The sequence below is a fragment of the Mus caroli genome, unplaced genomic scaffold, assembly GCF_978045245.1.
Source record: "Mus caroli unplaced genomic scaffold, Mus_caroli_1 scaffold_2, whole genome shotgun sequence".
In the NCBI taxonomy this organism is placed as follows: Eukaryota; Metazoa; Chordata; class Mammalia; order Rodentia; family Muridae; genus Mus; species Mus caroli.
The window spans coordinates 75,230,676-75,302,764 of NW_028227257.1; positions in this window are offsets into that span (position 1 = coordinate 75,230,676).

Consider the following 72,089-nt stretch of genomic DNA (forward strand, 5'->3'; position numbering starts at 1 on the left):
CATTAAGCTCCATTCTAAGTCTTGTTGGTCAATATGTCCCAGGCAGACATTTCCAGTGAGAGAAAGTTAATGTTAGAGATACTATTTGGTCAACATAGGTGCTACCTACACTCTATCTAGCCTCTACAAGGTTTAAGAGTTATGACTGTGGAACTCCCATGTCCTTTGTCTTTATTAAGTCAGTCTGGCAAGGTGGTGGGCCCGTTGGTGCTGTAGATTGACTGATGACACTCTGGCGCACAGGGTGGATGTGTCCTCTCTCCAACTTAGGGAAATGTTCCTCCTGGCTTTCCTACCTTCATCTGCAAAGTATCCTAGGGAAGACAGCAGAGTGGCTTCCAGAGGAGCCGCAAGCATCTCGAGAAACTCTGACTTAGATGGGATACTTACAAACACTAACCAAAAAAAAAAGCTCTTTCCATCTAGAAAAATGATGGCCAGGAGACAGGCTGCCAAAGTCAGAGGCTGGCTTTCCCAAGGTCAACCATAAATCAAGGTGAGCACATGTTACAGGAGCCAGCGCTGGAGTCCTGAGGGGGTGTGGGGCCTGATGACAGGGGGATTATCTCTTCCCATTCCGTCTGCTGCCAGGGAAGCCAGGCATGTGTCTGCTCATTGCCACCAAGGAAGCCTTCCTGCTGTTTAATGAGGGTTAGCTTGCCCTGGGAAGGAAGGCCTGGCCTGCACATCTGTCTCATCAAAGGGGTCAAAGGCTTAGGACACAAAGGTCTCTCAGGCCTCCATTCTCTGGCCTTTATCACCCCCCAGAAGCCATCCTGTTAACGTGCTCAAACAGCCGTGACTTTGCCTCTGCTGTGTTTGGGGAGTTCAGCCTGGTGAAGAGGGAAGAGAGAGAGCCCTTTGAGTCTCTCAGACTTCGCACTTGGCTGCCTCTCCTGAGGAGGACTGAACCGTGACTCATCTAGGTTAGAATGTTTTGTTAGCAAATCCTTGTTTTGCTTTAAAGCCACTGAAGTCTCAAGAAAACAGCCTCAAGCGAACTTGGAGGAGGAAGAGAGCGAGAGCGAGAGCGAGAGCGAGAGAGAGAGAGAGAGAGAGAGAGAGAGAGAGAGAGAGAGAGAGAGCACTGCCTCACATGTAATCTGTTTACAGGGGACAGAAATGACCCTAGGAGCAAGCTCCAGCCAGGCACCCTCACCATGATGGCCTGGAGGTCATGAGGCTTTTTGCAGGAAATCAAGACATACTAATGCTTTAAGTTGGAAGGACATAAGAGATGGTGAGGCTGCATCTGCTATGGAGCTTTGGAGGTCCAACATCACTTGGAGTTTAGGAGCTGCTTTTGAACTCAAGGCTTCACCCCACACACCTCAGCTTCCTCATCTGTCAAGGGGATTAGCAATACTAGGGTGAGAACAACATGACAAAACGCGAAACATATTTCCTCTTCTCTCATGCCAGCACATAGACAGCCAATGGTAGCCAGATATCAGACATTTAAGAAACATGTCAGCTCATCGAATATCTTTCCATGAAAATGACGGTTGATTCATTTTGGTTTTGCGATGTGTCAACAATTGCTACCTTCCTGGTGATGGTGGTAGATGTGACATGTCTTAACCATGTGGCAAAAAGAAACCTCTTGGTAGTTGTAGAATTCTGCAAGGCAGAGTCCTTAGCCAGATAGCCAGGGTAGCAATAGAACTGACCAATGGCTTGAGAATGTCCAGGATACTCTGGTGGGCAAGCAATGCCCTATAAATGATAGGCTCAGATCTTAAGTCCCACTCTCCACATGAGCTGTCTTGGGCTATGGTAGAGATGCAATACAGAGAGCAGCACAGAGCAAATTAAATAGAAAAACAAGAGCAGGGAGTGAGTGGCAGCTCATGTGCAAGACTTGGAAGGCAGATCTTTGTGAGTGTGAGGCCAGCCTAGTCTACATAGCTCCAGCAGAGCCAGAGCTATAGAGAAAGACCTTGTCTCACCACCACCACCACCACCACCAACAACAACAACAACATTATCAGTGAATTATGCATATTCAAAGCCTTTGGCTATCAACTCAGCCCTTTCTGTTCAGCTCAAGGAAAACCATTTAGAAAATAATACAGCTAGAGGAATAACTTTGAGTCTGTTCAAAAATTGTTCAAAATGCATCTGACACAGATTGCAGTAACACAGTATTTGTGAATGGTCTCAAAACTGGTATTAATAAGAAATCCTTTTAATCAGAGTGTTTCTTGTTTGAGGCTACTTAAAGCATGTGCCAGTTCCATGCAGTTACTATAACAAATGACCACAAGCTGAATGGCTTAAACCAGCACAGGTTTATTATTTTACAGTTCCCATGGTCAGAAATTCAACATGACTGCTGGGAGATGCAGTTCAGTGGTACAGTGTGCCTGCCCAGAATGCACAAGGTCTTAGGTTCAAGATCCAGGTGTCTACACGAACTTTAGTGGCTAAAGGCAGAGATATTAGCTGGCTAATTTTTTTCTGGAAGCTCTGAGGGGAGAATTTCCTTGTTTTACCAGATTTTAAAGGCTGACTACTCATTTCTTGATTTGTGTCGACTTTCCATCTTCAGAGCCAATGACTGTGGCTGGGTCCATTTTCACAATGCAACTTCTCAGTTTCGACATTTATCTCCCCCTCTCTTTCTCTCTTCTATTTAAAGTCCATGTGTTTATACTGAGTCCCCTCCCACTGCCTCCTCGTCTTAATATAAGGCAATGGACAGCCTTAACTCTCTTTTCAACTTTGCTCTCAGCTTGCCATGACACATAAGATAGCCATGGGTCCCAGTAACTAAGATGTGGGTGTGATTGGTGGTTTGTGGGGTAGCATCTTGGCTAATGTGTCAAAAATGACTTGAAATCCACTCACACATATTGTTGCTTTAATTGCTATCATTAGCAAGGTGAGCTGCCGCACAGCTAATATGATGGGATACTTGAGTCCTGATGGCAGCATCAGTCTGGTGAAGATAGAGGGTGACATGCATTTTCCCATAAGATATAAATACACTCAACTGTAGGAGCTGTCCTTTTCATATTAAAGTGGTGAGTGTATAATGCCAGCTGGCTTATTTTTAATCCGCTTGGTGGAAGTAGAAAAGTTAATACATTGGCAAAGTGAGACCTTTCTGGGAAGGAGGAGGTCTTGCTGGTCTGGGTGGGAACTCGTGTGACCCTCAGAAGCCTGCCCCAGTTGAAGTTTCTAGAACTCTCCTCTCAGTCTTCCCCTCTCTGCTCCCTTACACATTTCTCAGGGTGCAGAGTGTGGAACCCCAAGGTCCTAGGCCTCTCTTCTGACCTGGGATAACTACCCCTCCACCCTGTCGGCCACAGAACCTCCCAGAACCGAGGGAGCTGTCATCTGTAAGCATAAAGCTGAGTAGCTAGTTTTAAATACATTCACATAGTCACAAACACCCTTCAACGCTCTTTTATTCTGTAAACTTGCACATCTAGATCTCCTTCTAGGCCCGGTAGTCACTGTTTTATTTCATTTACCTGGGAATTAGAATACTCTTGGCACTTCAGACAAATGGTTGCACACTTGCTTTTTGTAACTAGTTTGTTTCACTTAAATTCAATGTCCTCAAAATCCATTAGTGTTATAGCACATCAACATGTCAAAGTCCCCGCCCCTTTACAGTGCTGACTAATATTCTACTGTACATATTGTAACATTTTGTTTATCTGCTTCTCTGTTAAGGGACGCCTGTATAACTCCTGCCTTTCAGCTCCTGGGAATAACACGGCTATGAAGATAGGTACTTAAATGTCTCTGTGAAACTATCTAAGTTCAATTGAATGTGTGTCCCAAAGCGAGACTGCTCAGTCACAATCTTCTGTGAGCCATGACGACTCTCCATAGCACTTGCATGGGAAAGGACACATTTGCATCAACTGCACAGAAGGCTTCTTCTCGAGAGGCTGAGTTGTTGGCCAGACCAAGAACACAGTACGAGTGGTCCTAATAAATGTGACATCCTGCAAGGAGACCTATCTCTGTTCTCTTCCCAACAGTGGAGCTGTCTGGAGACAAGAGGGAATGAAAACCCACTAAAATCACCATAGGCCTTGCTAGAAAAAAGAAAGAAGAGATCATCTGTGCCGTGCCATGGCGCTGGCTTTTTGGAAAGGTATTGGCCTGTCAGAGTCCAACGCCAGCTCAGAAACCAGGTCACATCTGTGGTCTAGTGCTCCCTCAACCCAACAGCGCTCTCTGCCCTTCTATACAGAAGGGAAAACAGATTCTGGCTAGAGCTGGGAACTCGTGCAAAAAAAAAGGTCAACAGAATGTTTTGTTGGTCATTAGCACTAAGGCTATAGGCCAAGGTGTCCTCCGAGAACAGTGGAGCAGAGGCTGAGGGCCTGAGTCCAGAGGTGTAGAATCTGGTGGTTTTCCTGTCTCTAGCTTTGGTCAAGTTTCTGTGAGCCTTAGGGTTCTATGTGTAAAACAAGGGGCTGTGGAGTGTGACATTTAGTGACTTTCATTAGTGTGTGCAGCACACATTCCTTCAGAGCCTTACCTAGCTACACAGCCTGCAGCTCATGAAGACACAGTAATTTTAAAGGAGTAGCAGACACATGTAGTGTTGTCTGGACCAGATACAGTTCTTCAGTAAGATGACTGTTTTTTCATTTGTATGTGGATGCGTGCGCGCATGCCTGCATGTGTACACCCATGTGCGTGCCACCTTGTGTGTGAAAGGACAAGCCGTGGAAGTCAGTTCTCTCCTCTCACTAGGCTTGATTGCAGCTACCTTTATCCACTAAGTCATATCTCTTGCTCAAGGACAGTGCATAAATAATAGTTCTCTTAAGCTCTGGGCCAGCTATAGCAACAGCACTGCTAGGGTGACATTTTAAAGCTGAAAACTCTGAAAGAAGTGAAGTTCCTTGTTCAAGCACACACAGAACATTAGAGGTGCATCCAGGATCCAAACCCAATATCCTGCTCCAAAACTGTGTGTTTAGTATCTCAGGAACTTATCCTCAGGAAATCCAAACCCTGGTGATAATACTGATCCCTATTTACTAAACATCATGCCAAGTATTTTATACCTTCGTGGCTGACATTCATTAATTTATTGTTGTTAGGGCTCAAACCCAGGACTTTATGCAGGCTAAACATACCATCCATTTTTAACTCTCATGTTAAAAGAAACAATGTCCTCTTTTATAAATGAGAAGATTCATATAAGACAGGTATTGAATACGGGCCTGTCCAACTCTACAGTTTGGCTGAGAAGTACTGTATCCTTACTCTGTCCCTAAGTCCAGCCTTTGGCACAGCTGTGAATGGCACGAGATATGGAGGTCTGGGAAGCCACAGGCTGTCTGCTCTTCTCTTAGCTTAAGTGGGCTTTGCCCTACAGCCTGACCTGGTTCTAAGGGGGCCTCTCTGAAGGTAGCCAGCATGCTGGCTGTCTTGGCTGGTGATGAGGTGGAGGTCAGAGCCCTGGGCAGAACTGTTGTGGCAGCTTCATGTGGACGGGAGCAGAGACCATGTTCATACTGTGGTTTCAGAGACCCTTGAAAGTCTCACCCACAGACCAACTGATGCTGAGCACAGCTAGGTTGCTGTCAACTCCTTCCTGCAGCTCTGCTGTAAATGGTCTACCCAGTCCTGTACTGAGATCAGGTTCTGGGAGCTCCACACAGCCTCAGAGAAATCTGGAAGGGAGAGCCCTGGACTGCCTCCTACTGGCATCCATGCTAGGTATGAAATGAACAGATAGACAAATAAATGATCTGATGGACAAATGAATGGATTGAGCCCAGCTAATCGATGACAGAAAGAACAAAGGCGGGAGCCCATCACCAGGGAGGAAAGAGTAAGGCACCGACTAGTCCTGCCTTAGCCTGGCCTGACAACTAGTCCATAAGTGAAGGACAGACATTACAAGCAGCACTCAGATTGAGCTAAGTGCTAGAGTATGTATTATTTATCATGCTTGAGGCTCTGGGTTTCGTCCCTAGCACTCTCCCTAAAGCAGAAGAAAAATCTCAATGTATAAAGTTATCCCATTTGAGATTCCAAAAATGGGACCCAGAAACCATCTCATAGGCATCCCCCATCCTGGAATCCTCTGCGAAAGATGCCAGTCATCTGCCCCTTTTGCCTCCAGGACAGGATTAGAGGGATGCCTGATGCTTCCTCCCATTGGTACCCATGTGAGGGGAGGGTCCTCCCCCACTCCCTGCCCCCTCTGGGAAGCCACACAGAACTCCAAGTTAATTAAAGCCTCCACTCTGAGAAGAAGGGGAATGTTCCATTTGGTAAATTTAGAAACAGCTGGTTAGTTTCACCCATTACTTTTGTGCTAACATCAGTGGAGTTCATTCAGCTCGTCTTTTCATGAAGCTGTCCTTCCAAGGCTACCTGATAGCTACTAATTGCTGCAACTACATTTCTGAATTGCAAATTTTCTGCACTGATAAAAACTTTGATTGCCTGTCAGCTACACATAAGGAAAAGATCAGCAGTGCTAAATGAGGGGTTCCACGCTTGGATAATAATGCCTAATGAATTATTCAGGAAAGAATGCTTGAATGAAGCAAACAATTTGAAGGGTTACTAGCAGCCGTAACAGTTCAACAGGCAAAAGAACAAAAGTATCATCCTGAACATTACACTAATGATTAAAAAATGCGTATTAATTCTAGATTTGGAGAAAAAAGAAATGCCAATCTGATTTTAAAGGTTAATCATTATTTTCTCAGTAATGCTCTGATCTCTGGTATTGGGGGGTTGGTGAAGGGGAAGAACCCTTTACCAATATTTTGGGATGTGTAATATTATGACATAATAGAATCATATAATTTCACACACATCATTTAAATATTGTAAATTTCAAATTTCATTGCAAAAGATCACACACACACACACACACACACAAACCTAACAGTGTGGCAGCAAAATGCTCACTTGAGAGAACTTTGTTCAGCGTTCACTGTATCAGAGCTAAGGACCCCTCCTCAAAGCAAGGGGCCCTGCAGAAACAGCAAAATGAAATAGGATGTATGTGATTAAACATATGCAAATACATATCATAATTAGTGACTCTTTCTGGCGGAATTTGAATGTGTTTTACACATTTTGCAAATGCGCTGATGATACCATTAGGAAATTCTTTTTAAAGGCTTCTGCCCATTGGGTCTGAAACCCAAGAAAACAAACCAATAAATCAGCTTTTAGTTTCTGTCCAATACTGACACATTTGCTGCTTTCATAAAAATATATTTCTACCACCCAAAGTGCTAATTTGTTTTGACAGATGCTGAGGAATTGCCAAATATGGGGGGGGGAGCAGTCCTCGAAACCATAATGTAAAACTGTATAATTAAAGATGTTAAAAAATAGGAACACAACCACTGAGATATTATGATGGATCTCAATGTTTAAAAATAGCTCTTTAGGGCTATGCTTAGGAGTCTCAAGGCAATCAACTCACCAACAGAGGATCTTCGGAAGGCATGGTGTGGTACCAGGACAATTGTAAAAGTGGTGTTTAATTACTAAATATGCTGCCAACCACTTAGCAGTTCAATGAGATTTTCCCCCCAACTCAAAAGCCTATGGTATTAGTCATCAATTAGTAATTTTATTATAAAGATGTTTAATGTCAACACAACACTCTTCATTTCTGGCTGAGACACTGTGTGGTGGTGGCTGCAGTGTCTGATTTAGAAGGCTGACCATCTGCCAGGGCCTGTGCTCTCACAGCTGACTAATGCTCTCCCCAGAGGACTAGGGCTCCTTGTGTTTCTGTTGCTGTCTTTTTGATATCAAAGTGAGGTTGATAAACACATTCAAGTCACAATTAAAAAGCATTTTCACTGACCAGTTGCCACCGATGGCATCAGACAGCTTTGTTGTAGTAACAACTCGTTTAATGGTGTTGATGTGCAGGCGAGATGAAGTGCCCTTTTTCTGGTCCTTATCTGGCTCTTTAATTTTCTGTGACATTTCCAGGTACTAGGAATCAGATGAGGAACTGCCATTTGGTATACCTCAGGCAGAGAGGCAGAATAAATGCTGGGTTTTCAGGCTGGAAGATGCGTATAAGCTAGAACTCACTCTATGAGGTATATAATACGTGGTTCAAGCCAGTCCAGCCATTACACTGCACTTTAATGCACCAATATGGGAAGCCTGGAATGAAAAGCAGAATTCTCAGAATTGCCTCTTTTACAGAGAAATCAGACTGTCTAGCTGTAGCTCTGTATGCTTTATATGAAAGTATCTTACTTATTTTTCTATTGCCTTGGTAAGACTGCACAACAAAGACAACTTATAGAAAAAACAATATATGTGAGGCTTACAGTTCCAGAAGGTTAGAGTCTATGACCATCCTGGCAAGGGGCATGGCAGCAAGCCAGCAAGCATGGCACTGGAGCAGTACCTGCAAGCTCACACCCTGAGAAACAACCACAAGACAAGCAGAGAGAGGAAAACACTAGAGATGGCACGAGTTCTTTGAAACCTCAAAGCCTGCTCTTAGAGACAAACTCCTCCAACAAGGCCACACCCCTAATCCTTCCCAAAGAGTTCTACCACTCGAGAACCAGATGCATGAGTGATCAAACCACTACCGAGGTCACAGACACTTAGGTTAAAACAAGAGTGGACTGATTGGAGCTCAATACTTTGTGTGGTGAAGGAAGTTCTGGGAGTAGAGGAGCTTCCGTGTGAAGGCTACTCAGGTAAGGCTACTCAGGCTACAGAGCAGATATTATCTTTAGTTGTTTCGCTGTTTACAGAAAAAGGAAGTGATGCTTCAAGAAGTCTCTCTGATGCTGCTCACCTTTGGGCATATAGCTGAGGAGGGAGACTTGGCACAAGATTTGAAGGTCATGTAAACTTTACGGTTCAAAGGAAACCCGGGCTCTGGAATGTGGAGAAAAGAGCTCAAGTGACACTGTCAGCTCGTGGCAGAGCTGAGATTCACAATGCTTCCCTTTGCACCCCTCATCTGTCTCTTAAGAGCTCTGTTGTCCAATAGGGCAAAGTGTGAAGAGCTACTACTTGGTATTACCCATGAATGACTTAGGAAAGAGTCCAGGGCCTTATCCAAGCATCACTGAGAACTTCTACAAGTATGTGCCCTCAGCATTTGGACCACTCTGAGATGGATGGGCACAGCATGGACTTGGTAGTACCTGCTCACTCTTCCCAGCCATGGAGTTCTTAGAGCACTATCCACCACAGGTGTCTTGATTCTCAGAACACAACGAGCATCGTCGTGGCAAACAGGAAAGTGGGGGTTTGCATTTGCTGCAGCCTGAGGGAAGCTGGGTCTATGATAGAGGGGTCACCAGACTGAGAAGTTGATTGGTCTGGGTAAAGCCCTGGATTTCAGTCTGGCCTCCTGGTCCTGCCACTCCACTGTGAGGAGCTAGTCCACATAAATTGTAAGATAAGACAAGTCCTCCTCTCACCATCTTGCTTTTCATCATGGTGTTTTTCACAGAGACAGGAAACCAACCTAGGAAAGTTCCCTCATGGGTTTCCATTTGTGAGGTCTGGGGCAATCTTCCTGTCATGGAGAAATTCCAGAAGAAAAGCAAACTGTAGCTGCCTGGAGAGCCTAAGAAATATTCCAGTACGCTGTAAGAGCTTTCTGGTCCTCCTTGGGTCCATTCCTGATGTGTTGTGGGCTGAATTATCTAAGAAGGTTTGCTTTTGACCCCTGAGCTTTAGAGTGGCCTTGGGAGCCACTGGAGCACTCAGAGTGCCTGGAAGAAAACCAAGGCAGAGAAGACACTGAATCATCTAAAAACATTCTTTATTCTAAACTGGTTTTATTCCTGCCATCTAGTCTGTAGAGGAAGGAGGGAGAGAGAGACAGACAGACACAGAGAGACAGAGACACAGAGAGAGAACAGAGAGAGAGAGAGAAGACCGAAGAGAAGAGAGAGGAGACTATTAGCAGAATCAAGAGGTAGGTAGGGCACTGAAGGACACTAAAGCCAACTAATCCGAGTCTGGGTCCCTCAAGTGCCCTGATTTCTGTCATTGTCACTGTCCTAAGTGGTGGTTAATGTTATCACATCTCCCAAGAGTCAATCACGTGCTCTACGGTGGCATGTGTTCCCTCATTTAATCTCAGTCTTGTAGGTAGGCAGTGCTATCAACCTTCATCCTATTGCAGGGGCACTGAGCACTGAGATGCTGATAAACTTCTCCAGCTGTTTATAGCAAGAGACTGGCTTTAAACCAGGCAATGTGGCTCTGGAACCCGCCTTGCCACTCTCTGCATCAGTTGGCTTTTATAAAGTGACACCAGAGAGACCTGATCATTTCTCCCAGTGTAGACTTCCTTTCACCTTACATTCAGTAAGCTCTTAACTATGTTTAAAGCTGAAAGAAGGGATGGCTTCTCCCTTTTCACGCTATAAAAGAATCTGGGCCATCAGTCACATGACATCGAACTTGGATGGGCTGGACCCACAAAGCCACTGAGTTATTGGATTGTTTAGGCCACTTTGTTCTGTAGAAGAACATCTTTCATATCTCCTGAGGAGTAACAGAGCTCCTGGGAGACTTACTTATTTTTATTTTTGGTTGATTTATTTCTTTAAGTCCATTAATCTGGGAACATTGATGGACTTGGGGATATTCAGTTTCTACTGCTCTGACCCCGGGACCCATCCATTCTTTCCAACTCGAAGCATGTGTCCTGTGAATCCAGGTGGTGCTGGTGGGATTCAGTTCTGTCTGTGAAAATGCTAAATTGATTGCATCCATCCAATCCATATCTGTGTGCCGTGGGATTTGAACCTAAGAGGGGCAAGTGAATTAACCCTGTGCCCTCTTGGCCTGTCAACCCTCTAGGCAAAGCAGGAATCAAATGGAATCTCCCTCCTGCTAAGGGACTGCAGAGCTGCCAATCAGAATGAGAAGTCTCTAGAGGGAACATAAAGAGTCATGGCCCAGGGCAGGGGAGCCACGTTCCTGAGTCCTCAGCGGCACACGGCCACGGAAGCAATGCATGCACTGGCATGTTTCTGGGCTAATAACAAGATTTTTGATTTGTTCCTATAATGAAGGATTATGTCTAAGCACACCACTGAGTAGACTGTCAATACCCAGGTGGCCACTTTCCTAAGAAGCTGAGTGAGAGCACAGAGGTGCTTTTTCCAAGGGAAATGCCTGCTTCCCATCACCATCCATGCAGGAGAAAATAATCAGCAGAGTCGATGAGCAGGTAAGGAGAGTTTCCACAGAACCACGGCCCCTCCCACCTTTTCTGACTGTGAATCCACAGGAGAAGGAAGAAGAAAAGAGGAAAAAAAAGCACCCTCTTTCCATGGAGAGCCCTGGGCAGTGTCAGCCTCTGGGTTGCTCAGATGATCTGGGGGCAGGGGTGGTAATCCACCTCTTTCACGGTGTCAGCCTCTGAGCATAAAGAAGAAAGTAGACAAGGTGTGCTCTACAGGGTGCGCTGGGCCTCTATTTTTCTTCTCAACCCTTTCTGGTGACTTTATCCAGCAGACCTTAAGAGCGCGCTCAGAAATTGTGAGGCTGTAGACTGTGTGGAGGTGTGCTCCGTGGCCCTAGAAATAGGATTCGTTCTCCTTGTGAGTGACACACTTGTTGTTCAATAGGACAGGAGCTTGAGTGCAAGTCCCACCCACTCTCAGCCATTTCCTGTCCCACTGCCTGACCTCCATCCCTCCTTACTCAAGTTAGGAAGACACTTTCCTTTTTTTCTGAACTCTCCTATCAGAGGGCCACCCTACAGCCAATAGCCCCAATGTTACACTTGTTCTCATTGGCCAGCATCAGACAGCACCACACCTTCTCCCAGAGCTCCAGACCTATCACAGACCTCCGCTCCTGGGGCAGGCTGGTGATTCCTGAATTGAATGTCACACCTTTCTCCTTCCTCTTGGCCATGATACTAGAAGGGAGTTGGGAGGTGCAGGGTGGGAGGAGCATAGGAATCGTCAGAGTTTCTCAGAGCTCTCTGCTAAGCTTGCTCTCCTTGGCCAGCCGTCACTCAGAATCTCATGTGCCTCGGAGATACTGAAATGGACCCCAGCCATTTTTACAACCCGTGATAGTTTGAAGTCCTTGCCGCAGTATCTGCTGATTCTAAGGGCTTCTGTTTAGTGGTCTGACTCCAGAGCCTACATACATTGTTTCTGCCCTTACCTCCTGACCCTCCTCTCACCACACAGACCGAAACCTCAGTGCCTTTATCTTCATGTCCTATAAGTCCAGGGTAGCTTCAGCATTGAGGAGGGAGACACGAGGTGGATTCTGGGGGCTTTCTCTCGTTCTTCGGTATGTTTGTTCTTTCCTTCCTGCCCTTTCCCTTTTCTTAGACTGACCTGAGAGGAGGCATCTAAATCTCTTTACTTAAGACCAGCAGTTGTCAACATGTGAATCATGACCACAAAGGGATTTGTGCATCAGATATCTTGTGTATTAAACATTTACAACCCTTAACAGTAGCAAAATTACAGTTATGCAAAATTATAGTTAGGAAAGGGTCACAGCATTAGGAAGGCTAAGAACCACAGCTTCACGAAGAGCTTTGCTCTCCTCTGAAGCTTTGAGTTTGGCCACCATACTCTCTTGGGGTCTTATCCAAGCCCACCTAGACTAAGCAGTCTCTCTCTCTCTCTCTCTCTCTCTCTGAAAGATTTAATTATTAATATACATTGGTACACTGTAGCTGTCTTCTACACACCAGAAGAGGGCATCCAATCTCATTACACATGGTTGTGAGCCACCATGTGGTTGCTGGGATTTGAACTCAGGACCTTTGGAAGAGGAGTCAGTGCTCTTACCTGCTGAGCCATCTCACCAACCCCAGAAGCCTGTCTTTCTAACAGTTCCAACTCCCTTCCCCCCTCCCCCCCCCCCCCCCGAGGAATTCTAGAGAACCAATGGCTCCATGGCTGGCTTCCAAGGGCTCTGCCCCTTCCCTCTGAGGTACCTTCACTGTTCTCACAAGCAGCCCCAGGAGGCTACCCTCAGGGTGCCTCCTTAGGGTGTTACCTTGCTTGTGTGTGGACCTGCAGCTCTTCCCCACACTGCTTAGGCTAGCTTCTTGGATACACTCTGGATACTGGGATCTGTGAAGATATTTTTGAAAGTAAACTTAGGAAAGCTTTCCTAGAAAGAGAGGGAAAGATAGAAAGGGAAGGGAAGAGAGTCAGGATGGGTTGAGAGGGAAAGATAGAGAGAAAGGGAGGAAGAGAGTCAGCATGGGTGGAGAGAGGGAGGGAGGACGGGAAGTAAGGACCTCCTCAGTAGCTCACTTTGAAAAGAAACAGGATCCTGGTGAGATGGCTCCTTTAGCAAAGTGCTTGCTGCAGGAGATGAGGAGTGTGCTTTTATCCTCAAGACACAGGGGGAAAGCCAAGCACAGCAGCACATACCTGGAATCCTCATGCCAACTCAGAAAGCTCTAGAAAGAATCAGTGTAAGACCACGTGAAAGAGAAAGAAGAGAATGATGGAGGACACCCATGACAACCTCCGGCCTCCGAATACATGTGCATACAAACTCACAAGCAGACCTGAACACATCATACTCATGAGAGCATAATACACAAACTACATAGATAACACACACACACACACACACACACACACGCACACAGTGGAGGGAGGAGCTCTTCAAAGCTCAAGGTGTCCCCTTTTGTGACAGCGAGGTCAGAGATGTCTGTAAGATCTCAAATGACCAAGAGGACTCTGACATGGAACTTTCAAGGCTAGTCTGGGCTACAGAGCAAGTTCCAAGTCCCTGACAGCTGAAGTCTAGTCTTTTCCAAGTCACAGACCCACTGGTGTGACTTGTGGATCTGAGTTTTCCAAACCTGTGAAGATGCCAAATACTTCCCACTTGCTTGCATAAAACATCTACCTCCTGTCTGTCATGCTCACCCTCCTGGTCTTCACAATAGATAGCCCAAATAAGAGGGTGCCTCATGCTATATGATACAAGTTAGTCACCTTTAGGATATCTGAGGTCGTTGCTCTCATTTCTGATCTCTCCCACATTATTACTGTATCCTTGAGGCTACTACACTCCCAACATGCTCCCCAGTCAGGCAAAGGCTGCAGGTCTGGTGCCAAGGGGCCAAGTGGACAGTCTTGCAGGGTGTCACTTTGTAACTATGTCCTAAGGCTAAGTTGTGAACAGCCCTCCCCACCCCACCATCCCTACAATCCTGCAGGCTTTCACAGACAGCTCTGTCTGAAATTGGAGGGCAGAATATAGGTTTCAACCCTCAGTAAACTGAGGAGTGGTTTCCTTGTTAGTTTGTGTGCCTGGACTCTTCCTTCCTTATAGCGGGGACTCCTTCGCTGGAACCTCTTGAGTGTCTCTGTGGGTCACGCTGATGTAAGCCTCATCCACGCTGAATTCCCATTCTGCGGCACCAAAAAGGTGTTTCTGAGAAACTTGCCGGGAAAATGGGTACATTGTTCTCTCCTCAGTTTCCCCAGAACATGATTGAACCAAGTTAAGGAGGTTTTACAAGATCTTTCCCTTCCTCCCTCTCCTCTTTCTTTCCAACTTGGAGTGGAAAGTATGTTAGCCAAGAACTTTACATCTCTGTAAGACGTTGATAAGTCATGATTATTAATTCACGTGCAACAAAATCCACAGTGTTATTTTAAGCTTTATTTTCACTTTAGAGGACAGGAATCGTGTATATACTATGGTATGCTATGAGGTCCAAGGACTACTTGTGGCAGTCAGTTCTCCCCTTCCACCCTGTGGATCCTGGGGATCAAGCTCAGGTAGGTCATCAGGCTTGGCAGCAGGTGCCTTTACCAGCTGAGCCCTCCCCTCAGCCTGAACGTGCACACCTTCTAAGGATGGGATTTGAAAAGTTTTGACAGATATGTATGTAGCTCCGGAACTACAGGATACATATGACTTTTCCATCACCTCCAAAAGCCAGCTTGAGTCTTTTTGGAATATATATCCTACCCGTCCTCAGCTTTGGGCATCTTCTGACCAATGGTTTGTCCTTAATGTATTGTCTTTCTAGAATGTCGTGCAAATGGAATGCCATTTCATTATTGAGTTGCAAGAGTTCTTTATATATTCTATATTTAAGCCCTTGTATCTTATGTGTTACTTTTTTTTTCTTTAAAATGGACTTCTTTCTTCATAATACCAAAATATTTCAAGGACTCACAAGTGACAGAAGTGTTTAGAATCAAAACATCCTTTGACCAAGAAAATACAGAATGGCCAAAACCAATCCCTGTTCTTGAAAAACTCAACATGTTTAATACATTTGTAGTTTTTTAATCTGTTGAGGACCAGGCCAATGTATCGCTTTCTCAGAACCCCAGATGAAAAGAGAAGAAGGATACTAGTTCTGTGTCCTTGCTCAGGAGCAGACTTGGCAAGGTCTGGTCTGGGTCCAGGGCTTGAGAACCCAACTTTTCACCCCTGAGGGCTGTGGTTATCAGTCCCAAGGCCACTGTGTGCTAAGTCTGTGACACACTTGAGAGAGCATGTGTTCCCATTGTGAATTTCCTGCTGATTTCATCCCCCCTTTTCTTCTGCAAAGAGTATGTAAGATTCTGTACTTCTTAATAGACTTGCTCGCATGAGCCACCAGCTCTTGCAGACCTCTTGATCCTAGCTTTCTATTTTCTTATCCCTGATTCTCCCCTCAGCCCCTCACCGTTCAGGACCCTTATTCCTGCGGGTTCTGCTCATTAATCACAACATTATGAAATAATTTAAAACTGTTGTTGTTGTTGTTGTGTGCACATGTGTATGAGTGGAGGGCTTGAGGAGACCAGAATACGGCATCTGATCAGCTGGAGTTGGAATTACAGGTGGCTGTGAGCTGCCTGATGTAGGTGCTGAAAACTTAAATTTGTTCTTCTGAAAGAGCAGTAAATGCTTTTAACCTCAAAGTCATCTCTCCAGCCTCAGAACCTAGTATATTTTCACAGTGGTCACACATTGGACTTACCTGGGCTAGAAGATTCTTTGGTGGATTCTTCTGGGAAGAATTATTAAAGCACAGATACTTGAAATATCCCTATTCATTTTCAGAGGGTCGTAGATGCTTAAAATCCACCATAGCCCTTTCAGGAGAGGTATCACAGCCCTAAGACTCCCAGTACTGCTTGGTTGGTATACAGAGTGGTGTAAGACATATGTGGGTTTCAGAAGCCCCCAGTGACCAGCATCTGTGGTCTCTGCTGCCCTTTCTGACACCATAAACTTTACAACCCTCAGCTCACCAGGACCAGGTAATTCAGATGCTCCACGTGAGACATTTGTCAACACACTGAGAAAGAAAGAAAAACAAAAAACAAAAACAAAAAACAAAATCATGGAAGGACCAAGAAAACTTGCGTCTTGTGTTCACATTACCAGAGACAGAGGTAAGGAGATCACACTGAAACCTATTAGTATATATAATTAATATACAAAGAGGAAAGGAAAGGAAGAGGGAAGGGAGAAACCCCTGCCTGGCACTGGTGAGTACAAACAGCTGTCTGTCCTGTGTATGGGTTGGAGGGGCTTCTCACTTCTGATGAGGCAAGGGTGGGAATTGACTGCCCCTGCCAGCCTTCTTTCCGCAGACTCCTCCTCCAAAGCCTCCCATCAACACATTTAAATGGCCACTTATCATCTCGGGCTGACCTAAGTCTGGAAGAATGTCATCTGCTCTTTGTCTCTGGCCCCAACTTGCCATAGAATTCCATATCATCAGTATTCATCAAAAATTTACATTTGTTCTTTTTTTTCACTTCTCTCTCTCTTTTTTAGATATTTTCTTTATTTACATTTCAAATGTTATCCCCTTTCCTAGTTTCCCCTCTGAAATCCCCCTATCCCATTCCTCTTACCCCTGCTCACCAACCCACCCACTCTCGCGTCCTTGCCCTGACATTTCCCTACACTAGGGCATCGTTTATTTATTTATTTATTTATTTATTTATTTATTTATTTATTTATTTATTTGCTCATTTCTAAAGCTAGAGGCAGAAATAGACTAATGCACTGGTTTGAAGGATCTAGATTGAGGCTTCCACACTTTGCTGTTGAACATTACAAAACATTTTCAATAACAGTTATCTCTGTAGACTGCGTGGAAAGTAACAGAGACCACAGGGATGAGGACTGTGATGATGGGTGAGGAAGCTGCTGAGAGACAGTGGTAACATCTCTCATTGTTATTGGCCCGAAGGTTGCCCAAAGGTTGCAATGCTATCCGTGAGGAGATGGATCCAGGTGGGGAAGTGAGGGAGGGAGAGGGGAGGGAGAGGAGAGGGGAGGGGGGAGGGGGAGGGAGAGATCATGAGTCTGTTCTCATGATCTTGGAGAAAAGTCAATGAAATGCCCAACAGGAGACTGGATCAAGAAGTCTATGGCTCTGAAGTGAGGCTTAGGCTGGAGGCAGAAGTTCTAGATGATAGATATACAGCCTCAAGAGTGGAGGGGCTTGATCTGGGTTCTGTAGATAGCATTCAGGGACCTGACATTATGTTATCTTCTTCCTTTGTAGCAGGCAACAGAAGTAACCATGACATGTAACTGTCATGTTCCCCATGAGTGAGCAGCGTGCTTCTACCCAATGATGTGTATGTGTGTGAGGACATGTTATTTCTGCACTTATTTTTAAAAGAAAATCATTGGTAAAACATTATCAAGCACTGTAGATTTGATTTTTAAGAGATATCAGAGAGCATGAAACAAGATTACAGGTACCCCTTACAGCCTAATACTCTAAGCTCTGTCCTCCAGATGTGCCCAGGTGGCCTGGACTCATCACTGACCTTTCCCCCCGCTGCTGCTCTTCTACCACAAAATTTCCCACATGGCCCCAAATGTTCAGTTCTGGTTCCCTTTTTTGCTCATCCCTCTCTGTAGAACCAACAGGTACATAGGCTCTCCTCCTTTCAGGGAAGTATACCATCATTTTGATATATATCATCACCAAAGTATATGCCTCTTGGGAGAGTCCCTCCAATGTCCTGGAATGGTAGGAGACCCAGGAAACAGGGCTTTTTACCTTGGTAGCATGGGTAAGCTTAATATTCTTCCTTGGAGGAGGGGCTGCCTCTTGTACTGTGGGATGTTTGATAGCTTCCAAGGTCTGTACCCGATGGTTGCCAGCCCTACATCTGGTCCCCTGGCCCCATTGCACTTCTCTCCAGTTAGGATTATTCAACACCTTAGGATAAAATCTCAACAATCCCAGCCACTGTTTTTGTAATGCTGATCAAAATAACCAAGCTCTGTGTGCTTGCTTTCTCATCCATAAATCTTGGCAATACTAATAACCGTCTCAGTTATCGCTCTATGGCTGTGATGAAACAGTGACCAAGGCAATTTTGAAAGACAACATTTAATTAGGGGCTTGGTTGTAGTTTCTGAGGGCTCATGCATGGCTTTCATTTGTGTGGCGTATGCCAGCCGGTGGGCAGCCATGGAGCTGGAGCAGTAACTGAAGCTTACGTGACTTGTAAGTTTCAGAGGACAGGGGAGAGAGAGAAAAAGAGAGGGGGGAGGGAGAGAATAAGTCTGATGAGGGCTTTTGAAAACTGAAAGCCCACCCCCATCAACAAATTTCCTCCAACAAGACCACATCTATTTCAAACAGTTCTACTAAGTTTTGTTTACTTTGACTAAACATTCAAACATATGAGACTATGGGAGCCATTCCTATTCCAACCACCATACACATCATAGAAGTTTTTCTTTTTGAGATAGGAATCTCGATAAGGCAGGTCTCAGACTCAATTACAGGTGTGAGCAGCTATACCTGACACAACTTTCACAGAATTCTAGTACAAATTAAACAATTTAGCACCTGTAACAGCCTCCAAACAGGGCTTGTCAAATTTGCTCCTTCAGATTCTATGTAGACCTAGCCCAAGCAAAGCTGAAAATATAATCTTTCCCCCAATTTGACCTCAATTTTATTCCTCCTCCTTCTCCTCCTCCTCCTCTTCTTTCTCCTCTTCTTCTTATTACTATTATTATTTCCATTTTATTCTTAACCAATGCAGAAAGTCTCATATAAGCAAAATCAACTCCTGTTTGCAAAAGAGGATTAGAAATTTAATCCATATCAAAATAAAAAAGACTGCTGTGCAGTATTGGCACACACCTTTAAACCCAGTGCTTAAGAGGCAGATCTCTGTGAGTTCAAGGCCAGCCTGGTCTATAAAGCAAGTTCCAGAACAGCCAGGACTATACAGAGAAACCTTGTCTCAAAACAAACAAACAAACAAACAAACAAACAACAACAACAACAAAACAAAAGGGAGACAAGATCAGTGACATCGTATTCTGTATAGATAGCACCTAGCATCTGGCACCAAGTTGTCCCCTTGACTTATCCTGATTGTGAAATTTGTCTTTACCTGCAAACAGCTTGGTCACCCATGCTGTGTGCCAGGAGAAGCTGTTACCTCTTTATCTTAGCGAGTATTGGGTACGGCTGAGTTCCTACTGGATACAGTTGCTTGGCTTCTTTCACTGACATCCCGATCTTTCTCTCACCTGGTTCATTTCACCTGTCCATTTATGCCTGTATCCCACAGTGAGAGAGGGAAGCTTCCTGTCTTCTGATAGCCCCAGCAGGGCGCTACACGCAGGAAGATTTCTGCTAGGCATTGAAGAGTAATAAATAGCCAGTCACTGAAAAGTGAACATTAGCATGTCTATATCTCAAAGTACCTTTGCAGAAGTTACTCAGGAACCTCTCCCTGGCTCTGCCCTCCTCCCATCTCACTCCCTTTCAGAACCCTCTCCCTCTGATGCCTCTTTTCATATTCTCAGCTTTCCTTTGTTCTTAGACTTGTAATCTCCTGCCTCAGAGTTCTTTCTTCACTCTGCAGAGGTCTTTTGTTCTAATGTTTTCCCCCTGTGCTGCAGAGAAGGAACCCCAAGATGGGAGCTGTAGGTTAGCTCTCAAGAAACCTGACCTTTCAAAAGCAGTTATTTTCTTGAAGAATTCCTCAACTATATTTTTTCCTCATATCTATATCTATGTCATGATATGAACATAGCAGAGATGGAGATACATGATATAGATATAGATAAATGATAGATATAGATGATATAGAGCTATAATAAATATATATATATATATATATATATATATATATATATAGAGAGAGAGAGAGAGAGAGAGAGAGGTAGAGAGAGATATTCATCTACATTGCAGGTCACAAAGCCCCATATTCTCCCACTGTTCTGCAAAGGGGTCCTGCTATTCCCATAGATACTTTTCCAGTCTGTGATCAATCTCACAAAGATAAACTATATCTATATAAATGAATCCATTGTTAGTATATAATGGATTCTCATCCTTCTAAACACACTTGGAATTTGGAATATGGCTCAGTTGCCCCCTGAATATTCCCATGCCTTCTCCCATCATGATGAATTCCATCCTTCAGGAATCATAAACCAAAATAAACCATGTTCTCCTCTAAATTGCGTTTGGCTGTGACATTTCATCACAGCAACCGAAAAGTAACCAATACAAGATCTCTCCAAGTAAAAACATTGATCAGGCAGTTGCACATGTAAAACTGAAACTCTAGGGAGTGCTGTGGATTGGAAACTTACATTTTTGCTTCTTTGGTACATTGATAAAATATCATATGAAGCAACTGAGGTCAGTGAGTTTAGTTGAAGAGATGAGGTCCAAGAGCTCAACCCAGGACCCTACAACATCATGAGGAGCTTAGATGATGATAGACAGACAGAGAGTCTTGGAGGCAAAAGAAGAATCTGGAGAGGCTGGCTTCCTGAACACGATGGGAACAAGAGGTTTGGGGGAGAAAGAAAAATCAACGATGTCCAAAAAGAATAACTCTAGTAAGTCTCAGACTAAGAAATGATGGTTGGATCAGCAACACAGCAGTCTTAGTGATATCCTCAGTGGCTGTGATAAAGCAGTGGTGAGGTGGGAGGCCACTGGGGAATGAGAGAGATACAATGAAGTAAGTGTTCAGGTGAGAAGAAGTTGAAGGCTTACGCAATAACGCAACCTTTCCGCTGTTGAGACAGCGTCTACAAAAGCTGTACACATAAAGCTGGTCAAAATCTCAGAATGGATTGGAGAGAGGCTTACAATATCCCACCTCTAGGAGAGGAGCGATTGGCAATGGATATCTGCTGCACGAGGGAAAGCCAGTTGTCTTCACAATGAAAGAACCTGGAAGCTACCAACTCTCCAGTAGGTGGTCCCACATCTACACACACACAGGCAACACTAAATGAGCTCAGTGGGTTCACAAAGAGACATTAAGTGTGGAAGGTAAGGAGATGATGGGGTAGGGCAGAATTGGAGAATAAATTTGATTCAGACATATTATATGTACTTATGAAATTCTTAAACAAACAATAAAAATTGTTCACACAGTGGGATTTGCCATGAAAGATGGCCAGGCTTATCTAGTCTTAAGAGAACTTGTCTTGGTCACATCAGGTGCCTCTAGCATAGTACTATAAACAACAAATTTGTATCTTACAGTTCTAGGGGTTGGAAGTCTGCAACTAATGGTGTCAGCAAGGGTGGGTTCCAGGAAGGGTTCAGACCCCCACCTTCTGTTTGTATGTTCACATGGAAATACCATAGTTAGCTAGCTCTATGGCTTCTTTTTCTAAGGGACCCAATCCTATGTATGAGGGATCTATCCTCATGTGATTCAAATTTACAGAAGCCCTCATCTCTAAGTGCTATAACACTGGGAGGGATCACAATTTAGGATAAGGATTCTAGTGAACAAAGAATTCAGTCATTGCAGAAGTTGCAGAATATGGCAGTGGTGTGCTATTCCTCAAGAGGAAATAGACAGATTCTAGAAGTAAGCAGCGAGTGCTAAGCACCAGGATGGAGGAAGTCAAGGGGTCAGGACTTCAGGACTGACAATCTACAAACACCTCATGTGTTAGATGACGCAACTTCTACTGCATTGTGTGTGTGTGTGTGTGTGTGTGTGTGTGTAAGGCCAGACATTACTAGCCTCAGGCATCATTACATACTTAGGAGATATCCACACCCTCATTTTTATTTTATTTATTTATATATTTATTTTTGAGATAGGATCTTTTATATGGATCTGGAGCTCAGCATTGAGGAAACGCTGGCTGGCTGGGTAGAAAGTTCCAGGGATTGCAGTATCTTTAGATGCCCTGTTCTGTGGTTACAAGTGTGTGCCACATGTCAGGTCTTTTACATGGAAGCTGGAGATTCAACCCAGGTCCTCATGCTTACACAACAAATGTTTTAGGAACTGATCTATCTCTCTAGCCCATTTTACCCAAACCTTCACAATATTTAATGCACTACACCTCCTCTAACTGTGTAAAGATCTCTTAGATAAATCAGCACAAATGGTTTCTTTCATAGTTCTCTGAATAAGTCTTCAACCCTAGCCTTGGCTCTACCCATTCTGCAGGTGACATTGGTGTTCTATACCAATAGAAGGGTGGTGACAGAGGAGTGACCTTCCGTATTTCCTCTTCCTCTTTGTCCTCTGTACTTGAAATCACTCTGTCCTATCACTTCTGTGAAAATTTGAATGGAACTTCTGGTTTCCACCTGTGCCCATATCTGATCCTGTGCTACAGCTCTCCATACCAAAAAAAAACAAAAAACAAAAAACAAAAAAACAAAACAAACAAACAAACAAAACAAAAAAAACACCTAGAGAGAGCTGGTCTCACAGGAGTGCCAACATATCTGTGAGTACAGGTAAGCTCATTACTTCTGCTCAAATACCTGGCCCAAGATTGGCCCACCCAGAGTCGTCAGGACACAGGAACCAAGGAAGAGCTGGGGACAAGACCCTTCCTGTTTCTGACTGCACCCCAGAGCATAGGGTCACTCTGCCACAGCTCTACATATCCAAATTCCTCCTAGAAAGAACTGGTCTCCCAGGAGTACTGACACACAGGCTTGCAGAAGGGACAAGCCACAGTCAGAGACAGCAAGATCAGTTAACACCAGAGATAACCAGATGGCAAGAGGCAAGGGCAAGAACATAAGCAACAGAAACCAAGGCTCCTTGGCATCATCGGAACCCAGTTCTCCCACCACAGCGAGTCCTTGATACCCCAACACATTGGAAAAGCAAGTCTCTGATTTAAAATCCTATCTCATGATGATGATAGAGGTATTCTATGACAAAAATCACATCTCATGATGATGATAGAGATATTCTATGACAAAACAAAATTTACACAATATCTTTCTACAAATCTAGCCCTACAAAGGATAATAAATGAAAAACTCCAACACAAGGAGGGAAACTACACTCTAGAAAAACTAAGAAAGTAATCTTCTTTCAAGAGACTCAAAAGAAGATAGCCACACAAACATAATTCCACCTCTAACAACAAAAATAACAGGAAGCAACAATCACTATTCCTTAATATCTCTTAACATCAATGGACTCAATTGCCCAATAAAAAGACATAGACTAACAGACTGGATACATAAACAGGATCCAAGATTTGCTGTATACAGGAAAAGCATCTCAGTGACAAAGACAGACACTACCTCAAAGTAAAGGTCTGAAAAACAATTTTCCAACAAATAGTCCCAAGAAACGAGCTGGGTTAGCCATTCTAATATCAAATAAAATCAACTTTCAACCAAAAGTTATCAAAAAAGATAAGGAAAGACACTTAATATTTATCAAAGGAAAAGTCTACTAAGAAGAACTCTCAATTCTGAACATCCATGCTCCAAATGCAAGGGCACCCATATTCATAAGAGAAACTTTCCTAAAGCTCAAAGCACACATTGCACCTCACACAATAATAGTGGGAGACTTCAACACCCCACTCTCAACAATGAACAGATCAGGGAAACAGAAACTAAACAGAGACACAGTGAAACTAATAGAAGTTATCAACCAAATGGATTTAACAGATATCTATAGAACATTTCATCCTAAAACAAAAGAATGTCCCTTCTTCTCAGCAACTCAAGATAACTTCTCCAAAATTTATTATATAATCAGTCATGATACAGGCTTCAACAAATACAAGAAGATTGAAATGATCCCATGCATCCTATCAGATCACCATGGACTAAGGCTGGTCTTCAACAACAACAAAAACAATAGAAAGCCCACATACATATGGAGGGTGAACAACACCCTACTCAATAATAACTTGGTCAAGGAAGAATTAAAGGAATTAAGGACTTTATAGAATTTAATGAAAATGAAGGCTCAACATACCCAAACTTATGGGATGCAATGAAATCAGTGCTAAGAGGAAAACTCATAGTTCTGAGTGCCTCCATAAAGAAACTGGAGAGAGTGTACACTAGCAGCTTAACAGCACATCTGAAAGCTCTAGAACAAAAAGAAGCAAATACACCCAAGAGGAGTAGAGGGCAGGAAATAATAAAACTCAGGGCTGAAATCAACCAAATGGAAACAAAAAGAACTATACAAAGAATCAACAAAACCAGGAGCTGGTTCTTTGAGAAAATCAACAAGATAGGCAAACCCTTAACCAGACTAACCAGAGGCACAGAGACAGTATCCAAATTAACAAAATCAGAGATGAAAAGAGAGATATAACAACAGAACCTGAGGAAATTCAAAACACCATCAGATCGTATTACAAAAGCCTATACTAAACAAAACTCAAAAATCTGGATGAAATGGACAATTTTCTAGACAGATAGCAGGTACCAAAATTAAATCAGGATCAGATAAACCATCTAAACAGTACCATAACCTCTAAAGAAATAGAAGCAGTCATTAAAAGTCTCCCAACCAGAAAACGTCCAGAACCCTATGGGTTTAGTACAGAATTCTATCAGACCTTTAAAGAAGACCTAATACCAATACTCTTCACACTATTCCACAAAATAGAAACAGAAGGACCACTACCTAGTCCATTCTATGACACCACTGTTATGCTGATACCAAAACCACACAAAGACCCAACAAAGAAAGAGAACTCCAAATCAATTTCTCTTATGAATATTGATGCAAAAATTCTCAATTAAATTCTCAAAAACTGAATCCAAGAACACATCAAAATGATCATTCACCATGATCATGTAGCCTTCATCTCAGAAATACAGTGATGGTTCAATATATGGAAATCCATCATTGTAATCTACTACATAAACAAACTCAAAAAAAAAAACCCCACAAGATCATTAGATGCTGGAAAAGCATTTGACAAAATTCAACATCCCTTCATGTTAAAAGTCTCAGAAAGATCAGAAATTCAAGGCCCATACCTAAACATAGTAGAAGCAATATATAGCAAACTAGTAGGAACATCAAACTAAATGGAAAGAAATTTGAAGCAATCCCACTAAAATCAGGGACTAGATAAGGCTGCCCACTCTCTCCCTATCTATTTAAAATAGTACTTGAAGTTCTAGCTAGAGCAATTAGACAACAAAAGGAGGTCAAAGGGATACAAATTGGAGAGGAAGAAGTCAAAACATCACTATTTGCAGATGATATAATATACTGACCCCAAAAATTCTACCAGAGAACTCCTAAACCTGATAAATAACTTCAGCAAAGTGGTTGGATATAAAATTAACTCAAACAAATCAGTAGCCTTCCTATAGTCAAAGGATAAATAGGCTGAGAAAGAAATTAGGAAAATGACACCCTTCACAATATTCACAAACAATATAAAATATCTTGCTGTGACTCTTACCAAACAAGTGAAAGATCTGCATGACAAGGACTTCAAGTCTGTGAAGAAAGGAATCAAAGAAGATCTCAGAAGATGGAAAGATCTTCTATGCTCATGGATTGGTAGGATTAATATAGTAAAAATAGCCATCTTGCCGAAAGCAATCTACATATTCAATGCAATCCCCATAAAAATTCCCACTCAATTCTTCACAGAGTTAGAAAGAGCAATTTGCAAATTCATCTAGAATAACAAAAAACCTAGGATAGCAAAAACTATTCTCAACAATAAAAGAACCTCTGGTGGAATCACCATCTCTGACCTCAAGCTGTATTACAGAGCAATTGTGATAAAAACTGCATGGTACTGATACAGTGATAGACAGGTAGATCAATGGAATATATTTGAAGATCCAGAAATGAACCCACACACCTATGGTCACTTGATCTTTGACAAAGGAGCTAAAAACATCCAGTGGACAAGAGACAGCATTTTCAATAAATGATGCTGGTTCAATTGGTGGTCAACAAGTAGAAGAATGCAAATTGATCCATTCTTTTGTTTTTTGTTTTTTTTGTTTTTTTTTTTATTTTTAATATTTTTATTACATATTTTCCTCAATTACATTTCCAATGCTATCTCAAAAGTCCCCCACTTCCCTACCCACCCGTTCCCATTCTTTTGGCCCTGGCATTCCCCTATATTGGGGGCATATAAAGTTTGCAAGTCCAATGGGCCTCTCTTTCCAGTGATGGCCGACTAGGCCATCTTTCCATACATATGCAGCTAGAGACAAGAGCTCCGGGGTACTGGTTAGTACATCATGTTGTTCCAACAATAGGGTTGCAGATCCCTTTAGCTCCTTGGGTACTTTCTCTAGCTTCTCCATTGGGAGCCCTGTGATACATCCAATAGCTGACTGTGAGCATCCACTCCTGTGTTTGCTAGGCCCTGGCATCGTCTCACAAGAGACAGCTACATTTGGGTCCTTTCAGCAAAATCTTGCTAGTGTATGCAATGGTGTCAGCGTTTAGAAGCTGATTATGGGATGGATCCCTGGATACAGCAGTCTCTAAATGGTCCATCCTTTCATCACAGCTACGAACTTTGTCTCTGTAACTCCTTCCCTGGGTGTTTTGTTCCCAATTCTAAGAAGGGGCACAGTGTCCACACTTTGGTCTTCATTCTTCTTGAGTTTCATGTGTTTAGCAAATTGTATCTTATATCTTGGGTATCCTAAGTTTTGGGCTAATATCCACTTATCAGTGAATACATATTGTGTGAGTTCTTTTGTGATTGTGTTACCTCACTCAAGATGATGCCCTCCAGGTCCATCCATTTGGCTAGGAATTTCATAAATTCATTCTTTTTAATAGCTGAGTAGTACTCCATTGTGTAAATGTACCATAATTTCTGTATCCATTCCTCTGTTGAGGGACATCTGGGTTCTTTCCAGCTTCTGGCTATTATAAATAGGGCTGCTATGAACATAGTGGAGCATGTGTCCTTTTTACCGGTTGGGACATCTTCTGGATATATGCCCAGGAGAGGTATTGCTGGATCCTCCGGTAGTACTATGTCCAATTTTCTGAGGAACCGCCAGACTGATTTCCAGAGTGGTTGTACAAGCTTGCAATCCCACCAACAATGGAGGAGTGTTCCTCTTTCTCCACATCCTCGCCAGCATCTGCTGTCACCTGAATTTTTGATCTTAGCCATTCTGACTGGTGTGAGGTGGAATCTCAGGGTTGTTTTGATTTGCATTTCCCTGATGATTAAGGATGTTGAACATTTTTTCAGGTGCTTCTCTGCCATTCAGTATTCCTCAGGTGAGAATTCTTTGTTCAGTTCTGAGCCCCATTTTTTAATGGGGTTATTTGACTTTCTGGAGTCCACCTTCTTGAGTTCTTTATATATATTGGATATTAGTCCCTTATCTGATTTAGGATAGGTGAAGATCCTTTCCCAATCTGTTGGTGGTTTTTTTGTCTAATTGATGGTGTCTTTTGCCTTGCAGAAGCTTTGCAGTTTCATGAGGTCCCACTTGTCAATTCTCGATCTTACAGCACAAGCCATTGCTGTTCTATTCAGGAATTTTTCCCCTGTGCCCATATCTTCAAGGCTTTTCCCCACTTTCTCCTCTATAAGTTTCAGTGTCTCTGGTTTTATGTGAAGTTCCTTGATCCACTTAGACTTGACCTTAGTACAAGGAGATAGGAATGGATCGATTCGCATTCTTCTACATGTTAACAACCAGTTGTGCCAGCACCATTTGTTGAAAATGCTGTCTTTCTTCCACTGGATGTTTTTAGCTCCCTTGTCGAAGATCAAGTGACCGTAGGTGTGTGGGTTTATTTCTGGGTCTTCAATAATGGAAATTGATCCATTCTTATCTCCCTGTACAAAGCTCAAGTCTAAGTGGATCAAGGACCTCCACATAAAACCAGGTACTCTGAATCTAATAGAAGAGAAAGTGAGGAAAAATGCTCGAACACATGGGCACAGGGAAAATTTTCCTGAACAGAACACCAATGGCTTATGCTCTAAGATCAAGAATTGACAAATAGGACCCCATAAAATTGCAAAGCTTCTGTAATGTAAAGGACACTGTCAATAGGACAAAATGGCTACCAGCAGATTGGGAAAAGATCTTTACCAATCCTACATCTTATAAACGGCTAATATCCAGTATATACAGAGCTCAAGAAGTTAGACTCCAGAGAACCAAATAATTGCATTTAAAAATGGGGAATAGAGCTAACAGAGAATTCTCAACTGAGGAAACTTGAAGAGCTAAGAAGCACCGAAAGAAATGTTCAACATCCTTAGTCATCAGGGAAATGCAAATCAAAACAACTCTGAGGGCGGGCGTCGTGGCACACGCCTTTAATTCCAGCACTTGGGAGGCAGAGGCAGGTGAATTTTTGAGTTCGAGGCCAGCCTGGTCTACAGAGTAAGTTCCAGGACAGCCAGAGCTACACAGAGAAACCCTGTCTCGAAAAAAAAAAAAAAAAACCAAAAAAAAACAAAAAACCAAGCCAAACCAAATCAAACCAACCAACCAACCAACCAACCAAACAAACAAACCCTGAGATTCCACCTCATACCAGTCAGAATGGCTAAGATCAATAACTCAGGTGACAGCAAATGCTGGCGAGGATGTGGTGAAAGAGGAACACTTCTCCATTGCTGGTGGGATTGCAAGCTGTTACAACCATTCAGGAAATCAGTTTGGCAGTTCCTCAGAAAATTGGACTGAGTACTACCGGAGGACCCAGCTATACCACTCCTGGGCATATACCCAGAAGATGCTCCAACATGTAATAAGGACACATGCTCCACTATGTTCATAGCAGCCTTATTTATAATAACCAGAAGCTGGAAAGAGCCCAGATGTCCCTCAACAGAGGAATGGATACAGAAAGTGTGGTACATTTATACAATGGAGTACTACTCAGCTATCAAAAACAATGACTTCATGAAATTCACAGGCATATGGATAGAACTTGAAAATATCCTGAGTGAGGTAACCCAGTCACAAAAGAACACACATGGCTTGCACTCACTGATAAGTGGATATTAGCCCAAAAGTTCGAACTACCTAACCTTATAAAGCTCAAGAAGGAAGACCAAATTGTGGATGCCTCAGTGCTTCTTAGAAGGGGGAACAAAATACTCACAGGAGGAAATATGGAAACAAAGTGTGAAGCAGAGACTGAAGGAAAGGCCATCCAGGTACTGCCCCACCTGGGGATTCATCCCAAACACTGGATTCAAAGCCAGACACTACTGTGGATACTGACTGGGAAGTGCTTGCTGAAAGGAGCCTGATATGGTTATCTCCTGAGAGGCTATGCTAAAGCCTGAACAAATACAGAGTCAGATGCTCACAGCCAACCGTTAGACTGAGCATGGGGTTGCTAATGGAGGAGTTGGAGGAGAAAGGACTGAAGAAGCTGAGAGGGTTTGCAGACCTACGATGGGAGCAACAACTTCAACTAGCCAGATCCCCTGGAGCTCCCGGGGACTGGACCACCAACCAAAGAGTACATAGGAAGGGCCCATGGCTCTGGCCATATAAGTGGCAGAGGATGGCTTTGTTGGACATCAGTGTGAGAAGTGGCTCTTGGGCCTGAGGAGGTTCGATGACCCAGTGTAGGGAAATGCCAGGGTGGGAAGGCAGGAGTGGGTGGGTGGGTATGTGGGTGGGTGGGGGATCACCTTTATAGAGGCTGGGGAAGGGTTTATGGCATAAGGGGGTTACAGATACTGAAAGGAAACCTGGAAAGAGGATAACATTTGAAATGTAAATAAAGAAAATATCCAATAAGAAAAAAGAAAAAAAGAAAAGAAAAGAAAAGAAAATTGGAGTGGCAACCTCCACTCCCACGGAGGTGAGGAAATGAGTTTGTTTCCAGGCTAACATGAGTAGGTGGGGGTGGGGAGGGGAGCTATTCCTCAGACAGCAATAGGCTTGGAAAGGATAAGGTAATTATTGAGATTTATACCAGCGAGGAGGGAAGTTGGAGGGCTGGGATCAGCTCCACCTGACTTCATGACTCTCCTCACAGTCTTCATTAGGTGGAATGCATCCATAAACGACGGGCTCATTCTTCATCTGCTCTGCTGTTTCGCCCAGCGGCGCTGCACTACCTAAGTGCTCCTCTGATCTCCGGCGTTGACCTGGCAGGAGCTGCTCCTTGGCCAAGTGCCCATGTGAAAGTCTGTTTACCTGCTTACTGTTGTACTTTTTAAAAAGCTCTTGGCTTAGAGAGGGCTGTTTTTTCAATCATTGACTTGGATTTTTTTTTCCCCTCATAATGACAGCTAGGCAAAAATTCACTGGTATTGCTACCTTTTACATCAATTTTAAAATCATGTAAAACTAGAAATGTTTAAAGACAGACCTGTAGTGAAATTGTCAAGTACAATCGTGTGTCTAAGTTAGCAATTTATACACACTCACTCAGAGAGAGAGAGAGAGAGAGAGAGAGAGGACCTCAGGTATCACCCCCACTCCGCAAACCAAGTTTAAAGCCGCAGTCATTTATTCTCACTTGGTTGTGAGTTATCACATCTAAGCTGGGCTTAAGTGGGGAGACTCAGCTCCGATTCCCGTGGCCTTCGGCTTCTTCCTTGTCCTTGTAGCTTTTATGATGGAAAGAGCTTAAAAAAACAAGTCAAAACATGGAAAGATGATTGAGTTAGACTCAGAATCGATGTATTAATTCTGTTTCTTTTTTAAGTTTTTGTTTTTAACTTATGTGTATGTTTGTGTTTGTGCAAGCAAGCACAGTTACCTGAAGAGGCATCCGATACCCTGAGAATGAGAATGACAGGCAGTTATGAGCAGTGTGCGTGCTGGGAACCAAACTGGGGTCCTCTGCAAGATTGTGATGGGCTTTGGACAAAAAGAACTCTTGCAGTTAAACCTAAAGAAATAGCAAAGGTAAGGCATGGGGCCAGCAACTGAATCTTCTAGAATCATAAAACACAAGGCAGAAGGTAGACTTGACCTCTGGGGTGAGAGAAAGTTTGAAACCAGTAACTGGAGTGCAAATGCCTACCAAGGATGTACATGTGGACATAAGGAGGCTGTGAGCACACAGATGGTCAGCCACTTGCTCTTTGTAACTTATATTTTCTGTACATAAGATCTTGATTAATACATTTTAAATTGCTGGAATCTACATAGCTAAGGAAAGTGGCAATCCAGAGACTCTCAGATTCGGGTCTATTTCAGTACAGTTCTTTAAATTTATGTAACACTGTACTAATTTGTGATTTTCTAATCTTGTTTACTCTCACTTGTCAATATAAATAATGGTGTGGTTAATCCGACATCTGGACATTAATATCATCTACATACATATTTATAATCATAGTGTGTTATTCACACTTTAAAAAACCACAGGCTTTACATTTTAACGGAGTCTATTTTCCTTAGTTCCTTTCAAGGTAAACTCAGCTAAGGCCACAAAATTGTCGTCCTGGCAGTTATTAGTCTAGATTGATTAGGTTTGATCTCTGGGTTAATTTCACATGTAATCATATTATAGTTAGTCACACCTAGTGGCTCTATTAATTCAAATGTATTTACACTTCCTTACCTATTAATTACAACCACCTCTGAAGACTGATAGGGTCTCAGCCACTGAAGATAAGTCACTCCTGCATATTAGGGAACAAATTACTGCTTCCCACACAAGAACTTGGAGGAATCTTTACTACCTTCCTGCACTGCAGCTGAAGGCTGGACCTGCTAACTGAACAAGCACTGTGAAGACCAGGTCTACATTGGCTGACAATTCGCTTGCACTACAGTCTGGAAATGAAGTTGGTAGAGGTGTGAGTGTTGCAGGGGGCACTTTTACGATGTGAATGCAAATTTTATTTGCAGGATTTGTAGACGTGAGTACTTGGTTTAGAGCTCAGTACTTCAGATGCATTTAAATCTCACCTAGTGTGGCTCTGATGTTTTGGAAGAAGAAGTTGAGTGTTCTAGAAGTTAAATGGCTTTCTCATGATTAATAATCAGGCCTGGAACTCAGACAGAGAATTCTAGGTGCTACTGTGTGAACGGCTATCAGTCAGTTGTCCAAGGAACACTGCTTCTTCAGCCTTCTAGTGTGGACTAAAGACCAGCAGCCCTACAGGCCTCCCCCAGGCCTCCATTGCCAGATTGGGACATCCAGCCTCAGCTACTGGAATGTCAGTCTCTCCATTGTGAAGATATCATTGGAGTACTCACCCTGTCCTGTAAATCAATACAATTTCAATATGAATTCACCTTGTTGGTCTTCCTCCTATTTCAAAGGCAGCACAGTCATACAGTTGTCTTCCAATGGAATAATTATCTATTGATTTCCAATGCTCAGTTGCTATTGTTTAATGCTATTGCTGCTGCTGTTGCTGCTGCTACTACTATTACTATTTATTTATTTATTCTTAGCTCTGGCTACTCTGTTCAAGCAAATCTTGTAGACTCATGTTAAAGGACAAGAACAGAGCTGTCCTATAGTAGAACAGGCTTTCAGGCTTGTTCCTTTTTTGGGGGTGGGGGAGGAAAGGGTTTATTCAGCTTACAGTTCTACATTACTGTTCATCACCAAAGGAAACCAGGACTGGAACTCAAGCAGGTCAGGAAACAGGAGCTGATGCAGAGGCCATGGAGAGATGTTCCTTACTGGCTTGCCTCCCCTGGCTTGCTCAGCCTGCTCTCTTATAGAACCCAAGACTACCAGCCCAGAGATGGTCCCACCCACAAGGGACCTTTCCCCCTTGATCACTAATTGAGAAAATGAATTATATTCATTCATTATATTCATTCATTATATTCATTATATTCATTCAGTTGTATATTCATATACAACTGAATCTCATGGAGGCACTTCCCAACTGAAGCTCCTTTCTCCGTGATAACTCCAGCCTGTGTCAAGTTGACACAAAACCAGCCAATACAACTATCTTCTTCATCTCAAGGAGCTATCATTCTCTTGAGTTTTCTTTTCTCTGAATCTAAGGGTTGTTTTTTTTTTCCCTCCACTTATATCCTTATGGACTGGTCGCTTACCTTACATCTGAACCCCCTGTTGCAATGGCACCGAAGCTATTTTGTTGTTATACTGGTTCTAGAGTTACTTGTGTAACTCTTCAGATACACATACACACACAGCTTGTGTTTGTTCAGGCTTGTTCCTTGAATGCACCTCCTCTATCTGGGTGTGGGGTTCCTTGAACTGATCTCATCCACAGTACTACTTAGCCCGTGGGTGATGAGGACTATGGCAGATAGCTGCGAGTCCAATTAAGATGTTATTACTGCTAGGCTTTTCAATGAGCTACAACTTCAGATGCAGTAACTGATGGGGGGTCAGTCTGAAGCCCTGGAGGAAGAGGTGATATTCTGTCCTTGGGGATGCTACAGTAGGCAGACATGACCCTGCAAATGACGCACCAATAAATACAGGAAATGTGTTTCTTGTTTATCACAAAGAAGTCAATTTTTTTTATTGTCCCAGAGGACAGTTCTGGCAGGGTGAGGCTGAAGGAATGGTGCAGCTGCTTAGAGCACATAGTATAATTGTAGAGGACCAAGGAGTTCAGTTCCCAACACCCAGGAGCAGCTTATAACCAACTGTAATTCCAGATCCAGGGGATCTGACACCCTCTTCTGGCCTCCACAGGTGTGAGCACTCATGTACATGAATGTGCGTGTGCACATAAATAAAAGGTAAAGTCTCCCCATCTCTCCCCAAGTAATTAAAAGAAATCCTGGCAAACTGATCTTGGGCAGGCCGATTCTCCATAGATTCCTGCCCCTCTTCTGAAGACTGAGACAGGGAAGCTCAGCCTGCAGGGTTAGGAAGGCTCGGAAGAGGCACTGAAAGTGAATGTCAAATGTTGTCAGGAAGCTCTTCTCAGAGTACCTGACATCTAGTAGATGCCAGCAAATATTTGCCTCACCGATTTGTCCATTTGGGAAATTCTTCAATGTCCTGAAATCCTGGCTTTCCCACCAAACAGTCCAAAAGACACTCTAAGAACTTATTTTATCCACTAAAAAACTTACAAAGTTGCCAGCTTTCCCATCTGGCTTTCTAGCCCTGTTTCACCTTATGAATGGCTCTCCCACCTATCAGCATGAGGAAGATGGTGCCAATAGGAGAGTAAGGGCTGGGCTTGAGTCACAGTGGGAGAGAAGGAGAGATGGGGAGGTGGGGCAAGCCTAGCAGTGTGCAGTGTGTTTAAAACAAAGCATTGTGTCTTCTGCATAAAAGCTGCCTCTTTGATACATCCATCTATCCATCCATCCATCCATCCATCCATCCATCCATCCATCCATCCATCTATCCAAGCATCCATCCATCCATTCACCCACTGAATTACTCTTTCATTTGACTGTTTCTCCACACCTTTTACATATGTGGAATATTTTAAACAAAAAGTACTCACTTCTTGTCTTCACTGGTTTTACAGTTTGTATCCAGTGATGCGGTGCTGTAAGGATATTCTGGTGAGGCTTCTGGGGGAAGGGGCGGCTGATCCAAGGTCCCCTGAAACTCTTTGGAATGGATAGGGAAAGGAACAGAAGGGTAACAAAAGGATTTCACATACAAAGATTCTACAAAATGAACCTGTCTGGGGACATAAGAACGAGCTTGACTTGGGTGTGACCCTGTTATAGACCCTGCTGGGACTATGAAAGACTAAGTCTTGGGAGGGGCCATGAGGTTTCCAGATGTTGCCTCATCACTGGTCACCTTCTTCTAGAACCTCAATTTTCCCAGCTGTGAAATGGGACGAGGCCCCTTGGTAAGAATGGGATCAGCAGCAGCTGTAGGGGTGTCAAGCTCTTCCCCTATGGTCTGGAGTTGGGAATCAGTGCTCATGTCAGTCTCCGAACTGGCTGCCATAGGTACTATGGGTGATTGCTGCTCCTAGTGGGTATCACCTGCCCAGCAGTATCCTGGAAGCTCTTGTCTCTGGGTGTGTGGGCACAGCATTCTGGGGTGAGGGACCTGCCCTGAGGACAAGTGACCACTGGGAGCTGACTAAGTCTTGCTATCTGCAATATACTGAAAGTTTCTGCCCTTTCACTTGAGCATACATGGGACGCCTAGCATTGCAACTAACATCCTTGAGACAAACCTGGGCTCTAAAATTAACCTGCTGTGTGCTACTGGGCAAGTCACTTAACTTCGGTGAGCAACTGCTTTGTCGTTTGTAATATGGGCAGAAGATCTGTCCCAACAGGTTGCTAGGAAACGTAGATCATGTTTAGCAGGGTTCATAGCAAACAGTCAAACTTAACATCTAGCCATTCTTTTTTTATTTGGAGCTTTGAAACTTCAGCTTGCTTTCTCATCTCAAGACTCTTTTCTTTTTCTTCTTCCAGTAGCAATGAAGAGGCCATAGGTCCTATTGTGTTTTAGGATGTTTCTCACCCATGAGTGCTCAGGACATAGACGAATTCCTCAACTGAACACCCCAGTGCAGCTGTGAATGACGCTCAAGCTGGCAAGCAACTTTTAATAAGTGTCTGGAAAGTTCATCATGAGAAAATTAACCTTCAAGCTAGACAAGTCTGTCCACCACCCAGTTACAAGTGGTGGGGACGATAGGACGAGAAGGACAGGTGAAAAAAACAGAACAGAATATGAGGAGACCCCAGAATATGGGGACCCTGTGTTCACTAGAGCTGTGGAAGGCATGGGGCTTTCTCAGCATCCTGACACTGCCTGACTGTGTGCCTTTGGTTAAGTTCACAAGTGTGTGTTGAATATTTCCAATATGCTAGGTACCGTACTAGTCTTGAGGACTTAACACAGGAGCCAAATCTACATGTGACCTTAGTGGCTGCCAAGGAGAGGCTAGCCAACTACCTCAGGATTCTGGGTAAGCTACCGAGCCTTACTGTACCTCACTTCTTCCACGGGACAAGATGCACTCCCAAAATCCACAGGCGAGGTCTGTGAAAAGCTGTGACTGATCCCCTGTTCACTCTCAGAAGCTACACTGCGTGCTCCAAAAGCCCAACACTCCTGTCACTCTCCTGCAGCCTCCCAGCAGTTTCTACAGCCTGTGAAGACTGAGGCAATGAGCACTCGAGGAAACACAAGAAAACTAGGTGCGACCTGAGAGTAAGAAAACCAGGTACGACCCGAGAGAGCCTCATACTCCGCAAATCCTGGTGTCAAAGGTTATGGCTGTACTCCAAGGGACTTCCGGTGCTAAGAAGATGAATAGAAGATGCTGATTCGGGTGGAAGCTTGGAATGGAGGGGAGAGACAGCTTATTCTCCTGGGAATGATCACCGATTCAAACAATGTGTCACTTAACAGGTGAGTATCTGTACGGAACGTGCGCATGCGATCTCTAAGCAGGCGGAGCTTTGCTGGCTCACACATTTTTTTTTCCCCCTACTGGAGGTCAGAGTGCAATCAATGATTAGGATATGTGGAATGGTGGGTGGTGAGTTTCTGCAGAGGTAAAGAAATAAAGGTTTAGGAGTGACAGGGACTACTGGCTTAAATAGCATCTCAGGATATTAATCCTAACACTCAGGGAATTTTTTCCTGAGGAAAGCAAATTATTGTCTGATTCTAGATAATATGTTTAAGTCACCTTAATTTTTTTGAAATAAGCCTAAGCTAGATCATTTAGGCAAAAAAGATGAATCTTTGGAAAGCTATGTCTTTAATCTCATTTAGATGCAACCAATGAGGTATATACCCCCCCCCCAGCGTCTTTTCTCTCCCTTCCTCAGTCCCTCCTCAGCCTCCTCACTCACACAGTCACAGTTTACAAAGGGTTATGGCACAGCGTGTCACAATATTCCTTGATAAACGTTCCTGATGGGTAGAGCTATCTATATTATTTTATAAAACTGCTCTACCCCTATGTATCTATGTCTGCAAATTCAATCACCTCATGCCCAGTGCTTGAGTATTAGTATAAATATTTCCACACTGACATTCTAAATATTTGCCTATGTTCTTGATTATTTAATAATTAAAGGGACCCAGAAGTGCTGTGTGGACCTTGTGGGGATATTGTGATCTAAGGAGATGGTTTACAGTTATTATTATTATTATTATTATTGTGGTTGTTGTTTAATCTTTTTTTTTTTAACAGGCCAGTTATTATCCCCCTTCCAGTCTGCCCTCTGACTGGTCCTCATCCCATTTCTCCTCCCCATCCCACCCGGAACTCCATCTCCAAGAGGATGTCCCCACCTCACACTCCCACCCCACCAGATCTCCCTACTCCCTGGGACCTCAAGTCTCTCAATAGTTAGGTGTGTCTTCTCTCACTGAGGCCAGACCAGGCAGTTCTCTGCTGTATATGTGTTGGGGGCCTCATATTAACTGGTGTGTGCTGCCTGTTTGGTGGCTGAGGGTTTACAGTTCTTGAGGAAGCTTCCTGTCCTTACCCTTGAACTTGGATTGGTAACAATTCCCTCCTTAAAGGGTTTTCCAAGGAGGGAAGCATGGGTAAACAGGGATGTGCCTCAGTCAAAGCAATAGCTGATACGTGCCAGGACCATAGCATATTTAATCCTCAAGAGAGCATGCTTTTGTCCCTGTCTTATAGAACTGGAAGATAAGGCTTGGAAAGCTAGATACATCACTCAAGAGATGGAACTGGTCAAGAGTCAGTCCTTATCTGTCACCCCATTCCATCACCATCACCTGAACAAGATGGGTAACCACAGTAACCAAATGACCTACTAGCACTTTAAAGACAAAATCCCTGGAATCTGAAGGCTTTACCATCTTGGGTAACTTGGGTAACTTGGGTTCAGGTCCCTGAGGTATTTTCTTTCCTTAGTTATTCCAGAACTAAATCATATTCACCTCCATGAACTGCACAACAGGCACTCTGGAACCACTGTTCATAGCAGACCCACTTAGACTAGAAGGGCCACTCTACATTCTTGATGGAGGCCATCCTGTGCAGATCCTACTGGCTCCTTTCTGATTCCCGTATCTGAAGAATGAGCAAGATGGCCCTCTGCACAGGTTCCTCTGAGTTGGGAGAAGTTACCAGACCCAGTCTGAAGGACCTCAGTATGGCCCATAGCTTAGTACCACAGATCTACTTTCCAAACGGGGCTTTGCATCTTCTGCTATGTGCCCTAAGCAGACCACCACATCTATGCACGTTAGCATCCATCAGCTTCCCCTGGAACATGCCAGCATCATTGAAACCCAGCTGCAGTTTTTCCTGGCCCATGATGCTCTCCAAAATGGTGTGACTAAGGTAGGTGGGTCTCCATGGGTGGAGATTTTAAACATCGCAGAGTTTAGAGACATCTTTGTATGGTATTATACAAAGGGTCATCATCTTAGAGAATGTATGTTATGCCAAGGTGGCTAGGTCATGAAAGGTTCTGCAATCAGCAGCTAACCCAGAACCATGGATTCCTCTACTCTTCAAGCTGTTGGCTAAGTGCCACCCTCTGTGCAAGATTCAGCCAGTCAACAACTATTGCTTGTGCGCCTACTGTGTACCAGGTGCTATTCTGCTGCCTCAGGAACTCAGGACACGGTAGGTAAGAATATAGACATAGTTTCTCATTCAAAGACCCAACGGATTTCAGCTTTCTTTAGAAAGGGTTTCTCTTGGGACCCTGAATGTCCTTTCTAATGATTTGGTTTTCAGAGATCCCCTGTAAAGACATTATATTTATCTATATAGGTCATAATTCTAACTATAAATGACATTTAACTCCCCCACAATAAAGACCCTTGGCTCTCAGTACTTTCACTTAAGGCCATGGTCTCTTAAGCCAGACTTCCTGGGTTCAAGTCCTGACACTATGTTGCACTGACTCAGTTAAGCTACTTAGCCTTTTGTGGTTTGTTGTCTTGGCTGGCTACTGCTTTGTCAACTTGACACAAACTAGGGTTAACCTGGAAAAGGAACCTCAATTGAGAAAATGCTATTTCTCAGTCAGATTGTCCTATAGGACAATCCTAGGCAAGTCTGTGGGGATTATGTGTGGGGGTTCTTGATTAATGACTAATGTGGAAGAGTCTAGCTCACTGTGGGCAGTTCCACCTCTGGGCAGATGTTTCCAGGTGGTATATAAAAGAATCAAGCTGAGTAAGCTATGAACAGCAGTCTGGTCAACAGTAATCTCCCATGGCCTCTGTTCCAGTTCCCACCTCCAGGATCCTGCTCTGAGTGCCCATGTGACTGCCCGCCTCATGGCCTCTGTTCCAGTTCCCACCTCCAGGATCCTGCTCTGAGTGCCCATGTGACTGCCCCATGGCCTCTGTTCCAGTTCCCACTCCAGGATCCTGCTCTGAGTGCCCATGTGACTGCCTGCCCCATGGCCTCTGTTCCAGTTCCCACCTCCAGGATCCTGCTCTGAGTGCCCATGTGACTGCCCCATGGCCTCTGTTCCAGTTCCCACCTCCAGGATCCTGCTCTGAGTGCCCATGTGACTGCCTGCCCCATGGCCTCTGTTCCAGTTCCCACCTCCAGGATCCTGCTCTGAGTGCCCATGTGACTGCCCCATGGCCTCTGTTCCAGTTCCCACCTCTAGGATCCTGCTCTGAGTGCCCATGTGACTCCCCCATGGCCTCTGTTCCAGTTCCCACCTCTAGGATCCTGCTCTGAGTGCCCATGTGACTGCCTGCCCCATGGCCTCTGTTCCAGTTCCCACCTCCAGAAAAATAACAGCCTAGACAGAGAGCCATGGAAGAGAGTGTTTAAAATTTGTGACAAGGATGCTCAAGTGTAGCTCTCCAACATTGAGGGCTTCTGGCAGGGGTAGGTGGTGGGGCAGGGGGGGTTCCCAGGGGGTGAGGGGACACAGCAATTTCCCTTAAGGGACTGGCCATTGGGGGTTTGACCATGCTCCAGTGGGTATATGGGCAGCACAAATTGGACTTGTTTGTTTGTTTTTCTTTGTGTGTGTGTGTCAGGGGGAGGTGAGGTGGGGAGGTCTCAAGGGTGAGGCAGACCTGGGAGGACTGGGAAGTGGTGGTGCTCAGGGTTCATGATGTAAACTTCATAAATAATTAATAAAATATTATAAATAAGAAAAGAAAGTGTGTGAGAGAGGGGGAGGGAGGGGAAGGGAGGGGAGAGAAAGGGAAGGAGGGAGAGAGGGAGGAGGGGAGGAGGGGAGGAGGGAGGGAAGGAAAGGGGAGAGGGAGGGAAGGAAGGAGAGAGGGAGGGAGGGAAGGAAAGGGGAGAGGGAGGGAGGGAAGGAAGGAGAGAGGGAGGGAAGGGAGGGGGAGGGAGAGGGGAGGGGGGAGGGGGAAGGGAGGAGGGGGAGAGGGGAGAGCAAGCCATGGGAAGAAGCTAATAAGCTCCCTGGCCTCTGTATCACTCCTGCCTCCAGGATCCTTCCCTCTGTTTCAGTCTCCATCCTGACTTCCTTCAGTGATGAATAGTACTGAGGAAGTGTAAGCCAAATACACACCCATAAAAATAATGAAGCACAAAGAAAAAAAATTACATTGTTACAGTTTGGATGAGAAATGCCTTCCCCAGGCTGCTGTGAACTGGTTCTCATTTCACTGGGTGGGAGGCTCTGGAGCCTTTGGGAGGTGCGTAGCTAAGGCAAGTCTTTGAGAGTTCATGGCTCTCTGCCTGATCCTGGCCGGTTTCTGTACATGGTCCGGTGCCATGTGAAGATGTGAAGAAACCTTTAGCGCACCCCATCTGCTACCAGCTTCACCACCCATGCCCTGCCATGACAGACAGAAACTTCTGAAACCATGGACCAAAATCAAGCTTTCCTGCCACAAACTGTTTCTGTCAGGCTTTTTATCCTAACAACAGAAACAACAACACACACCCAACTACGACATAGACTATACTTTGGGGGATTCTTGCGTTTTGTTTGTGTGCTCTTGTTGTTGTTTGTTTACCATAGGGTCTTATTCATCCCAGGCTGACCTTGAACTCACTATTAGCAGGGAAGACCTTGAACTTTTTGCCTCTGTGACCCTGAGTGGAGTGCTGGGATTTATGGGCACCCTGTCTTGTTCATGGAGCACTCGGGTGGCTAAGCCCAGCGTTTTAGGGAAGCACTCTGATAACTAAGCTATATCTTTAGCCCCATAGTCTAAAATATTAGTGGTGTAACTATCTCAGGGTGGTGAAATGATTGGGGGGGCATTTTTCATGGTTTTTGGAGGCTTTTTATGATAAATGCCCTTGAAATATTTCGCTGCATATTTTCTTAATATTCAGGGAAAATAATGCCACAAATCCTAGAAGAATAAATGTAACTGAATAAACTCCTGTAAATGAATAAACTTCCCAGAACCACCTCCGTCTCAGTTAACAGCTTTGTATTTCCCCTTGAGAGCACTGAGCCCTGACAGTCTCCCGAGGCCACCTGACTTGGTGACCTCGATTCCCAAGGCCATCTGACTTGGTGATCCCCCATTTCCTGAAGCGTACGAGACCTTTACGCAACCTGCACGTCCTCCCAAATCATGAACCTCATTACTCACTTAGCTTCTTTGTATCTTTAATTATGACCTTTTAGACTAAGTGAAAAGGAAGTATAATTTTGCTTTAAGAGATATGCCAGGCCTACACCCCCAACATTTCCAGGTTTCATAGAAATTGCAAGGATCATAGAAATTTAACCTGATAATTACTTCAATATTTCAAGGCACACAGTTTTACTCTCCTAGAATAATTATGGGTTGTTGTTTTTTTTTCTCACAAATTATTTTACTTCTCTGTTAATACAGATTATTCTGGCTTCTGTTATATGTGCCTGGAGATGGGATGACGAGAAGCATCCTCAAAGATTCCTGGTCCACAGCATCCTGCTCTTAACATATTCCACTTCATTAACTTCTATTACAGTTTTTCTTAAATTATAAGTTTCATGTGATCCAGGAAAATATGCTTGGCTTGAGTATCACTACCCTCAAAAATGCTTTGGGGGATTTTAGAGTGTTTGTGTCTAATAAGATATAATGAGATATCTTGCTTCATCCATGATGGATAGACAGGTAATGGTTAGGGGGTTTTGTTTTGTTTTGTTTTGTTTTCTCACAAATGACTGGGTCAATATATTTAGAAAATGAACTAGTTGTATCTGTGTAGTCTGTGTGCGTGGGGGTGTGTGTGTGTGAAAAGGAACAGAAGTGTGAGAAGAATGGGCTTGTTCATGTGTGTGCGTGTAGGCATGCACATGACATGGACTTGGAAGTCCAAGGACAACATTCAGTCTTCAGCCCTCACCTTTCTCCTTGTACATTGCTGAGCGCAGCAGGCTAGCAGACTCTCAAGTTCCCACACTCCTCTCAGCCTTCTATTCCCCAGTGGGAGGGAGTATGCTAGGATTAAAGATACTTGTGATGCTGAGTTTGGCTTTTATGTTAGTTCTGAGGCTCTGAATTCAGGCCATCAGGGTGCATGGCAAAGCATAACACATCTTCCCAGCCTCTATGGCCCAGCCTCTGTGTCCTAGCCTCTGTGGTGGTGTATTCTAGGCAACTTGGATGTCGTCAAGTCCCTGGAACATCCTGGAGTGCTATGAAGGTTTCTTCCTTGCTTTTATGAGGCCATTGGAGGCAGGACTCAGGCTTCTTACAGTTTATAAAGAATGTCTTATCTAACCCTTCAACCCTGACCGAGGCAGTAACACATGCTCTAACAAGCAAAACAGACATGTTTTTTTCTGTAGAGCATGTGAATATTTGCTTAGCATGACAAATAACTTCAGTTAACCTCCAGACAGTCAAAATGAGTTCTGGGTGCTAAGTCTTTCATATGAGAACCGTCTCTGCTACCCAAAGAGTTAGAACTTGGGTTTTCCAGAGATTTGAGAGTGGTGTTGAAATGACAAGAAATTGGGGTGTGTGTGTGTGTGTGTGTGTGTGTTGATCTAGTTAGGAGGCTTAGCACATTACGAGGCTGTCAATGGGTTTGCTTATAACATGTGGCCCCCATAGTAAATGCTCCGTAAATGTGAACTGTTAACAAATTACCTCACTTCAGGGTGTACGCACAGGGCCTGCGAGGCAGGCATTATTTTAGGCATTTGACAGACGAGCAAACGGAAATCTAGCTATGTTGAAGTAGCGTGAAGTACACACAATGGGACCAGAGCAAGGCTCTGGGATGACAGTGTGTGCCACCATGCTTGGCTCTCTTTCTGTAGATGCTGGGGATCTTATTCAGGGCTTAATTCTCACACAGCAAGCATTTCACTGTCTGAGCCATTTCCCTAGCCCTATTATTAATCTTTTAATGTTAAGTTAAAGGCATAAAAAGTAATGTGTTTCATTGTGGTATTTTCAGATGCATTCACCTAAATTCTTGTATTCATTAAATAAGAAGAAAAAATCCCTTCGTTTGGCTATCACTTTCAGATTCCCATCCCCCTCAGGCACAGGGTTTCTGAGAAAAGAACTAGAAAAGTCCAGGAAACACAGAAAGTGTTTAGATACACAGTTTTTTGGGTGCATTTTCCCTCTTCCCATCCCCCTTGTTGAAAAGCAAGAGGCAAAAGAACTTGGCATCGTTTCTACCATGCGGCTTCTTCTGGGCCTCTCAACCATCCGGATCCCTGGAAAGCCGGGATTCGTGCTTACCTCCACTCTTCATTAAGTTGGCCGTGGTGTGAGGTGGGGAAGGCAGGCTGCCGGTGCCGTGGGTGGGCATGCTGAATAACACCAGAGCCACAGCTGTGTCTGCCCTTGTCAGTGGGCCAGGCTGCCTTCCCCAGTCTGTTCCTGCCTGCTACCTGCCCTCGCCCATCTGCCACAGAATTCATAAAGTGCTGAAGATCACAAACATCTGAACCCATTATAGCAAACATACTTCAATTACACTCTGATTGCAGGCTTGGCTTCCTCCAAGCCAGGAGAACAATGGCGTAAGGATCGAATTCTCCCCACAAAAGAGGCACTAATGGCTAGGTAGTTCTGTTACTTGAGGAGAGTTAAGAAAGAAGCCATTCTCCTTGGTTCTGCTGTGTACCATTCAGTTACCTGGCAAAGCACACCCCAGATGTAAAGAAAGGATGTGGGTAAAGGGGAGAGAGAGAGAGAGAGAGAGAGAGAGAGAGAGAGAGAGAGAGAGAGAGAGAGAGAGAGATATTTTAAGGCTGTCTTGAGGGACTTCCCACAGCTACAAACTGGTCTGTTTTCTTTCTCTTTTGAGAATCAAAAGGTTGTCTTGTTAAAATGCCCTCCACTTCCCTGGAGTTACCTGACCTGCCAGTTGGTATACACCATAGACATTATGACCAGTTTTCTAAGGACATTAAAGAATAAACTGGGGCCCTACCAGCAGGTGACTGAGACAGACACGGATACTTACATCCAACCATTGGACTGAAGTCAGAGACCCCTATGGTTGAATTAGGGGAAGGATTTAAGAAGCTGAAGGGGAGGGTGAGCCCATAGGAAGACCAGCAGTCTCAACTAACCTGGACCCCAGGGAGCTCCCAGAGACTGAGCCACCAACCAGGCAGCATACACAAGCAGCTGGTCTGAGGATCCAGATACATATATAGCAGAAGACTGCCTGGTCTGGCCTCAGTGGGAGAAGGCACGCTTAATCCTTGAGGGACTTGAGGCCCCAGGGAAGGGGGAGGCCTGGACGGGGGTGAAGCATCCTCTCTGAGGCAAGGGGGAAGAAAGAATGGGATAAGGAACTGGGAGGGGGACAAGAAAGAGGGTCAATGGCTGGACTGTAAATAAATATAATAGAAGAAGAAGAAGAAGAAGAAGAAGAAGAAGAAGAAGAAGAAGAAGAAGAAGAAGAAGAAGAAGAAGAGGAGGAGGAGGAGGAGGAGGAGGAGGAGGAAGAGGAGGAGGAAGAGGAAGAGGAAGAGGAAGAGGAAGAGGAAGAGGAAGAGGAAGAGGAAGAGGAAGAGGAAACAACTTGGGGTGAGGAGTTGGATCAGCAGGTAAGAGCTCTTGACGTACAACTGTGGGAACCCAAGTTCAAATCCACACATGAGAGGTTGGACATAGCCACCTGCCTGTAAGCACAGCATCAGTCAGGGTAGACACGGAAGGATCACTGGGCTTGCTTGTAGCAGGTAGCTCACAGCTCACAGAAAGACCTATGTCGAGGGCAAAGGTAGAGAGTGGTACAGGAGGACAGCTGGTATCACAGACATATTTCCCGAGGAAGGACAAGCTGGAGGTATTCAGGTACCAGCACCCATCGAGGCTGATGGTTTCCTAAGCCATGTTACTGAACAGCATGGCATTTGCAGCCCACTACATGTGCAAGACAGACACACAGCATCCGCACTGCCTATGATGTCTGTCTTGGACTGTCACTGTGGCCAGAGAGAGGAGTGGGTGATTGGCAATCCTATCCTGAAATACAGCATTCCCCCAAGGAAGTAGTGTATCTTAAGTGGTCTGTGACTCCCCAACACAGACGGTCCAGTTCTTTCCTGGAGTCTGAGTCTTGAGCAAGTGTACTCACCCGCTCCCTCCAGTACAGACACACAACTTTGCCGAAAATCAGAGTTCTCACTCTCACAGGCCAGTGGTTGGGAACACTGAAGCTTTCGTAGAGTCCAACTGTGCTCTTCAGAGAAGGAGCAGCATAGGAGTTTGTGGGGGAGAATATGGTGTTCCTAGACTCGAGGATCCTTAGGGTTCTGGTCTCTGACTTAGCCAGGGATGCTGGAAGAACACTGGGGGCCCTAAGCTCACTTGTTCTCGTCAGGACCAGCAGTGGTAACTGTCTTACATTCCTATGGGGCTTCACAGTTCTGAGCCGTGTCTGCTTTTGCTTTCTTGAACCAGGGAGCTTAACGGTCGAAGCAAGTCAACATCATTTCTACTTGACAGAGGGCACAAGCTGTACTTTCCCTCCTACAGCTAAATGACAACATGGCTTCCTGGTGTTTACGCCATCCAACTCAGATGAGCAGAGGCACAGAACAACTGGACCTAACTCAAAGCCAGGAGCCATTTTCCCTCTCTTCTGTTAATGTAGACTTTAATGTTCAGGCTCCATTGAATGAAATTCCATAAAGAGTCATAGGTAAGGTCGATGCTTCTCCGGGGAAGGGACCTTGTCATTGACCCCTAATCAGTGGTTTCTGTGTAGTTCAAGGCAAGGAACAAATGGGAGACAATGATAAGACCACCCAGAAGCTGGTCAAGTAAGGCAGGGATCTCAAAGCAGCAGCGTCCTAGCCATTTTTTTTCAGTTGTCAATCTGACACAACTAGAGACACCTGGGAAGATGGAACCTTAATTAAAGAATTGCTTCTAGCAAATTGGCCTGTGGCTATGTCTTTGAGGACTTGATTGGTTCTTGATTGATGATTGACATTCGAAGGCCCAGCCTACTGTTAGGGGAACCACCCTTAGGCAGGTGAGCTTTAGAGCAAAGTATAGCCAGTTAGCAGCACGCCTCCGTGGTTTCTTCTTGAGCTTCTGCCCTGAATTCCCCTGCTGTTAGACTGCAGCTGGTGTATAAGGCAAATAAACCTTCCCTCCCCAAGTTGTTTTCCATTATGGTGTCTATCATGATAGGGAGCAAACTAGAACAATTTGTTCTAAGAACGTCCTTGCTGGAGGCCAGGAATACAGGATGGGAATTCTGGTATTATCTCCCTCTGCCTCTTCTTAGAAGCTGTGACTATGGACCTGAAACTGAGGGGAGGCACCCGGATACCCTGTGACAGACTGAGACTCTTATCTCTCTTCCTGGACAACAGGCCAACATCTGCTATAGTCTTTTACAAAGTCCCCAGATTAACAGCTCGATGGCGGCACCTTATTTTCTGAGAACTCTCTCCCACTGTGCAGGAATTCTGTTCTCTTCACCCCTGCCTCCATTCTCTCTTTAAGATCCTGTCCAATGAGCCTATAATAAACGGCTCTTAAAACTTACTTCATGTGGTCTGTGACTGTCATTCTTTGAAATCTCAAGAATAGAACCTGAAAGTCACAAGCTAGGCTTGGTTTCGATGGCTGTATCGTTTCTGGGACCTCACTCCCTGAGCCAAGAAAGCCTCCCTTTGCCATGCTCAGCCACACCCAAGTCTTCTCATGTCAACACATTGTTGGATCACAGCAATACTAAGGAAAGAGCAGCTTGGAAAATATTTTGGGCCAGGGCTGTTGTGACATTAAAAACAAACAAACAAATAAACAAATAGAAAAGACTGTGGCTGTAAGAACAGCTTAGCTATCCATTTATCAGTAGCTACCTCATCTGTTTAGCGGTCATATGAAATAAATGTCATTATCTATGTTCTACAGATCGTAAGAGAGAAAGGAAAGATGAAGCACCTTGCCTGGTAGCAGGTTGGGGTGAGAACTGATGCTGCATCTGGTCCCAAGCCTGGTTCCTAACAGGATGCTGCATTTGGTTATACTGCGTTTGAACCTCCACAGGTTGAGGGCTCAAGCCTCCTTTTTCCCTTTGCAAATGAGAAGACAGAAAGTCCCACAAGTTCCAGGGATTGTAGATTGGAGGAATTCTTGGGAAGATTAGAAAATGCTTAAAACGGTGTTTTTCAGCCTTCCTAAAGCATTTTCTCATGTTATGGTGATACCTACATAAAATTATTTTCGTTGCTACTTCATAACTGTAATTTTACTACTGTAATTGTAAAATATATGTTATACACGATGCCTGATATGTGACCACTGTGAAAGGGTCATTTGACCCACAGGTTGAAAACCACTAGCCTAAAACTAAAAGACCATGGTAAATAAAGGGACCAAGAGAAGGAAAGGGGGTGGTCTAAGAGTGGGTGTGGCCTAAGATAGGGTGTGGTTGGGTAGTGAGAAGGCTCAGTGAGTAAAGGTATCCAGCCAAGCCTGCCAACCCCACTACCCACGTGGTGAAAGGGAAGGAGAGAACAGACTTCCAAGCACTGTGCTTCAATTCTGATGTGTGTCCTGTGGGGTACACAAACACACACACACACAAAGAGAGAGAGAGAGAGAGAGAGAGAGAGAGAGAGAGAGAGAGAGAGAGAGAGAGAGAGAAAGAGAGGAGAGAATAAATAAAACGTAATAAAAATTTTAAAGAGTGTCAGTGGAATGTTATGAATTAAATTCCCATGAAACTTGTAAGCGTGCAGTTAGGTTGAACTTTTCTGCAAGGTATACATTTAAATGACACACTCCTGGGCACTAAGACACCACAATGGAGCATTATAGACAGGGGAGCTGAGGGCCTTCGGAGTGTCTGGGTGAAGGCTAAGCAATCCCGCAGCGGAGAAGGAGGTGAGGGGATCGGAGCGTAGACTAGGGGCAAGCCAGCTTTGAAACCTTTGTGAGACTTGTATCTTCAAGTCTTCACTGCAGCTAAGTATGGAGGTGGCCCAGCCACTTTGCTCATCTCGCTGCATGCCATATTCCTTCTGCTTTATGAAACATTAGTTAGTTCGCACCTCCCACCCCGTCTTAATGATTTGCAATGAGCCGTGATAGGCACACATACAACCCTGCAGCTTGAAATTCCCCACCAGGCAAATCTGAAATTATTCACATTTTTCTTGCAGATTTTTCATGAAGTGAGTGGCTGATGAAATAACTCTCAAATGGCTTTGCGTTTTCTGCTAAGGATTCTGCCCTTCCCCTTCAGTGGGTGCGTGTCTTCATGCCTCAGCTCCGCCAAGCCCTCCTCTTTCCTGTTTATGTTTATTTTGGAAGCCAAATGTGTTTACAAAATCAGTTAAAAAGTGTTAATGATCAGTTTCCAGCATACTAATGTGAATTTAAATTACTTTCACATGAATCAAGACAAATTAAAATTGCCATTTGATCACAAACTGTTTTAAATTCATATTATAAGTAGGTGCAACAAATCTGGATATATGCTTTTTTAAAAAAAGAGCAGTTTAAAAATAACCATTCTAGCTTGGCATGGTGACAGATGCCTATAATCCAAGCTCCCAGGAGGGGAGATCGAGGCAGGGGGATCAGCAGTTCAGGGCTAGTTCATGAGACTCTGCCTCAAACTAAGCCAAATAAAAATTCACAATAAAAATAATATAACCATTCTAATTGCCTGAAGAAGCTCAGAGCAGGAAGTGTCTTCCCAGGAAGAATGATGCCAGGTTTTGGTCCCCTGTGTGGGAGAAGGTAGCGGATGATAAGACTCTGCTTCCTGGAGGCAAAATACTCCTGCACATTACTGTCAAGACTCAGTTATAGCTTTGAAGTACACATTTTAAAAACCCTTTTATTGATTCTTTTGTGAGTTTCACATCATACACACCATCCCCACTCATATCCCTGTCCCTTCTTATATACCCTCTGCCCTTGCATCCTCTCCCTCCCCCACCAAATATAGGATAGAATTTAAAACAACAACAACAAAAAACCAAACTTGTCACAGTGTAGCCCACAGTACACCCTTCTGTCCACACATCTTTACTTGCAAGTGTTCATTGCAAGGAGTCATTGCTCTGGTTGGAGGCCTCTGGCTCTGCTACATCATCTGTACTAGATCCTCATGGAGACTCCTCCTAGTCACCCTGTTATTATTGCCCTGTGTCATGGAAATCCTGCAGCTTTGGATCTGTAGGACTGGGCTTTTCACACCACCCAGCAGTTCATAGATGGGGTAGATGTTGGGGTGGGCTGACTCAAAGCCCTGAATCTGGGCCTGGTCGGTAGCTGAGTCGGTCAGCCCACCAGCTCTCCTGCACCAGTACCACCTGGGGGAGCTGTCTAGCACTGCCCCAGCTAGCTTGCCCCGAATCACAACTGGCAAGGGGCAGGGCCAACTCTCCCATGCACATACCCTTAGCCAGCTCACCTGACCCTCACACCAGGGTCAGCTCCACTGTGTTGCCCAGGCAAGGGGTGGGGCCTGTCTAGCACAGTGCCTCAGGAGCCCAGCCCAGGGACATCTGCATAGCCTTTGGTGATAACATGAACCTGAGGCATCAACACAGAGCCTGGCTGTGATGGGACTCTAGACCCTGACATGGTCACAGGCAGTAGCATGGACCCTGCTGTCACCATGGACTCAGGTGTCAGCGCAGGTCACTCAGATAAGCATGTCCCCCTACAGCACCAAAGCCCTCAGACATCCACATGATCTCCAGTGGCAGCCCAGACCACGGACATCAGCATGGCCTTTGGTGACAACTTAGACCCCAGCTGCCACAGGAGCACAGATCCAAACAAGGCGTCACCATGTCCTCAGGGCGTTGTGCAGGTTCCTAATAGCTGCCTGTTGCCCACCACTGTTGTCTCCAGTTCCACCTTTCTCCAGAGTACACAACCACCTCAGCTCTGCTTTCTCTACCCTCTCTCCATTGTCTCTTTCCTATCTCTCTGTCGCACATTCTCCCATTGTGGTGGTTCCCAAGTTGAGCACTTGGGTATCTTTCTTCGGGCCGTCCATATCTGCACAATGAAAGTATGAATAAAATCAGCTGGGTGGATTGCAAAATGTAACTCAAGGTTTAACTCAAAGCCCTGGACTTGGGCCTGGTTGATTGCTTTTACTCCAATTCCGTGTTAAATCTCTCTCTCTCTTTCTCTCTCTCTCTCTGGAGTTCATGCTCATATACAGTAGAAAATGGAGGCTCTGTCAGGATTTCCTTCCTCCTTGTTGTCCTCCTTCCTGCTTTTGGTGAAGCTGCTCCTGGGATTAGGGGTTGGTTGTAAGTCTGCACTTTGCAGAATGACACATCAGTACCGCAGAGAGTTCTAGAGAGTTCTAGAGTTCTAGAGAGAAGACAGCTATACTGGAGTTAATGGAGAAAAGAAAGCTGGCTGACCCACCAGACAAGACATGTCCCCCTCATCCACAACTGGTCCACTCTTGTGCAAAATGAACGCTGGAGTTTGTCTGAAGAAAGTCTCCAGGGAGTAACTTTTTAAGAGTGGTGTGTTAAAACCATCTCTTAATAAGACAAAGAAAGGAGTTAGCAAAGGGTAAGGCTGCCGTTCTGCATCCAGCTCTGTAAAGAAGCACCCGCCCTGAGCTAAGGCAAACAGGAGTACAAGCCATGCCTGTGTCAGACACCATACAACTCTGGGTTCTCCGAGCCAGTTTCAAAGTGCCAGTGTCTCTGCTTTATAATATGTCTATGTCAGGGGTTTGGGTCACAGTCACAGGAGCACATAGAAGTGGACGAGATTTAACCCTGACGATGCCCAGTGTTTTGAATATCCTCTTTCATGGCGACCAAAGGTTCTTTTGCTCTTGGCTATGCAGAGCAGAATCTGATGAGACGTTTGGGAACAACTTGAAGAACATCCAAGTACACACATTCCAGGGGAAACAGAGTAGTTTCAGAAGTCGAGAGGTTTGACAGTTTGGGGAAAAGAACGTCCATGGAGCCTGGAAGGTAAGCCTGAGGGGAGACTCTGGAGTAAACCGGAAGGGGAGGTTCTTCTTTTTAAAAAATTCTGGCACTCAGGACTTGACTCAGTAGCCTGCTCATCTTCTAGACATCAGGCAGGAAAGAGCCAACAAAACTCCAAGTGCCATAAAATGTCACTTCTCAACTCTGATGCAGGACAGTTCAAAGGGAGCTAGATGGCTTTGAATTTGAGTTCCCTTGAACAAGACCCAGTTCTGCTCTGAACCTTATTCCTCTTAAGAGGTTGAGGTTACCCTTCTAAGCATTAGTTTAATTCACTTGGAAGGGCATCACAAGGATGCTTATCTTCCAAGAACTGGAATCCATATTTGGGAAGATTTGTGACACATTGTAGGTGCTTAATAAGTAGCAGCTGTTACTGTTAGAATCTATAATCACCACATCCCTTTGAAAGAATGTCTGGTCAGGAGCCCTTTGAGTGTGAAATCTGGCCTACACTATATTAGATAGGTTGTGTATTTTAGAGATAAAGCAGGAAAGAATGACCAAGAGTGCTGGAGAGGTCAAGGACAGGTCACATGCGGGGCCCTAAGCATGGGGGAAGTGTCTTCTAAAACTGTGCCACCCTTCTTTGAAAAAACGATTGTGCATGCAAGATAATATAAATGGAAAGGGGAACAGAGAGCATGGGAGGCACTCAGAAATGCCCCATAGTGGAAACATCTAGGCGCATTGTCATGATTGGGCTCCTGACTTTGTTGCCTGGGTTGTCATTGGAAAAGAGAAGTCTTGACCAAGTCATTGAACCTCCTTTCCATTCTATTTCCTTGTCATGAATGGGTGGTAGAGAGCCTCAGACAGAGAGACAGAGAGGTTTACTGTGTCTTTTGAGATTTTCAAGTTAATAAGGATCTACTGGTGTGACCTTTGATGGCTCTTGGCAGGGAAAGTGCAAAGGAAGAGCTCACCTCTCTGTCTTCCTTATTCCTTCCTGGCTTGCATACACACATAGATGCACGGAGACGTATACACACTGAAGAATGGCTTTTTTGAAAGTAAAAGCCATGTTAAGGCAGAAGGAGCATACTTGTGCTGCGAGAATCAGTAGGGGCCTTTCCATGAGGACTGACTGCTTCTCCATGTTCTCTAACAAAACCCCCTGGATTACTGTTTAATCCTTGCTCAGGCTCTGAGGTGACTAGATAAGTCACTAACAAGTGGATGCTTGGTTCTGTCATGTATATATTTACTGAGCCATACAAATAATAGACACTCATAATTCACTTCATCCCTCACGATCTCCACCTCTATTCCCCAGACGTTTCTGGAACTTCCATCACACGCTGGGTCGCGACACTGACTTTTATTGCTGACTGCTTGTGCTAGTCAGAAATCATTGTTGGTTCATAAATAGCACCATTGTGATTTTTTTCCTCTCATTGAAAAGTTATTTCAATTTAATCTAAATTTTCCACCACTAGGAAGTAGTTAAATAAATCACCCTCCATCCGTCAGATGCAATTACACAACCATTTAGAATCATGATTTTGAAAGCTGTTCAAGCAATACACAGGAAATAAGCTAACCTCAGAATGTTAGGTAGAGAAAGAACAACACACAAAACCATGTGTCAAGCATGCTTCAAACTTGCCTGCGTATTCTCCATAGATTCTATGCACATATTCAGAGAGGTTGGCAGGATGATGTTTGAAAGATGGTTCTCAGGTGCATGGTTGTGGAAAGTTTTGGCTTTCTTCATCTTTAGGATTATACTGTAGTGGACTTTTATAATCTTCAATATAGATTATTCATTTTACACATTTATATTTAAATAACATATTCATAAGTCATTATTTCTTTATTAAAAACATTTAAAGTTGCTTTAATACACAGAACAATAAAAACCTGGCGGCATTAGCAACTGCTTTGTCAATCAGTGGCCAAACAGGATGAAGGACACGGGTCCTCAGCCTGCTCATGGTTCCTGTGTGAGGAGGCAGACTTTCTCCTGGATCCTTCTTCAATTTTGGCCACACATTCTCAGCCATACACACATAAACATATGAAGTGCAGTTTTCAGTCTCAGGTTTACACGTATCTATGACTTACGCTGTGAAAACTCCATCACTCAGAGAAATTGTGACTGGGAGAGGAGGGGACTATCTTATTTAGCTATTTTTTAAAAAAAACAAATTTCAAGTGTTGTCCACATTTCCTGAATCCCAGAGGAAGGATAATCAAGACAAGTCCCTTTGTCTAGGAGAATGAGGGACTGTGGAACTCTGCAGGGACACAGGTCCATTTCAGTAGCACCCTAATTTTTCAGATGTTGGCCTGATTCAGGTGAATTTACCCTGGAGTGGCCGTGATTTGGGGAGAGGGGAAGCCTCATGCCTGCACAGGCCAACCGCTGTGTTCCTTCATAGTAGCTATGATGGGATATGAGCACTTACCTGTGGTTTTCATTTTATAAATGGGCAAACTGAGGTTCCGGCAGATATTGTCAGGGCTACGAAACCAATCATGGAGAGCTGGACCCAAATGTTCTCACTCCAAACCCACTGACACTATTAATACTTCAAAATATCTCTGTGTGGGAACTGTGTTCTGGTGACTTGTCTGTAGAAGTGACCAACTAGGAAAACAAAGCAAAGCAAAGCAAAGCAAAGCAAAGCAAAGCAAAGCAAAGCAAAGCAAAACAAAACAAAACAAAACAAAACAAAACAAAAAACCTACTTCAAGCAGACCAAAGTAGAAACAGCAAAAAGACCCACCACCAAAACTTAAAAATAAGATATACAAACCAACTACAAATTCAGAGTTTTAGGTTCCTTACTTAGGAAGGGCTCCTGACTTCTACGTTTGTTTGTTTTCCTAGGTTTTTAGCTGTTGATTTTTATCTTTTGAGACAGGTTCTCAGGTAGCCCAAGCTGGCCTCAAATTTGCTTTGGACTTGGTGGTGACGTCTGATTCATCTTCCAAGTGCTAGGATTCTAAGTGTGTGCTCCCACACCTTGTTCTTCATGTGGAGCTGAGGGTTGAACCTGAGGCTTCATGCATGCTGGGTAAGTGCTCTTTCAAAGGAGCCACACTACCAGCCTGAGATTCAACTCCTGTGCAGGCCATGTTGGACAAAATTCAGTAGCAGACTAAGAAAGAAAACAAAAGGATAAACAATGCTCCTTCATCATCATCATCTTCTTCCTCCTCCTCTTCTTCCTCCTCCTCCTCTTCTTTTTCTTCCTCTTCTCCCTTGTTTTTCTCCTCATTTTGGTCATTGAAGTTTATTTTGTACAAATCAAACTAAATATCTTAACTTGTGAAATAAAAATAGACCCAAGTCTTTAGAACAACATCTTCTCTACATTAAATCACATTAACTTTGAAACCTTTGATTTCTATTTTCTTTATCATATATGGGTTTTGCCTGTGTGTATGCTTGTGGGCCACATGTTTGCCTGGTTCCCAAGAAGGTCAGAAGAGGGCTTTGATCCTCTGAAACTAGAGTTACAGATGGTTGTGAGCTACCATATGGGTGCTGGGAATTGAACTTGAGTCCTGTGGAAGAGCAACCCCACTCCCAATACATAAACTTTTAAAATGACATTCACTATGTGCTGTGTATGGCTCTGAGCACCTTACATATGCTAACGATTTCATCCTTACAACCCAATTATTATGCCCATCATACTGATTCAAACAAACAAACAACTGAATACCAAGGTTATGTAACTAATCCTGAAAAGACAGTCCAATGTAGTTTAAGATTGTTTCAGTAAGAAACATGGGCTGAGGGTGTAGCACTTTGTACAAAGCTTTGGTGTTCTATCCCCAGCACAATAGGATGGTATGAAAATTACATTCAGAAGTGAGTTTAAAGCCCTTGAGCTAACTGTGTAATGAAAGCCATCTACACAACCTCTTTAGGGCCTAACTTTCATTTGTTTTATAGGATTGTAAACTCTGGCCTTGTGTTTCCTATAGGGCCTTAACAAAATAATGTCATCAAACTCCTCTCACACCAAGCACATAGTAGGCCATAGCTTGCTTTGGTCTCCTCTTCTTCTGCCAACCCATCTGGCTTTCTGTTTTCATTGCTGGGTCCATGGTTTTAGTTGAAGTGGGGAGTTGAGGGAGTAGGCTTATTTCTGTGTTCAGAGAATATCTAAGTTCTATTCTGGATGCTGGGGACAGGACCAACCCAGGCCACACCAAGACACACAACCCAGGAGGACAACCATCAGCAAGGCTGCTATGGCAACTGGCATCTCCTCCTTGATCTTGACTCTGCCCACCTGCTTCCTACAGACATTTGAGTTTATAGTTATGGCCAACGTGCTGTTGATTCAGAACTCTCCGAGACCCTGCAGATGTCAACCCCTGGTTAGGTCTCACTTCCAGAAGTGACCCAGATGCTCAGACACACGGGGCTTCGGCATCTTCTCCTAAGCATGCTAGGAAAGGTTGAAGCTCAAAGCCTGACCCAGAGCTGTCCCTCATTGACATGTCTCTCTCTGCTGGTACGTTCCAGACATGTGAAGGTGCTGAGGATGTATACAGATGGATGGAACTTTGTCTCTGACTTAGTTGGGTGAGCCCTTCTAGAAAGCTGGCTTCCCTCACTGACTGGTGGCAGAGAGGGGACAGAGTTCAGGCCCCAGAAGTACAGGTTTTCTTTCCGCTGCTGCTTTTCCTACTGTCCACAGCCTTCTCCTCCACCATCTGGACACTCACTGTCAGCTAATAGTGACTGGCATTGGACCTACTCTTCACTTGCTGCAATCAGCATGCTCTAGGGGAGATAGTACAGGCTTGTTTCTAATTGACACCAGGCCCCTCTCACAACACCAGCAAAACAAGGTGACTTTACTCTGGAATCCTTCTTATTCTCAAAACTCCTTGGGCTTCTTAAACTGATAGTAGAAAAACTTAACTATAAAGTATTGAGAAGAGATTAAATTAATTATAAAGACAGTTTTTTTTTAAAGAACCAATTCTTGACCTACCAGAGTAGTGAGACTTAAAATAAAAACAAACAGACAGACAAACAACCAAAGGAACAACAATAACAAAACCCAGCAGGGCTGGGGGAATGGCTCAGTCAGTAAAGTGCTTACCATATAGAGATGAAGGCCTGAATTTAATTCCCATAACTCATGTAACAAACAAACAAACAAACAAGCAAACAAAACCCAGCATGTGTCAGGAATCCCAGTAGCACAGAGCCAGGAATCCCTGGGTCTCACTGACCAGCTACTGTAGCCAAATTATTAAGCTCCAGGCTCAGGGAGAGAATATCCCTGGAATACAATGCTTAGTGATAGAGGAAGACACTCATCAACCTCTGATCTTACAAGCACACACACATATGTTCCCCCACGCAACATATATCCAAACATACGTGAACACATACACCACACACAAAAACAAATATAAAACAGCCACAGAAACTCAAATCAGTAAGGGCTAACCTAAAGACATCTGAGAAACTTGTCCACTCTGTTCAGTTTTGACTCTTGGCAAGGAAACTATCAAGGATGCTCAAACCTCCCATAACCATCATATAAATATAGAATGTTGCTGGTGCATGGTTCCTAGAAGTACGCTGATAATAGCTTTGAGAATGAGAAAGGTATTTGAATGCAGAGAGAATCCTGGTTTTGCAGATGGTTTTCCAAACCTGAGCAAGTCAAGGAGAGAAAGGTGCTGCCCTCTGTTGGACACACAGCAAAACTGGCCACAAGCTTAGAACATGGAGTTCCACATTCCTGCGTCTACCAGTTCCTCCCAGATCTTCTAAGGACGGTGGCACATGTTTCTCACTTAAGTGGCCCAACAAAACTAGAAATGAGAAAAATGTTAGAGATGCTTACATAGATGGTCTTTTCAACAGCCACATATGGGTTCTTAGTTTTAGCAAGGAGAAAAGTGTCAACAATCCTATGAAGCAGAGACACTGAAGAGAAACATTTGTAAGCCAGAATAGGAACGCAGCTCATTTTTTCCGAAGTTTCCCAACACAGAAACAGCTTGCATGACCTCCTGGAGATGCTGTGTCTCTTGTCACCAACATTCATGTGTTGGAGCTTTAAAGACTCAGTCCAGTTGCCACTGTCTCCAAGAGGATGGTCACCTATCAAGGTTAAGTGATGTTCTTCCCACAGGTACCCAGGGCTTATTTTCTTCTTCTGTTCATATCACCCAAAGAACACAAAACAAAGCAAAGCTGGCCTTTGGCTCTCCCAGAAGAATGCACACACTGGCAGGAAGCTGCAGAATGTGAACTCCAGGCAGAGCAAAGGCTATATTTGTTTGAGCTCAGGCAGCCAGAGAAACTCGGTTCAAAAAGAGGGCTCAGCTCTGTTTTGCTTCAGCTTCTTTCAAAATTGAACCATCATTCCCCCTACACATGTTATCATTCGGGGCTTCCTTTAAAAATATTTTGAAAGGCGTGGAAATAGAGAAAAGGGGAGAGAGTGAGAAAGGATTGCAGGGAAGAAAACCCTAGTGTGTGTGACGGTCTTGACATTTTAGTCAACAGCGGGGAGGGGAGCCCATCACATAGACTCTGTAAGTCTACTTATGGAAATCTATTCAAAGAAAATGCCCAAATTTAGCTAAAAGAGAGGTTCACTGCTTGAAATAGCAACAAATTAGAGACAACCAGTATATCCTGAATATTCTGAGTGGCTGGAATGAACGTCAGTGCCCGAGGGAGCACAGACTGCGAGGAAGTGCAATGTGAGCCCGCGTGGAAAGCACAGTGTGGTTGACGATGCTCCCAAGTTGCTTTTATAGAACAGAAATGCTGTCTGCCTTCTTTTCTTTAATTACAAATGTATTGCTAGTAAAGTTTTGTTGTCTAAAAATAAACCTAGGAGGGAGCCTAGTGAGATGGCTCAGTGGATAAGCACTTGTCACACAAGTGTGTGAGAACCAGAACTCAGAACCCCAGAACCTACACAATGCAGGCGAGCCTTACAGAAAGCATATCCAGGGGACCCTGGGAGCGAGTTGGTTAGTTTGACAGCTTGTATCTTCCAACTCTGAGCTCAGGTGAGAAATGAATAAGGTGGAGAATGGTAGCAGGAGATTTCTAATGTTAGCCTTAAATTTCTGCATGGTTATGGTCACATGTTCACATGTACCTGAACACACATGTGAGCCCACACATATGTGGGCACATATACACATATATTCACACATGGGATACACACACACACATACACAGACAGACATACGCAGACACACACACACAGATACACATATACACAATAAGTAAACCCAAGATGGAATACCTACTGTTGCATTCATAGTGAAAATGGCTGAGATTTGGCGTTTGGGACAGTTGATAGTTCTTAAATGTAATACATTTATAGTGTTTTTGTCTTTTTATTATTATCTCATATTGGCTTTGTCACCAGAAAATACATTAGATACTTGTTTAGGTATGTTTTTCTCCTCATAAGGGAACTGTCAGAAGCTACTCATTCACACGTAAGACATTCATGTTCACATGTAGAATTCTACATTCTACATTCACATATAGAGTTCACCTTTTCACTCTATGATAGAATAAAATTATTCAGGCAAATCTTGCTCACATAAAAGCTTATGCAACTTGCAAGGTATGTGTCCAGTGTCTGACATATAACAGGTCCTTGATAAGTGTTTGCTGAAGAATAGAAAGTAATTGACTGAGTATACAATTGTTTCCCAGTGTGTCCTGTTAGTTGCCACCTGTTAAAGAAAAATCAGTAAGTAAATATGTTCCCTTTGATTCTAAAATTCGTTCTTTTTTTATAAGAAAAAAGAACGAATTTTAGCATCTTCGTCACTGACTCATATTGGCTTTGTCACCAGAAAATACATTAGATACTTGTTTAGGTATGTTTTTCTCCTCATAAGGGAACTGTCAGTGAGGGAGGAGGGACTGGCAGAACAGGCAAAGCAAGGCTTCAGCACGAGGGAAAAGGGAGTTTCACAAATCACTAAAGTGCTACTTCTTAGGGAAGCAGTGCACCCTGGATTTCCTCCAGCTGAACTCGACAACAAAACCCAAGGAAAATGAACATTAATCTTTTATGAACTAAAGCCCCTGAACGAACAGGCTTGGAGTTCAACCCTAATTAGGTTGCATCTCAATGCAGAGAATCCTTAACGAACGAGGACATCTAACAACTCCAGCAAGCACTCTGCTGGGACCAACGCTGAAGTGAAGGCACTGCTTGGCCACACTCCACTGCTAGGGAGCATAAGGGGCCCCTGGCCTTACCTGGAAAAATGATCAGTCGTCTTGGAAGAAGAGCAACTGGAGTTTCCTCAAACTGAAATTCTTGGCCACCCTGCTACCGCATGGCCATCTGGGTGGCGTGTGGATAAATAAGATGAGAAAAGGCAAGGTGCAAGACCCTTGGAGCAAGTTTCAGCAAGTCGAGGCTTCCCTTGCTTTGTGTCCAACATAGCTGCCAACACTGGCTCTGCTCACAAGCAAGATAATTGCATGTGCATTATGCACACATAGGAGGCAGATTCAGTTACAGATTCAATTCAACCTCCATTCATCTCCTTCCCAGTCCCATGACTCAGGCCCAGTTTCCTGCTCTCTCTGAGCCATCATTTCCTCATCTATAACATGAGGAAAGAGTGCTGCCTGGGAAGGGGGGTTAGTGTGAAATGAACCGAGTGGGTCTCAGATTGCTCCTTTCTTCAGCCACAGCTTTTCCTAACCAGTCAACTCCTCACTCTACCTGAAACAACCCAGTAGAGTAGTTTGGAGATCCCCATTGAAAAGCAGACAGGTTAAGCTATGACCCCAAAGTGGCAGAGCAAGGCACACCAAAGGAAGGATTTCACATCAAGTCTGCCTAACCCAAATCTTGCTTGTGTTGGCTATAGGGTTACAGATCAGTAATGCTAAATGATGCTAAAGGTAGAGTGATATATTGAAGAGATTGACACTTGAGAATCATGGACCTTTTGACCCATAGACATGTTCCAAGGTCATGAGAGAGAACTATGACTGTTCTGGATTCATGGAATGAGTTCCCTTCTCAAGGTATCTTCCTAAGCAAAGCCCCAGACAAAACTTCTACCTAAACTACTCCATCATCCCATACTGTCAGTTCAAATGTGAACTCAATGTGTTTACCTACAACTCTTTAAAATCCACACCCCTAGCATCCAGCCCCAGAAACAGCACGTGTGATGGCCACCCATGTACTAGAAAGATGACCCAAGAGGGCTTGTGGATCATTTATAGCTTTGATATAAACCTGTGCAACCTCATCTTGTCAGCTTTGGCTCTGTCTTTATTAAGAGCATCCTCCGAACCCATTCAATTTTCTTCCTTCTACTCACAAATTAGATGGTCCTTGGTCCTCATAAACAAATGTACCAGCATCCTCACTAAGCTTCCTTGGGCTGCCCACTCTCCAGCTCCATCCTTGGCTTCGCTTCAGGAGACATTGACAGTCTCCTGGACTCTCTGATGCCATTGATTTGATTTACAATAAATCCTTTCCCCAGTACCCTGCCACTCCAGTCTAGCCCAGCATCCCCATGCTGCCTGCGAGTGCCTTACCTATTATTATAATTAACTAGTACCATGATAGAAGGCTGAGCCAGAAGGCAAACTCTTGGGTAAAGAAGATTTGCCAAGGGTTACAAAGCATGAGAATTGGAGTAGATAGACCTTGGCACTTAAGCTCTCTTCTCTCTACATAGAACTTTATTCTGGAAACCCATTGACTCTGAGGAGTACATCAGCTGTCTGGAAGATACCAGTGTCTTGGAATCCACACAGCTTCTGCAAATCTGCAATTCTGGATTGTCGGTTCCAGAATGGTGGCTCCTTTTCCCATTGTCAATGTGTGTTATTTTATACAACACTGATGATTTGCTATACCATGTTGTAATGATATTCATATTAGCCAATCTCTGTTTATATTGAATCAACCATGTTTCAAATATTTTACATGCAGCCTTTCATCTAGGCTTTACACACAGCTCTGAGCAGGGATGTATGACTGTCACTATCTCATGGGAGTGAACAGCCGACTCAGATCACCATGCATCATGGGTGCCTGTCATATATTAGTATCTGAGAACCTCGGGCCTACGTGCTTTTGCAATCTAGATGGAGAGAAGTAGAATCCAGCCAGAGAGTAAAGCTAAGAAATTGGTATCTGCCCAAGATATAAGATACAATTTTCTAAACTCATGAAATTCAAGAAGAACGAAGACCAAAGTGTGGACACTTTGCCCCTTCTTAGAAATGGGAACAAAACACCCATGGAAGGAGTTACAGAGACAAAATTTGGAGCTGTGATGAAAGGATGGACCATCTAGTGATTGCCATATGCAGGGATCCATCCCATAATCAGCTTCCAAACGCTGACACCATTGCATACACTAGCAAGATTTTGCTGAAAGGACCCAGATATAGCTGTCTCTTGTGAGACTATGCCGGGGCCTAGCAAACACAGAAGTGGATGCTCACAGTCAGCTATTGGATGGATCACAGGGCCCCCAATGGAGGAGCTAGAGAAACTACCCAAGGAGCTAAAGGGAACTGCAACCCTATAGGTGGAACAACAATATGAACTAACCAGTACCCCGGAGCTCTTGTCTCTAGCTGCATATGTATCAAAAGATGGCCTAGTCGGCCATCACTGCAAAGAGAGGCCCATTGGACTTGCAAACTTTATATGCCCCAGTACAGGGGAACCCCAGGGCCAAAAAGGGGGAGTGGGTGGGTAGGGGATTGGGGGGGTGGGTATGGGGGACTTTTGGGATAGCATTGAAAATGTAAATGAGGAAAATACCTAATAAAAAAATAAATTAAAAAAAAAAGAAATTGGTATCTGATCTGGGTGCTGGAGAATAGACCGGAGGACAGAAGAGATAAAGGAAGCAAGCTCTTAGTACAGAGAGAACAGCTCAAGAGATGACACCGAGATGGGAAAGGACAGAGAATGCTGCCTAGTGCTGTGACTGGCACACAGCAGGTCCCTGGATGTACCTGTGGCATTACATTCTGCTGCTCTGCTAATTTAGCCACAGCACATGGATCTCCTATGCTCTTATGCAATCCAGAAGCAGCTGCATGAATTGGAAGGGTGGGCCAGAGACCTGCTGTATGCACACAGTGAGCCACCCTGTGACATAGCTTCCATGATCTCCCTTTGACAGGCCAGCCTATAGTATCTCAGAGAGCTAGCTCACCTGAGAAAGTTCAAAAGACAAGACTCAATAGAAACTGCACTGTGTGGCTTATCTGGTCCCAGTGTCCCTGGGCATTCCCTCCTGGCCACACTGAGGAAGTCAGGCTTGCTTTTCCCACCAGCTCCTTTTTGGACTGACCCTGGGTCTGGTACAGATAAGGCTTGGCTGACTTGATCATCTTTAAAGAGCTACTGTGGTCTGCTCTGTTGGCATTTCTACCAGAGGTGAAGTGAAGCCAAGCTTCTGAGTGTCCCTGGAGAGGAAGAAGGCTACACAGTGCCTTTGGGCAGACAAGAACGCACCCAGGTAGGAAGCACCACTGAATCCAACAGGGAAAGCCATGTGGCTTCCAGCAAAACCCCAGATGGGAGCCTCCCGTGAGACCATGCTCATCATCTCGGGCTGCCAAGTCAACATCTGCGCCCAACATATTGGCCTGTGAATATTTCAGACCCACTCTTAAATCCAGATGTGTTTGTGTCATGAACTCTATATTCTGCTGGAAATTACTGAGGTCTACAAAAGGAAATTAAGCATTCACTCAGGCAGAAACAAACCAGTGACCCAAAATGTTCTGTGCATGTTTCAGGTTTGGGGCGCTGACATCTAGAGACCCTGAATACCAGTTTCCACCCCTCTCCTGGCCACCATATATTCACCACAAGTTATAGGCAAAGAAACTCATGTTTAATTTTGAATTTAGTGCCCTGTAGAAGGATTCTGAGTATGGGGGTCATCCTCTGTACCATGGCTTTTAGATTGTTAAAAGAGTTTGGAGGCATCCTAGTTTCTGAGGATTGCTTTTCTAGTATTAGAGTGACTCAGGTGCAATGCAACTTAGCCTATATATACAGAAAGTCCATCCTGGGAGGGGGAGGGGGCTTCAAAAATACCAGTAATGTAGTCCCTGTTGGAACATCTAGGGGTAAGGTAATGTTAGGGTTTTTTTTTTCCAAGTTCCCCAGTTGATTCTAAGCCATGGGTTATTTTGAGAATCTCCGGTATAGTCAGAGCAACACCTATCACATATACTCCCAGTTTGCTTTAAGACCATCTAAATGTGAGAGAGAGGGGTGTGCTGCAGAGGGGAAGAGGTAGAGTTTCTAGTCTTAACTCAACTGTTTCCAAGTCAGCTCTCAGATCTCTTGATGACTACTGTGGTTACACAGGAGACATTTATTTACTTTTTAGAATAGCTTTTATTTATTCTTTGACAATTTCCTACATGGATACAATGTGTCTTGTTCATACCCACCTCCCCCTTCTCACTCCCTACAAACACTCACCAGCATATCCCCCTCCCGCCTTCATGCCTCTCTTTTGTCTTTTTATAACCTATTGGGTACAGTTAGCATTGCCTGCTGGAATGTTGGCTGCCTGCATTGGCTTGATCTTGCACATGCACCCACAACTACAAAGAGCTTATGAGTGCTCATTGCACCAGTCCTTCTCCTCCCCATCCTCAACCCCTCCTCCACAATGTTCCCTGAGCCTTGCATATGTGTGGGGAGATGGGGTGGTTGATATAGATGTTCCATTTGTTGCTCCTCACTAAATGGTCATTTATTCTCAGCACTTTGAGAAGTTATGAGTCTCTTCTTTGCTGTCCACTACAGAACAGAGCTTCTCTGGCCAAGGTTGGGAGTGGCACTGATCTTTGCTTATAAACATAAGTATTTAGAAGACAGTTCAACATGTTTATTTAGCAAAAACAAACAAACAAAAAACAGTAGCAGGTTCCCCTCTAGGACATACGGCCTCCCAAGCAATGAGCTTTTGACAGGTTTAAATATGAAGCATGAGTTCCCTCCATTGGAGCAGGCCTCAGATCCAATCAGAAAGTGACTGCAATACCCATAGCTGTCACACCACTGTGGCACAGGTGGGCACACCTTGTCTAGCAGGTCAGTACTGTAGCCTTCCTAGCCCAGTGTCTTCTGTCTCTCAGCAGCCTGCACAGAACCTTATGGCTCTATAAGAGCCAGCCAGCGGAGGGGAAGTTGTCGGGTCAGTTCCCTCTTGATGTCTCTGTGTTCTGTAACCAAAGGATATTCACTTCAACAGCAGCTTACCATCCAGTTATGACAACCAAGAGAAATAGGAACAGCCTGTGCTGTTCTAAATGTCTCTGGGGCCTGCCTGACAAACAGGGAGGTGTTCTATATCTGACACTGAGATTTTCATTTAATAACTCCTGTCTTCTGCAGCAAACTGTCTATCCATGCATAATGCTTGTGTTAAAACGTCTTCTTTTTAAGAAATTGTATTTTTTAAAACTAACCTACACAGCAGAAGGTTTTTATGTAGGTTTTTAATATTCATAGCTTTGGTTGAGACCCCCCCACTCCATCTTTCCTCTGCTCCCCCATCCACATCCCAACTTAAACCTTTCAACCTGAGTCTGATGAGACTCTTCCCTCATCTGCCATGATAACTGCAGGTCATGATACCTTACCGTGCTGCACACTACTGTTAATTTTAAAATGCTGGCAAATACTAAAGACTGCACAGTGCCTGGGACATAGTAGGCATTTGGCAAATCCTTCATATTGCAGCTAAGATAAGAAAAAAGACCATAGTAACATAGACCAAAACAACAATGCTGGAGAGGGCAATTATGGTTTTTTTCTCTAATTTTCTTCTTTCTTCATTTTGCATGTGCACTTATTACATTAATGGAATTTACACTCATAAAATATGAAAGAGGTGAGGCAAAAAACTTGGGAGGGAAGCCAATCCTGAGGCCTGGTCTTCTCCAACCCTGCCTGTCCTTCTTTCTTTCCTTTCGTTTTGTAACGATAAGGCGCTCATTCCGCACTAGAAAAAAAAAATCTTGTGCTTAGTTTTGGGTTCAGTTCTCCACAGCCCTCTTGAACCACCTTGTGGGGTTTCAGCTGCCGCTTTCCCCCAGATGCCTATGCAGAACCACATCCTATTTTTGCATTTTAAGGCAAGCTTTACTTTGAATACCCCCCCCCCAAAAGGATTTGCTTAGCTATACTGTCAAAGGAAGTCAGGCAGTACCCCACTGTAAATAGGAATTAATAAGGTATGCTGTGGTTGATCTTCGTTGTCTGATTGGATTAAGAAACACCCAGGGCATAAGTGAAGGACACCTTTGGGAGTTGACAGAGGAGGAGCCACCTGGATGCCTGTGGTGGCTCCATCTTTTGTTCTGGAGTCCTGGACTTTAAAAAAGAAAAAAAAGGCCACAGGCCTCACCCAGCCGTAGCTGGAGCGCAGGGTTGCCTGACACCCGCCAGCTACCCACGACCCCCGCAGCAGGATTTTGGGACTGCTGGTGAGTGGAACACAGCTTCTGCTCCAGTCCAATCACGCGGGACCTGAGACTGCTCTGGTTGGGGAGAGAGAAATCCGGCCTACATAGGACCACAAGCCTCTTCCGGTCAGAAAAGCACCGGGGCAGCTGGGGCGCAGGGTCGGCTGACACTCGCCAGCTACCCACAACACCTGCCACAAGATCTTAAGACTTCTGGTGAGTGGAGCACAGCTTCTGCTCCAATCCAATTGCGCGCGGGACCTGAGACTGCATTAGTTAGGGAAGCAGAAACCGGCCTGAGTAGGGCCACAGGCCTCATCCGGCCGGATCAGCGCCGGGGTAGCGGGAGCGCAGGGTTGCCTGAAACCCGCCAGCTACCCACGACCCCCGCCGCAGGATTTAGAGACTGCTGGTGAGTGGAACACAGCTTCTGCTCCAATCTTTAAACAGTGACAACGACAACAACTAACCCCAGAGATTACCAGATGGCGAAAGGTAAACGTAATAATCTTACTAACAGAATCCAAGACCACTCACCATCATCAGAACCCAGCACCCCCACTTTGCCCAGTCCAGGGCACCCCAACACACCGGAAAAGCTAGACACGGATCTAAAAGCATATCTCATAATGATGGTAGAGGACTTCAAGAAGGACTTTAATAACACACTTAAAGAAATACAGGAGAACACTGCTAAACAGGCAGAAGACAATAAAGAGGAAGCACAAAAATCCCTTAAAGAATTGCAGGAGAACACTGCTAAAGAGTTACAAATCCTTAAAGAAAAACAGGATAACATAATCAAACAGGTAGAAGTCCTTACAGAAAAACAGGAAAACACATCCAAACAGATGATGGAAATGAACAAAACCATACTAGACCTAAAAAGGGAAGTAGACACAATAAAGAAAACCCAAAATGAGGCAACACTGGAGATAGAAACCCTAGGAAAGAAATCTGGAACCATAGATACGAGCATCAGCAACAGAATACAAGAGATGGAAGAGAGAATCTCAGGTGCAGAAGATTCCATAGAGAACATCGGCACAACAATCAAGGAAAATGTAAAATGCAAAAAGATCCTAACTCAAAACATCCAAGAAATACAGGACACAATGAGAAGACCAAACCTACGGATAATAGGAGTGGATGAGAATGAAGATTTTCAACTCAAAGGACCAGCAAACATCTTCAACAAAATTATAGAAGAAAACTTCCCAAATCTAAAGAAAGAGATGCCCATGAACATACAAGAAGCCTACAGAACTCCAAATAGACTGGACCAGAAAAGAAATACCTCCCGACACATAATAATCAGAACAACAAATGCTCTAAATAAAGATAGAATACTAAAAGCAGTAAGAGAAAAAGGCCAAGTAACATATAAAGGCAAGCCTATCAGAATTACACCAGATTTTTCACCAGAGACTATGAAAGCCAGAAGATCCTGGACGGATGTTATACAGACACTAAAAGAACACAAATTCCAGCCCAGGCTACTATACCCAGCCAAACTCTCAATTAACATAGATGGAGAAACCAAAGTATTCCACGACAAAACCAAATTCACACATTATCTCTCCACGAATCCAGCCCTTCAAAGGATAATAACAGAAAAAAACCAATACAAGGACAGGAACCACGCCCTAGAAACAACAAGAAGGTAATCCCTCAACAAACCTAAAAGAAGACAGCCACAAGAACAAAATGCCAACTTTAACAACAAAAATAACAGGAAACAACAATTACTTTTCCTTAATATCTCTTAATATCAATGGACTCAACTCCCCGATAAAAAGACATAGACTAACAAACTGGCTACACAAACAAGACCCAACATTTTGCTGCTTACAGGAAACTCATCTCAGAGAAAAGGATAGACACTACCTCAGAATGAAAGGCTGGAAAACAATTTTCCAAGCAAATGGCATGAAGAAACAAGCTGGAGTAGCCATTCTAATATCTGATAAGATTGACTTCCAACCCAAAGTCATTAAAAAAGACAGGGAGGGACACTTCATACTCATCAAAGGTAAAATCCTCCAAGAGGAACTATCAATCCTGAATATCTATGCTCCAAATACAAAGGCAGCCACATTCATTAAAGAAACTTTAGTAAATCTCAAAGCACACATTGCACCTCATACAATAATAGTGGGAGACTTCAACACACCACTTTCACAAATGGACATTTCATGGAAACAGAAACTAAACAGGGACACAGAGAAACTAAGAGAAATTATGAATCAAATGGATCTGGCAGATATCTACAGAACATTCTATCCTAAAACAAAAGGATATACCTTCTTCTCAGCACCTCATGGTACCTTCTCCAAAATTGACCACATAATTGGTCACAAAACAGGCCTCAACAGATACAAAAATATTGAAATTGTCCCATGCATCCTATCAGATCACCATGGACTAAGGCTGATCTTCAATAACAAAATAAATAATAGAAAGCCAACCTTCACGTGGAAACTGAACAACACTCTTCTCAATGATACCTTGGTCAAGGAAGGAATAAAGAAAGAAATTAAGGACTTTTTAGAGTTCAATGAAAATGAAGCCACAACATACCCAAACTTATGGGACGCAATGAAAGCATTTCTAAGAGGAAAACTCATAGCTCTGAGTGCCTCCAAAAGGAAACTAGAGAGAGCACACATTAGCAGCTTGACAACACACCTAAAAGCACTAGAACAAAAGGAAGCAAATTCACCCAAGAGGAGTAGACGGCAGGAAATAATCAAACTCAGGGGTGAAATCAACCAAGTGGAAACAAGAAAAACTATTCAAAGAATCAACCAATCAAGGAGCTGGTTCTTTGAGAAAATCAACAAGATAGATAAACCCTTAGCCAGACTCACTAGAGGGCACAGGGAAAGCATCCTAATTAACAAAATCAGAAATGAAAAAGGAGACATAACAACAGATCCTGAAGACATCCAAAACACCATCAGATCCTTCTACCAAAGGCTATACTCAACAAAACTGGAGAACCTGGATGAAATGGAGAAGTTCCTAGACAGATACCAGGTACCAAAGTTGAATCAAGATCAGGTTAATGATCTAAACAGCCCTATATCCCCCAAAGAAATAGAAGCAGTCATTAATAGTCTCCCAACCAAAAAAAGCCCAGGACCAGATGGGTTTACTGCAGAGTTCTATCAGACCTTCAAAGAAGATCTAATCCCAGTTCTTCACAAACTATTCCACAAAATAGAAACAGAAGGTACTCTACCCAACTCATTCTATGAAGCCACAATTACTCTGATACCTAAACCACAAAAAGACCCAACAAAGATAGAAAACTTCAGACCAATATCCCTTATGAATATTGATGCAAAAATCCTCAATAAAGTTCTTGCTAACCGAATCCAAGAACACATCAAAACAATCATCCATCCTGACCAAGTAGGTTTCATCCCAGGGATGCAGGGATGGTTCAATATACGGAAATCCATCAATGTAATCCAGTATATAAACAAACTCAAAGACAAAAACCACATGGTCATCTCGTTAGATGCGGAAAAAGCATTTGACAAGATCCAACACCCATTCATGATAAAAGTCTTGGAAAGATCAGGAATTCAAGGCCCATACCTAAACATGATAAAAGCAATCTACAGTAAACCAGTACCCAACATCAAAGTAAATGGTGAGAAGCTTGAAGCAATCCCTCTAAAATCAGGGACTAGACAAGGCTGTCCACTTTCTCCATACCTATTCAACATTGTACTTGAAGTCCTAGCCAGAGCAATTCGACAACAAAAGGAGATCAAAGGGATACAAATTGGAAAAGATGAAGTCAAAATATCACTTTTTGCAGATGATATGATAGTATATATAAGTGACCCTAAAAATTCCACCAGAGAACTCCTAAGCCTGATAAACAGCTTCGGTGAAGTAGCTGGATATAAAATTAACTCAAACAAATCAATGGCCTTTCTCTACACAAAGAATAAACAGGCTGAGAAAGAAATTAGGGAAACAACACCCTTCTCAATAGTCACAAATAATATAAAATATCTTGGCGTGACTCTAACTAAGGAAGTGAAAGATCTGTATAATAAAAACTTCAAGTCTCTGAAGAAAGAAATTATAGAAGATCTCAGAAGATGGAAAGATCTCCCATGCTCATGGATTGGCAGGATCAACATTGTAAAAATGGCTATCTTGCCAAAAGCAATCTACAGATTCAATGCAATCCCCATCAAAATTCCAAATGAATTCTTCAACGAATTAGAAAGTGCAATCTGCAAATTCATCTGGAATAACAAAAAACCTAGGATAGCAAAAACTCTTCTCAAGGATAAAAGAACCTCTGGTGGAATCACCATGCCGGACCTAAAGCTCTACTACAGAGCAATTGTGATAAAAACTGCATGGTACTGGTATAGTGACAGACAAATAGACCAATGGAATAGAATTGAAGACCCAGAAATGAACCCACACACCTACGGTCACTTGATCTTCGACAAGGGAGCTAAAAACATCCAGTGGAAGAAAGACAGCATTTTCAACAAATGGTGCTGGCACAACTGGTTGTTAACATGTAGAAGAATGCGAATCGATCCATTCCTATCTCCTTGTACTAAGGTCAAGTCTAAGTGGATCAAGGAACTTCACATAAAACCAGAGACACTGAAACTTATAGAGGAGAAAGTGGGGAAAAGCCTTGAAGATATGGGCACAGGGGAAAAATTCCTGAATAGAACAGTAATGGCGCCCAGTCGGAGGACAGTGACCTGCCCTGCAGGGAGCGCCATCTTGGCTCCGGGACTCCGCCGAGCTTAGTCTCTACAGGTCAGAGTGGGGACCACGGGGGCAGACGGCTTCTGGGACAGGCAGGAGCCACAGAGCCGCTGAGGCAGCACCCTTTTGGGGCCGCAGACTTCCGGCACCCTCCCAGCCGGAGGACAGAGACCTGCCCTGCAGAGAGCGCCATCTTGGCTCCGGGACTCCGCCGAACTTAGTCTACAGGTTAGAGTGAGGACCACAGAGGCAGACAGCTTCTGGGACAGGCGGGAGCCACAGAGCCGCTGAGGCAGCACCCTTTTGGGGCCGCAGACATCCGGCACCCTCCCAGTCGGAGGACAGTGACCTGCCCTGCAGGGAACGCCATCTTGGCTCCGGGACTCCGCCGAGCTTAGTCTCTACAGGTCAGAGTGGGGACCACGGGGGCAGACGGCTTCTGGGACAGGCGGGAGCCACAGAGCTGCTGAGGCAGCACCCTTTAGGGGCCGCAGACATCCGGCACCCTCCCAGTCGGAGGACAGTGACCTGCCCTGCAGGGAGCGCCATCTTGGCTCCGGGACTCCGCCGAACTTACTCTACAGGTTAGAGTGAGGACCACAGAGGCAGACAGCTTCTGGGACAGGCGGGAGCCACAGAGCCGCTGAGGCAGCACCCTTTTGGGGCCGCAGACATCCGGCACCCTCCCAGTCGGAGGACAGTGACCTGCCCTGCAGGGAACGCCATCTTGGCTCTGGGACTCCGCCGAGCTTAGTCTCTACAGGTCAGAGTGGGGACCACGGGGGCAGACGGCTTCTGGGACAGGCAGGAGCCACAGAGCCGCTGAGGCAGCACCCTTTTGGGGCCGCAGACTTCCGGCACCCTCCCAGCCGGAGGACAGAGACCTGCCCTGCAGAGAGTGCCATCTTGGCTCCGGGACTCCGCCGAACTTAGTCTACAGGTTAGAGTGAGGACCACAGAGGCAGACAGCTTCTGGGACAGGCGGGAGCCACAGAGCCGCTGAGGCAGCAACCTTTTGGGGCCACAGACTTCCGGCACCCTCCCAGCCGGAGGATAGAGACCTGCCCTGCAGAGAGTGCCATCTTGGCTCCGGGACTCCGCCGAACTTAGTCTACAGGTTAGAGTGAGGACCACAGAGGCAGACAGCTTCTGGGACAGGCGGGAGCCACAGAGCCGCTGAGGCAGCACCCTTTTGGGGCCGCAGACATCCGGCACCCTCCCAGCCGGAGAACAGTGACCTGCCCTGCAGGGAGCGCCATCTTGGCTCCGCGACTCCGCCGAACTTAGTCTGTACAGGTCTGCTGACAGAGGATACTCAGAATCCCCAGAAGAACAACCTCTGAACAGAGACAACTATAACAACTCCAGAGATTACCAGATGGCGAGAGGTAAAGGTAAGAATCTTACTAACAGAAACCAAGACCACTC